Consider the following 72089-nt stretch of genomic DNA (forward strand, 5'->3'; position numbering starts at 1 on the left):
GATAATTTGTGGGGAGTAAAGAGGATAGTGATTGGAAATGGGCAGGAGGGGAGTCTCTGAGTGTTGATAATGTTCTGTTCCTTAATCTGGATTTCTTCACTTTGTAATATTTTTTCAACCTATGTAGTTAATGATCTAGAAATCTTCTAAATACATGCTAAACTCAACAAAAAGTAAAAAACAGGCATCCAGCTTAAAAAGACATTAATTTTATCTTCTTTTTATTTTATTTTGAGACAAGTTCTCCCTCTGTTGCCCAGGCTGGAGTGCAGTGACACAATCTTGGCTCACTGCAGTCTTGACCTCCTGGGCTCGAGAGATCCTCCCACCTCAGCCTCTCGAGTAGCCGGGGCTACAGGTGCGTTCCACCACACCCAGCTAATTTTTGTATTTTTCGTAGAGATGGGGTTTTGCCATGCTGCCCAGGCTGGTCTTGAACTCCTGAGCTCAAGTGATCTGCCTACCTCAGAATCCCAAAGTGCTGGGATTACAGGTGTACTACAGTGCCTAGCTTCTTTTGATTTGAATTATAACATTTATTTGAACTTAATCATTAAAGTAAATTTATTTTGAAAAGCTCTTTCATGTCAATATAATTCTTTAATATATACCAGGACTTTTCTTTCCTAACAGAGTATTTTTGCCCTTTATTTTTTGGATTTTTAAAATGTTTTTATGTTTTTGATTTTTTTTAAATCACACTGTTAACATTCTGTTTTATAATACATGTTAACTGTTACTCTTATGATTCACTTGTTTAAAACAATTTTAACTGTTTCCTTATATAAGTATTTTGTGAATTTTCAAAAAATGAGTTAGGATTTTGATTATGTTAACTTTACAAGTTAATTTGGGTGGCATTGACATCTTGCCAGATTGAGTTTTTTTTTTTTTTTAATCCAGGTCTATGATGTCTCTCCATTTATTTAAATCTTCTCACGTCATTGAATATTTGTAATTTTCCTTTAGAAAACTCAACTATAATATATGATTAATATATGAATACATTCTTGTTGTTAAAAAGTTAAAACATTACAAATAAATCTATAATCCCAAATTTAGATATACCTTTTCCCTGCCATAGGGCTATCCAGTTATCAATGTGGAATGTGCCTCTCCAAACTTTTCTAAGCATGTACTTATGTGTACATGTACCCAGAGAGGATATTTGATACCTTGATTTTTTTCATAATTTTTCTGTCTACATGAATAATCTCATACAATCTATATTTTGGTGTGTTTGTGTGTGTGTGTGTATTATGTTCCTCCCCACTCCTAACAATATAGTTAGACATCTTTCCATGCTAGGACATTAGAATTCTCTTATTCTTTTAAATTGCAAATTAACAAACCATGAAATGGATATATTACTGGTTGTTTATTTTACTGATGGACACATAGATTGTTACAATGTTTTTGTGATTATAAACAATGCTAAATCACATTGTTATACACATCTACTTGCATACCCTTACAAGTTTTTAAGTAGATTTCGAGACTTGGAATTGGTCAAAGTGTATGCACATGTTAAATCTTAATAAATACTGCCTAATCTTTCTACAAATATTTTCCCCAATCAGTATGCTTACTAAGACTATCCATCAACTCTTCATATGTTAAAAAGCATGGGAGATGGAAATAATGAATGATTATTGCTCTCAATGGAGTTTGCAATAGAACGTTGTAATATAAGGCAATAAACATAATACCGTAAAAGTAGCTAAACTTGTAGAAGTAATAGCTTTTAGTGCTTGGCAAAGAGGAGAGGTATTATCCTATTCCCGGGATGTCATTACGAATTTCTTTCCAGCAAAATGGGCAAGCTAATAAATACAACTTGTTGGCTCACTGAGTGGATTCACTTTTTGGGAACAGATAAACTCACAGAGCCCAAAGTACACAATGACCAAACTCACAGAGCTCAAAGTGCAAAACCAATTTATGAATGTACAGGAGATAAAACATGCCCGTGGGTCCAGACATGTCCAACCAGTCTCACCTTCTGTCCATGTATACACCACACCAAAAGCCAATTTAACATTTGAATGCCAGCAAATCTAGTTTTATTTTATTTTATTTTATTTTTTAATATCCACATGACAGTCTACCTTTCATGTACTCTTTGTGAAGCCTGTCAACTGTGAAACATAGTTTATAATCTGGATTGATGAGCATAGCATGAGAAGAACAGGAGAGAGTGGGGTTAGTTACAGGAATCACCACCCCACAGTTTGGAATATACCTGCCCTTAGTTAGACAGGATGTCTCCTAGGCAAAGACATAGTTCCTCTTGGACACTGCTGGGATGGCTCCATCTAATATACTCCTCTAGCATTCTCTCTTTTCTGGATTTTCAATGATGGAAAATCTTCCATTTGATAGGCATATTATTTTCCAGTATAATCAAGCATTATTCTCTAGAAGCAATCCACGTTATTTAATTCCAATAATAAAATCAATAATTACAGTAATGTTTATTTAGGACGTATGATATGCCAGGCAGAGTTCCAAGTGCTTTAAATATATTGACTCATTGCATCATTTTTAAAATGTCTTTCTCTCTCTCCATTTTTTGCCCATCGTGTGTTGGTTTGATAGTTTATCTCTCTGAGGGCACACACTCATTTATTTTCTTTACACATTCTTGAAGTGATCCTTGATATAGGTGCAATGGAAACATGATTAAAATACAGCAAGAATTCTAGTAGGAAGAGATTCTTTCTGATTAGATCAATAAGGGAAACTTCTCATGAAGGAAGAGAAGGGGTCTTAAAGTATGAATAGAATGTTTATTGGCAGAGGTAGGAGAAAATTTCATGCTTAAAAAAAAGAGTAACATTTTTCCTCCTTAAAAGAGTAAGATTCCTTTACCTGGAAAGTTTACTTACATGAAATACCTGACTTCATAATAATGACTGATAAAGGAGATATACTTTATAAATACTTTGCTATGGGGTGAGTGGGAAAGAATATGAATGTTTTCCTGTAAAAATTTTGTTGTCTGATTAAACTAAATGGATATAAAACAAAACTGTCATTGGTTCCATGAGGCTTCTCTTTCTAATCGTGCTTCTCATCTACTTGTACAATTTATACCTTATTGAAAATGAGACTCGAGAGACGCTGTTAAAATCCAGGAGGGGGAATTAGAATGCATTGCCCTTGATTACAGCATTTGTTATTTTAGAGGGAAAAAGCATCAGTGGTTACTTATAAATTGTGAGTCTGACCTACATTGCAGTGCTAGCAAATTTCCCTGGGAACCTGATCAATAAAACACTTAAAAAAGAACCTTCCTCACAGCCTTTTTTAAAATAAAAAGCTAAGGTTGACAGTCAAGAAAACAGTTTGTTCAATTTCATCTACTACCCTAGAATTCCCATCAGGCCAAATTACTCACTATTTCATAGTCACAAAAGCATTCCATTTAAAATAATAATGTCGATTTTCATTGCATTTTTAATATAAAAGTTACACGTAAAGACTTATAGGTAATTATGACAGCAGGCTAACTCTATGTGATACCCTTTCTCCCAGTATGCACAGAAAAAACCCAAACTGGTAATAGAGGAAGAAACTAATGGAAGGACTGCCAGTCAAACTTTGGATGAAATTTTTAGTAACTATCATTGATGAAGATGCATTCAGAATCCTATTCTTGGACTACATACCACCTGTCCACTTTTTACATCTAATTTTATAAAGAGGCTCAAAACTAATAGAACAGGATCTTAAGTCAGCCCCTGTTTAAAGGCAGTCATCTTCTTAATCAGGATTTCTCAACGTTGACATTATTGATATTTGGGACTAAATAACTGTTGTAGGTGAGACTGAGCAGCCTCCTGGTTTCTACTCACTAGATGATAGTAGTACTCTCCAGCCTCTCCCCAAGTTGTGACAACCAAGACAGCTCCCAGTTAGAGCCACAGCCCTAAATGACGAGAGTCACCAGTGCCTGTAGCTTCCTCTGTTCCATCTTTCTTCGTCACCATTGGGCCTTCTCTTTTAACTTCCTATGACAGGAAGTCAAAGGGAGCAGATTGCAGTGCTCTGAATTCTGGGGCACTTTATCCTGAAAAAATATTTAAGAAAGAGCATTCGGACCAAAATTCATCTGCGGTGCTAGAAGTTAAAGTAATGATTACCTTTGGGGGGGGGTTTATTAGCAAAGAAGGGACACAAAGGAAACTTTTCTAGTGAAAGATATTCTATATCTTGATCTAGGTTGTGGTTATGCATATGTTAAAATTCATTGAACCTTACTGTTAAGCTAGTTGTACTTTACTGTATTGAAGTTATACCTCAATTAACAACAAGAACAACAAAAAGAAAGGCTCGGGAGAAAGAGAACCAAATATGAGGAATGTTTGAAGAAAAGGACAAAGACCCTGAAGACAGCAAGAATAAACCTCTGAAAATTAAAAGACGTGAACTCCTTAGAATTCATGTGCTTACATCCAACAGTTCAGTTTGGGAAGGCCAATAGATATGTAGCCCATACCAAAGGCTTTCCACAATCCCTGTGAAGCAATAAGAAAGCTGGGGCTGTTATTCAACCTATTGCCAGAATCTTGAAGATAGCATGGATATGCTTAAAAAAATATAATAGATGGCTCATCCAAGCTTTGCCAGCAGAAATAGCCTCCACATGCCCACTAGCAAGTTAGGGAGAAGCTTCATCCCATCCACTTATCTGTCTCTTTGAAGGTGAGGATTGTACTGATCACTATTCTATGTAGCTTGTCTACTGCATAGGTACTGCTTTTTAAGGCAGAGAGTTCTCTGCTCCCTATCCACCTTGTGACACCGATTATTCTACTTCTAATCTGAAGGGTAATATCTTAGAAAGTGCTGGGGCTGGGGGAGTGTGCAAGAGGTCAGCAATGGCTCACTGTTTTGGGGATCAAGTCCACACAAGTAAAGCATTGTACCCAGAGTAATAACACTGAGCAGGAAGGATGCTCTGAGTCAGCCTTGACATGTATATAAAACCGTCAGAATTCCAGAGTGATTAGTGTCATAGCAGCAGATCTGACAACCGAGTCACATATCATCTGTGTAACAATGGCGCGCATACTTCATTTCACAACAATTCCTCTAGTCCCCACTTCGAAACAGGTTTCCACCTCTAATGCTCCCCTGTTTAGAGACTTGGAATCTGCTGCTGCTGTTGAAATCATCAGTATACTTAGAGTGGTCAGTGCATCAGCACTAGTTCACATGTCCCAATAGGTTCATATTTTGAATGTGATCATTCTGTCCAGAGAGGCCAGTGTGTCTGAAATGGTTAGCGTGTTGAGTGTAATTAATCTGTTAGGTCCTATGCATCCACGGTGCTCAGTCTGTTTAGGCCAATGGAGTCTGCATTATTTGTTTGCATTTCTCTGGCATATCCTCTAGGCCTACATGAAATCCAGCATCTTTAGGAGAGAAAGTGGTCTGAGGACCCAAATGACTGGGATGTGGCTATGTCCCTGGAGCTTTTGCATCTACTTTGGGATATGGGTTCCCACTGCCCCAGGATTGTTACCTTGGCTTGTCTGTTCAGCTTCTTAAATAGCTACCTCCTCCCACAAATAGGGTCCCCATCCTAACTCCAGCCACACCCCACCAGGGATATCCAACAGGAATGAGACTATTTGGTTGCATTTTGCTCAAACTGCAGCTTGGGACCCAGGAGACCTGAGCAGTGGATTTCTTTCCCCTTAGCCCTTTCTCAGTTTCTCACTCTCACCCAGCACTTCCAGGGACTACAGGATCCCCCATCAGTGGCCTCAAATACCTCCCTCACCTCCTGAATTTATGTAGTAAAAGTCATTATTAATTGATTCATTAATTTTTTTGGTTCATGCGTTCAATCAGCAAATATTTATTTACCATCTACTGTATTCCAGACATTATGTTATGGGTGAAGGTTATAGTGATACATGAGGCAGACAATATCCTTATTCTCTTGGAGCTTATTTCCTAGTGGAGAAAACAGACTAAGTGAATAAACTATCAAAGAAGTATATATTAGATAGAAATAAATGCTATGATGAAAGTTAAACCAGTATATGAGATTTTTGACTGGGGTCAGGGTAGGGGATACTGAAAAGGTATAGTTGTTTGTTTATGCAAATAAGAATGCCAAGGACCTAGGACAATCTTAAAACAGACTGGAAGTTATTAAATGCAGTGGAGGCCTTGATGGCCTCTTAGCATTCATTTTCCCCTTGTTCCTTGCTAAACAAATCACTTCCCAAGTGTCTGTATATCTCAGGGAAGGCTGAGGGACCCAGCCCCTAGGCTTGGCACTGATTAACATCACCCAGTCACACCATCCACCTTGCCAGTGATTGATTTAATAATCTGGGCCTAATCCAATCAGCACAAGGTATTTTCCTGTCAACAGAGATTGGTTCAGGAATGGACACATGATCCAATTTGAGCCAATCAGCTGTGAGGGGAGTTTTCTGCAAATGTGTGGGAAGTTTTCTGCTCTTAATAGGAAGAGAAAGTCCATCTCAGTAGATGTGAAGGAGGAAGCAAGCCGACTCGGTTGTTCCTAGAAGCTGGTATATGGCCATGAAGAAAATACTCTTGAGAGGATATCTGACACTGTGGATGGCTGAGTGTAAAGAAGGAAATTGTCTGGTTTCGGAGGACATCAGTGAACCTCCCTACTAACCAATCTTGAAAGCCTGCTGGGGGGGCCCTCGCCCTTCCTGTGCAGGCCACAGATTCTGTTTGTGCAGATAGCAGCAGCTAGAGAGCCCACAGGTGCAGTACTCAGCCAGTGAGGGACAGGAGATGAGGGATAACCACTGCAGCTTTCTTGTCCCTTGCTTGAGACAAACCTGAGCACACTAGGTGACAGGTGACAAAGAAACCCTCCTCAGGTAGAACAAATTTATACTGAGCTGTGAATGACAACAAGAAGTCTTCTGTGAGAAGCGTGTTTGCTGCTGAGGCAACAAGTTGGCAAAGACCCTAATGCAATATTTGTTTTGGCAGGTTCCGGATCAGAAAAAAGGAGGGCAATTATGGCTGGGCGCTGGTGTTCTAGAGTCAGGAAGTCTGGTAACGTCCTTCTCCTCATCTTGCTTGCAATTTGGCCTTGGGGAAGATAGTTAATCCTTCTGAGTATTAATTTTCTCATCTTTAAATAGGCTTGATCGTAGCACCCACATGACAGGGTTGTAATGAGAATCAAATGAGCTCATGAATGTGAAGTGTTTATTACAGTCCTTGGCCCAGAGCAGTTATTCTCTCATCTAGATTAGGTTTGTTTGCCTAATGTTCAATTTGCTATGGATTTTTAGGGTCATTGTCAGGATGAGCAGAATAAAATCACACTTGGCTGAACCTTGAAACAATGAAGTGCAAACCTCCACTGGTGAACGCGGAGGAACCATAGCTAAGCTGTTTTTTTTTTCTTTTTATTGAATAGATGATCCAGCTCCTTTCAGAGCTCTAGCTGTCCCCAGAGTTTACCTCTTTGCCAGAAAACCTGGAAATATGTCTTAAAATTTTGCAAAGTGTAAGTTAAGTTTATCATCTGAGCAAGAACACATCTCCTCTCCCGCAGCGACTGCTGGAAACGATCAAAAGACAATCTGTCAACATTCATAAAGATCGAGGCCCGCAATAAACACTCTGGCCAATTTGTCCATCAAATAAGATTAAAAACCTACTGCAGACATGTTATTGAGAAAAACTGGAAGTGCTGTTACAGTTCCACTGGAACACACATGATTAATTACCTGATGGACTTGACACATAGATTGTGCACTGCTTTGAAAGCCTTCCTTGGGACCATGTACCCTCATGGGATATTACTACTGCAGGGAAGTTCCTAAAGTAGCCCTAATATTGAGAGTCATCCCAAGGACTACTGCCCCTTACTCCATACACAGCTTACCAGGAAGTCACTGCAAAATTGCACATGTTAATAGCACAGATAACTTTGTACAATAATTTTAGAACTTTCCTGCAAGAGGGAAACATTCCACCCAGAACACTTTTAGCAGTGTGCTATTGTGAGTCCGCAAAGACTGCCTTTGGATTTAATAATGTGTATTTGCTTAAAACAACAAATACCAATAAGATGGGTTTCACCTTACACATAAAGCTATTAACAAAGCGATTTCCTTTAGAGCTTTCTGTCAGAGAAGACTAATAAAATAATAGACACTGCTGAGTATTACTTATCTAGGGCAAGTAATATTTTTCTCACCCCTAGTAAGCTCGTAATCAAACCTGTCTATATTTAGTTACAAGCTAGTGACCATTTCTATCTATCATCGTATGCTAATTTTCTATAATTGTGTGCTATGAGAAATGAAATGAGATCGAGAAGGATTCAATTCCTGGCTCTATCACTTACTTGTTCTTTGACCTTAATAATAACAGTAATAATGATAGTTAATATTTATGACAGCTTACCAGGTCTCAAGCATTGTGCTTAGCACTTAACTTATACCCATCTTATTTAATATTTGAAAAGCCATGAACAGAGAGCAGTATTATCATTATACCTTATTTATAGTTGAGAAATAGAAACTTCAAGAGGCATTAAGGCCCTTGTTCAAGGCCACACTTTTAGTAGATGTCTCAGTTGCATTTCAAACTTGGGCCGCCTGACCTGGCAGATTGTGTGTTTTTGGTATATTACGCCTCTTCTTGGGCCTGATTTCCTCATCTATATTTGCCTTCCTCTCCAGTAACTGGGGAGTCCAGGAGTCTGCTCAGACTGTTTCCAGACTCAGTGTGGGAAAGAGTAGAGCTGGCTCACAGCTGTGGACATGGAGCAAAGTATGACGGGAGCTAGGGCTGCAGGCTGCGGGGGTGGGGGCAGGGCAGGAAGCAAGGGAAGGCTTGACAACCCAGCCCCAGTTCAGTCATCCACAATGAGGGATCAGTGACAGAGGACCTGCAGAGGCAGCAGCCCGCATCGCTTGTCCCACCTTCTCCCCAAACTGCATGATGATAAATCCTTTATGCTGTATCTTTTGCAGTGGTGCTGCTGCTCTGAACCCTGATATGCTGCCCCTGTGGAGTTTACATTTTAGATAGACAGTAGGCAGCTTAATAAATAAGCACATTGTATATATGTTTAAAAGTTAAAGGTGCTATGGAAAAAAATAAAATTGAAGAAGGAAAGGGTAAGGGAACTTAGGGTATCATGGGGGTGGAATGGAAAGCAGGACACTGCCTGAACTAGGGTGGCCATGCTGGGCCTGACCGAGAAGGGAGGATTTCAATACAGACTTGAAGGAGGTGAGGGGCTAGAACAGAGAAGCATCGTGGGCAGAGGGAGCATAGAACACGCTACCTCAGGCAGGAGAGTGCCTGGAGTGTGCCAGGAACTCGAACTCCAAGGAGGCCTGTGTGATTGCAAAGGAGAGAGAAAGGAGTAGGGCAGGAGGACGTAGATCTGGGACTGTGATGGGGTCTGATCATAGCAGGGGTTGGCAAATACAACCTGCGGACCACATCCTGTCCCTTGGCCTGTTTATGTACATTAAGTCCTATTGAAGCACAGCTGCAGTTACATATCATCTATGACTGCTTTCTGGCTGTAACTGCAGAGATGAATAGCTGTGACAGAGACCTTTTGGACTACACAGCCTGGTATATTTACTGAAAAAGCTTGCTGACCTCTGGTGTAGAGCATGGAGGGTTTTAGCCTTTACTCTGAATGAAATGAGAGCCATCCCAGGGTTTTGAGCAGAGGAGGAACAGGATCTAATTTATGTTATGTAAGAATTACTCCTGGTGCTATGTTGGGAAAAGCATGCAGCTTGGCAGGATAGAAGCAGAGAGACCCATCAGGAAGCTGTTGCACTAAATCCAAACAAGACACGTTGGGGGCTTGGACCAAAGTGGCAGCAGGAGAGTTGGGGAGAGGTGCTCAGTTTCTAATTATCTTTAGAAGCTTGAGTCAAACTGACAGGTTGGATTTGGAGTATGAGAAAAATCGAGGAGTCAACAAATGTATTATAATCATCTATCTTAAGTGCTTGTATAAAAGGATTCCTTAGAGATGTCTTGGGGACCAATGGGGATCAGAGAGGTGCCAACTTCCCTACCCACTGGAATAGCTCTGTTTTATTTATTGGATTTTCTACTAATACAGTTGTTCTCAACTTTGGCTGCACATTAGAATCATGTGGGGGAGCTTTAAAAGGTGATAATGCCTGGGTCCCACCCCCCAAATTCTTCAATTGGTTTGGGTTTTGGCCTGAGTGTTAGGATTCATAAAGCCTTTCCAGGTGATTCTTCCATCAGCCAAGGTTGAGAACCACTGCTCTAACAAACTTTCCATGGTTTTCGAATGCTGGAAAAGGACTGGTTTCAGATGTAGAAATGTGTGGTGAAATTTGTAATTTCGATTTTCCCAGCATTCAGCACCTTCATAAAATCCTTTATTTCCTTTGAAGGATTTTCTTTTCCCCTTTGTTCATAGCCTTGGTGGTGGAAACACCTGTTCACCTACCGTGTAAGGTGATCTTCCTGGATCTCGTTTCTCCCTTCCCCTGGTGCACGCAGATGGCACCTCTTTGACTTGAACCCAACCAGTTGAACACACTAGTGTGACTATCAGAGGTGGTTGCAGGTGTCTTGCTGCAGCAGTGGCAGTCTGCCCAGGATTGCCCAGCCATGAAATGATTGCGGAGTCATTTCCTGCTTCTCCACTCTAAGAGCCCCCAGGTCCTTTCTGTCCATTCCCAAGCCTAGTGCCCCAGTCTTTTGTTGATTCTGTCAGTTCTCTTTCCTCCACCCTATATGATGTTGATAAATTAAATTCCCTATTGCTTCAGTTAGCTATAGCTTGTAATCAAGAACCCTATTGATACAGAGTGCCTGAGTGGCATTTGCTCTATTTGTATCATGACATTATTCTAGTCTATTCATTTGGCAACTGTGCACTGTGATTTCTTTGTTGGAAAAGAGCAAACAAGAAAAACAATCTATTGAACTATGCTTATTCAATAGGGATAGAGAGATATGAATTGGTGCCAGATCTTTTGGAGGTTATGGCAATCATTTATAAAACTAGCATAGCTATCAATAATAACAATTTATTAATCATCTACTTGAAAGTACAAAATTTGATTTAGTATTTCTACAGATGCCAAGTCTTTGGCTGAAAAATGCCATATATGTAAAATCAAGATTGAAACTGGCAAACTTACAAGATCTCAATTTGGGGACATACTTTGAATCTCCAAAGGAAAAGGGATTTGTGTCAGTTTGTGTCCTCCAGGAAGCAGACACCAAGACAGAATTAGAAGTACAAAAGGTTTGTTGTAGAAAATATCTGTGAAAGATAAAGGGAGAGGTCACAGAAGTAGTTAGAACTAGTTAGACCATGCCACAGGTTTGGACGCTGTGAAAGGAGAGGAGGTAGTTGAGAGGATTTGTGGAAGAGCCTCAAACTGCAACGCAGTTCAGAGAAAGTCTAGACCAGCTTGATGGGAAGTTTCATTGCAAAGATTGCCAGTTAAAGGAGTCTTGTGTTGGGCAGGAATCTCCCAGCTCCGGTAGCCCTGTTGACCTCAGTCATTGGCTGGGAGTAGCCTGGGAAGAGGGTGGCCTCAGAGAGAACACTGGGATGGATCCCAAAGATACAGCAGCTGAAGGTGGTCCACTAACTACTTTCCTTGCAGCAGGTTCTCTCTTGAAATATTTGAATAGTGTACCACCGTAGAGGCCACAGAAGGCCATAGGAACAAAGTTTGCTTTATAAAAATCAAGGTTGAACTCCCCAGCTGGCCCTGTTATTCAACACCACCTAGGGCATGAAAACTGAATATATGTGGACATGTGTGTGTGTTATTATTGTGGTTTTTGTGTGTGATTTAGCAGGAAGTCTTTCAATCTGTTGTTTGGGGAGGGTGGGTCTTCATGAAAAATTAATGCATTTTCTTTCACCTACAGAAAGATCAGAAGTGGGATGCTGGGGAGGCATTATGACACTAAACACTAGGTCCTTGGGGAAGGGTAACTAAATTTTCAGAGATCTAAATCCCAATCCTTTTTGCCTGCTCAAGTTATGTTCTCCTTGTTCTCTCCTCTCTTTCATGCACCATCTACTGCTCTTTCAATACTGGATTATTTTTCTCATTATATAAACATGTTCTTTAAAATTTTTCTCTATCCCACATTCCTTTCCAATCACTCTCCCATTATTCTGCACCTATCTAAGGGCAAATACATGAGCTATCTCTTCTACCTTTATGTCCTTTCAATCTTTGACCCACTTTATTTTGTTTTATTTTGCCTTCTGAAACCTAGGTAGAACCCACTTTCATCTGACTTCACTCTCCCTGCTTCTCAGCAGTTCCATTTGTCAAGGGCACCAGTGACTTCCAGTGAGCAAACCCAGTAGCCAGTTTTCTGTTCTTGCTTATGTGACCTCAGTGGCATCACATACTGTTGACACCTCCTTCTTTTTTGAAACATGTACTTTAGGTTTCTATTCATCCCATTTTCCTGGGTTCTCCCTCTTTCGCTCTGGCCACTCCCTGTCAATATCATCAGCTGACTCCTCCTTAACCAAATCAAACTTTGGACTTATTTTGTTTTGGTCTTAACTGAATATTCTTCACTCCCCTCCTCTTTCCCTCCCCCACGTCCCCTGCCCACAGATTTCTTGGTCAGCGTGCTTTGGCCATTTTGGGTAGGATGATTCTTTGTTGGATAGGATGTTCTTTGCATTGGATGTCTTTTAACATCTCTGGTCTCCAGGCAACTAAATTCCTTCTCGTCATTGGGGTTTGCATGAGTTCCCCGAGGCAAGCCCTGAAAGGAGGAATGTGTGCAAAGGGCCTATTAAGGAAGGGCTCCCAGGAGAAATGGAAAGGGTGTTGGGGAAGTAGGACAGAATAAGAGAACACACCAAGAAAGAGTAATATTTCAGTTTGCCCTGGCTTGAGAAAAAAGAGGTGGGCTTTTGTGTTCCCACTTCTATCGGTCATTGGCTAAGGATGGCTGTGTGTGTGTGTGTGTACATGCATGTACGTGTGTTGTGGAGGCAAGTGCAATTGCAGTGAGTGGATTAGTTGTGAAATCCTAAGAACTTTCAGCTCTCTGGGCTTGTAGCCAAAGTAGTCCAGTAGCTCAAAAGCAATCACTGAACCAAGTTGCAGGTCCAAGTCCTTAGAAACAAAGCACCCAGGAGTGAGGGGATGGACACTCAGAACTAGTAAGGAGGCTTCCAGGGGGCCAGCACAGACAGTGTCTGTAACAAGTGTCTGTGATGGGAACATGGATGGATCAGGGTGGGTGGAAGCTGTATGTAAGTGGGTGGAAAAGGGGGAATGGGTCTGACCTATCAGGCCCCTGCATCCCATTCATGAGAATGGTCTTTTGCGGATCTGTTTTCTGGAAAGTCTTCAGGCAGGTGGATAAAGAAGGCAACTATAGGAGTGACAGTGTGAGTTCATGGGAGCTGAACTGGCTCAAAGGCCTTCTTCCAACCTCTGGGGCCAGGAATTACTTTCCGGGATCAGCAGTCCACCTTGGTATGATCAGAGGCCTGGCCTGCAAATGCCCTTCACTGCCTGTGTCTTGTCTCCTTCCAGCAGTCCAACAGGACTTTCATGAATGGGACACAATCCCTTGTGGGGCAGAGGGTAGGAGTTCTCCCCACCACCAGCAATGAACAGGGGTGTTTGTTGTGCTGTGTCTTTTGGATTGAGGTTTTATAATTTAAAAAATCAAGAGTTTGATAATTTTAAAATGGAAAGGATAAATTATGTTAAATACTAGGAAACTTTTGAATAAAAGATAGTACTCGTAATAAAACACATGGCATACAAGGTGCAAGTAAGAATACTTCAGGCTGGGAAGACAGGGAAGGATGTTTCCTTGCATAGGAATATTGAAAAGTAGAGAAGACAATATTAACTCTCAGTTCTAACACACGAGGGCAACTGATTTTAACATTTTAATATTCTTTTAAATATTTTTCCATGTATGTTTTTCATATAATGCTTTTTTTCACATAATACTGTAATAGAAATGGTTTTAAACTATGACTTGGATTTGTTTCATACTTCTTCCTTCTAGAAAAGTCTCTTAATTTACCTCTTATTGAGTGTTAGAGGGACTTAATTTCTCACTTCCAACAAATAGACTATGACAGAAGTATTAATAATAGTGTGTGACTTTGGAGACTAGGTCATAAGAAGGCTGTGGTCACTTCCTTGCTTTCCCTTGGGACACTTACTCTGGGGAAGCCAGATGACATGCGAGGATGCTCCAGCAGCGCTATGGAGAGACCCACGTGGTGGCCTCTGTCAGCAACCTTCTCCAGGGTCTCTGTCCAATAGCCAGACAGGTGCATCATTGTGCAAACAGGTCCTGTAGTGCCAGACAAGACTTTAAATGGATGCAACCCTGGCCAACATATTGACTACAGTCTCATGAGAGACCCTGAAACCACCCCGCTAAGCTACTCCCAACTTCCTGACCCACTGAAACTGTGCAGTAACAAGTGCCTTTTGTTTTGGGATAATGTTTAATGTAACAATAGATAACTAATATCAGGCTCTTGATATATTCAAGTTGCCTTTTCAAAAGGTTATACAAATTTATTCACTCATCAAAATAGATAAGAATGGTTGTTTAACTATGCCCCTTTCAATTGAATTTTTGTGACTAATGAAACAAATCTGTGCTAATGCAGAAATAAATTATTATAAGTACTAGAATCTTTCATTCTGCTTTGGTTAAAATTAGAGTTGAAATAATTTTAGTGTCACTTAATGAATTCTCTAAGTAAAGGAACCATTAACATAGGACTTTAGAAAATGCAAAGCACTGATTTATTCATTGCCCTTTATTGTGAGAAGATAAGAAAGGGTAGAGAAAAAAATATGTATCATTTATCATAATATTTAAGTTAATATTATTTTTCACCTTGTCATCATAAAGTTGAATTTCTGTCTTAAAGTATGTATGTTTAGTAAGAAGAGGAAACATTGTTCTGTAATCTTGAGAGTTATTCTTTAACAGATCCAAGGACTGTTGATCTGAAACCTTAAGACTATTAATGTTCTTTATAGACAATTACATCTGCTATAATTTTTTGGTAGAGAGCAATACCTTTTATTTAAGTTGTTTGTTTCTTAAAGAAGATGGCATTTTCCCTCAACCTTGCGTTAGTAACTACTAACTGGTCACAGCCTCACAAATCTGGTTGCAATTATCTCAAGCAGTTTTCAAAAGTATTGGAGCAGGGGAAATACTTGTAATCTTTTCCTCCTTACATAAGTCATACAGGTAAAGATAGTCATTGTAATGTGATAATATAATTAGCTCTTAAATAAAAAATGAAGTCTCAAACTTTTTATCTATACTCTTTTGATAAAAAACATAGCGAAGTTCTGACCTTAAAACATGGAGAAAGCCTTGAATGAAAAGTAACATCTGTGGTTTTCAAATAGCCTCACGTATGGGAATATGCACAGTACAATCAACTACCTTGTTATTTCTGTTTTCAAAAGCTCATCCATTTCTTTTCATAATTATTTTGAATTTGTAGAGTACTTTAACTGTCTTCTGTGAGTGAGATCAGAGAAAGCAGTATTACAACTGTTCAATCATAGAAGCCTAAAACTGGCTGTAACACAGTTACATTAACAGTACATGCTTAGCTGCTCATTGAATGTGGGGTGGCATATGCATGGAACAGCAAGAAACAGCATAGAAGAAAAAACATGCAATTGAAATGAAAAACAGTTCACCATACTTACTAGCACTAAAATTTTTATTTTACGCTTCTGAAAAACAATGAAATAATTTATATCCCTGAATTTACTCTTACATAGTGTGTTAACCTGGGAAGTTTTGAAGCGGTCTTTTGTTTCTGTTGACTTATCTGGGTTTTTTTGTTTTTGTTTTTGTTTTCGTTATGAGACGGAGTCTTGCTCTGTCGCCCAGGCTGGAGTGCAGTGGTGCCATCTCCGCTCACTGCAAACTCCGCCTCCCGGGTTCACACCATTCTCCTGCCTCAGCCTCCCAAGTAGCTGGGACTATATAGGTGCCTGCCACCGTGCCTGGCTACTTTTTTGTATTTTTAGTAGAGACGGGGTTTCACTGTGTTAGGATGGTCTTGATGTCCTGACCTCGTGATCCGCCTGCCTCAGCCTCCCAAAGTGCTAGGATTACAGGCATGAACCACCACGCCCGGCTGACTTATCTGGTTTTAAGTACACGAATGAAATCTGCTGCCTGACTCCCTACTCTATGTGATTTTCATTCTAAATGTATAAGTGGAAAGTAATCCCTCATGTAATTATATGTAGTGTCCATGAAAGCATTAACTTAGGTGACTGCCTTCTTATCTCAAAACACATTTTAAATATATTTTATGCAAATGTATTTTTAAATGCATCAATGCTGCATCTTAACTAAGTAGTTCAGGAAGATGATAAGCAAACAGTTTTTTATTTGCTCACTTGAACAAGCCACTTTCAGTTCTTCTCAGAATGAGGCATACCTAGACAAACATATAAGGAAGGAAATTAATGCAAACTTAAACAATAATTTCCAATTCTATGTTCTGACATTGAAACAGAATGGATGTTATCTTGCTCAGAGAGAGTTTATTTTTATGTGTGTCAGTGACTCATGAAGAACAAGAAACTCTCAAACTTATGATAATTAGGAAAAATGAGATATTCCCTTGCTTTCAGGTCCTCTCAAACTTTGACTTTAGAAAAAACTTGGCCAAGTTACAACTGCGGTGGCTCATGTCTGTAATCCCAGCACTTTTGGAAGCCCAGCACGAGTCAGGTGGATCATTTGAGGTCAGGAGTCCAAGATGAGTCTGGCCAACATGGTGAAACCCCATCTCTACCAAAAATACAAAAATTAGCCAGGTGGGAGTGGCAGTGCCTGTAATCTCAGCTACTCGGGAGGTTGAGGCAGGAGAATTGCTTGAGCCTGGGAGGTGGAGGTTGCTGTGAGCTGAGATCGTGTCACTGCACTCCAGTCTGGGCCACAGAGTGAGAGCCTGTATCAGGAAAAAAAAAAAGAAAAGAAAAAAAGAAAAGAAAAGAAAAAACAAACAAACAAGAACCCTACACTTGGCTGTGTTTATTATGGTATCATAGAATAATTTTATTTTATAAAGTAAGGAAGTAAGGTACAGCCCTTGCATTTGGCAGAAACATACCTCCTTTTTAATGACAGGAGAAAATCTTGTGACTCATTCCCTGAATGTGTCTTTAACCATTTCATGCCAGAAAGTCACTGCCATGCTGCTCATTCATTTGTGCAGGACTCAGTTCTGGTCTTTCCCCATAGTGTTGGCTTTGAAGCATCGACTCTGCCTCCGACCTGTTGTCTGTACACCTGCAGTCTTCCTTTAAGTGTGTGGCTTGGGCTGGATAGCATCCCAGTTCTGCACACCACCTCGCCTGAGATCTCTACTGTTCATCACTAATCTCTGATACCAGACCCCGGTGTCTGGCATCCACTGTCTTCCCTGGCTGGGCCCTCAGTACTCTGGGCCATCACTAATCTAGGAGTGGGAATTGAACAGTCTCTGCAGAGACTGTTCCTCCTATGAATGATAATTTAGCAAACAGAGCAAAAAGTTGCTAGGCACCGCCACTTCTAATGAGTATCCCCTTCACAAAATTATATGTTTTAAGATGATAGAAAAAGAGACAAATTATGTGTTAGAAAATTAGCTAAAAGTGCAGTGCTTTCCATATAAAAAGATTTCCCTGTCATTTTGGGTGGCTTTGGAAAAAAATAAAGCATCATCATCATTGAAACGATTTGTATTTAATATTTCTGGTGGCAAGTTTAAAAGTGTGAAGTTTACATTAGCTTTAATTCCATTTTTTAAATAAGAAAACCAAACCAAACCAATTTAATAGCCTTATGTGTATGTGTTAGCTCCGAAACAACCCTTCCCCCAAAATCTAGTGTCACAGCAACACACACCTTGACTCCAAGGACCAACATAAATCCATTTGAGGATGTCCTACTTAAGGTTCTAAGGTTGAAGCGATTTTATAATTCTACAACCTGTGCCTATGTGTGTGTGTGTGTTTAAGTACATTAAAAAAAAAACCCAAAAAGATGGGGACAGGGTTGGGGGCATATAAAGCAGTTTCCTAAATAGATACCCGCATTCAGTTACCATGGAAGTATACAGCATCCTTCCCTTCAATTAGGCTAAGTAGTTGTCTTTTCCATTGTTGTTCAGTAAGTTTCAGCAGTTCTATCTTGAAGTAGGTAACAGTTTGTGTATAAGTAGCTCTAGGTTGTACAAAGGTTCTCTGTATACAGTTTGTCACAAGTAATAAAGCTGCTTTGCAAGACCTGCTTTTATCCAAAATAAAAAAACAATCTAGTCTGTGTTTAGGGGTGATTTTTTTTTTATTTTTAATTTTTTTTTGCAAAGAAGTGTAGCAACAGTGGTGATTGCAGGACTTGCCTGAGGTTGTGGTCCCAACCTTTGCAAACATTTGCCTATCAGTAAGAACAATAAAACAGGACTTTTTTTTTTTTTTTTTTAAAGCTGATTCTAGAGATTTCACTCTGCATTTCTCCTTCCATGCAAGTTCTCCTATGCCTGAGCTGACCACAGTCTTGTTTTCTTCCAGGAAGTGAGGACACTGGTGTTTGGGATGGGTCAGTAGCACCTGGTTCTTCCACATCTGCACTGGTGCTTGGCTGGGAGCCATCCCTCTTGGAGATGGTGGCCTTATTCACGACTGAGCTGGCCCCCCAGGGAAAACTGGGAGAGTGGAACGTGGCCACTCTGGACCACAGAGGTCTCACTGGTCTTTGTGGCCAAAGCACCGTTGAGCATGCTGGTGCACTGGCTCCCACGCTCACCAAAGGGGCCAGGATTTCCTTGGGAAACATTTCTGAGACTCTTTCTCTCTTTGGACCTGTTAGAGCCATGGTGTTCTCCATAGCTTCCTCCCACGGCTGGCCGGGTGGCTGTTCGCCCCTGTGTCTTACAGTGGACCTTCAAGGTGCCTTTGGTGGTAAAAGTTCGCCCACAAATTCTGCATACAACAGGCTTCTTGCAGTGTGCACCCGCTCGTGAATCTGAGGAGCACTAGCAGTGCGTTCCTCCCACACTCCCACAGCCTGGGCCTGCCGGCAGGGCTGCGCCAACAAAGGGCTCTCTTGGGGACGGCGCTGATGGTCCAACTGCTGTGCCAGAACCCCAGCTTTGTCGACTGGGTTGGCTGGGCTTGGATAAATGTGGAAGGGAGCCGGCTCCCACACTTATGCTTGTCGAGGGTTTGCCCACCCCTCCTTCCCCAGAGATGTCCGGCGGCTTCCCCTTCCCATTGTTCCCGGGTGGTCTAACACCACGGTGGAGAAAGGCCGCTGGCAGACTACCCGGCCCAGGCCCGAGGACGCACAGCGCTGGGGAGGCGAGACTGACGTTCAGGAGCGCGGTCTCCCACCTGGCTGCAGAGCGGGGTGAGGGACATCAGCCCCGGGGACAGACAGCTGGCAGCAGAAGGGACGGCGGTGTGAGGTAGCTTGGCTTGTCTCAAGGCATCCAGAGACAGACCTTGGCTTCCAGCTTTCCCGCTGAGCAAAGCCACTGCCGCCGAAACCTGCGGTACACGTGGCCGCCCAAGGACTTTGGGGTACCGGCCGCTCAGGGCTAGTGGAGGGCGTGCGAGGCCCACCCGTGCGCCTTGGTGCGGATCCGCCGGGTGAGCTGGATCTGCCGTAGCTGCTGCTGCAGGCACAGGATCTACTTGAGCACCCACGGAATCCTGTTGGCGCCAGGCATTCGCACTCCTCGGTCTCACCACACTATAATCCCCGCAGGGGCACCTTAGTGTTGGCCACTTCACCTTTGGGTGCATAGCTTATGCCCTGGGGTGCCTGTCTTTAAGTACCCGGCTTCTCCTTCATGTGCCCTGAGCTGCCACCATTCTCCCCGTGGCCATACTTCCTGCTTGGACTGGGTGACTGGTGGCTCAGTACAGACTCTAGGAAGTCTTCTGAAGGCACTGGGCCCTCACTGTCTGTCATTCATGATGAGGACACGTGGATTTTTAGTGCAATTTTTCTTATGTTCCAAGAATTCAGAGATGCCAAAGAACTCCACACAGCATTTCTCACAGACGTGCGTCTCCCCTCCTCGAAGCTGATTGACCGTGCCTTCGTCTTCATTCCTTCCTTCCATCCTCATTCCCTGGGACACAGGGCTTTCCTGCCGACGCCGCTGGGGCCAGGTCTGCGAACCTGGGGGCTGGCCACTGTGGCTGCCGTTCGCCCTGGTCCTCCTGGGAGATGATGTGCTGGGCTATCCCCTGCTTGCACCTCAACATGGTGTGAGCTTTGGGGTGCCAGGAGAGGCACAGATACTTGCCCTCTAAGGTAAAAAAATTCCTGGAGTTGGGAAATATCTCTTCTTGAAAAGACACCAAATCTTCAATAACAAAAATGTCCCTTTTAAACTCAGGGTAGCCACCATGACCAGTCCAGTCCAAACTTCTCATACAGCCAAACTCCCCTGCACGCTCTCTTTCTGCAATGATTGTTCTTGGCTGGTCTGCTTTGTAAACTTTTATTTCCCCCACAACCCACCTCAAACATCTTCCCTGTGAAATCTTTCATCTCCCTTCTTTGAGTTGAGTCCATCCTACTTGATGCCACGACTTTATATTGAATGTAACACCATTTCTTACACTGATTTATAACAATTTATTCTTCTGTTCCAGACTTCGAGCTCCTTGAGGATAGAGCTCTTCCTCTTTTGTGACTACTGAATCTGGGTGCTCATGAAATATGTATGGCATGAATGAGTGACGTTGAGAAGCAATGAAAAGCCAGACCCCGTAGGTGCTTGGAAATATTAAATTGTGATATGGCCATCAGACTCTGTGACACACATTTTTTATTAACCTGCTGGCTGCAGTGACTCAACACTTGTAATCCCAGCACTTCCAGAGGCTGAGAGAACCATTTGAACCCAGGAGTTCAAAACCTGCCCCTGCAACATATCCCTACAAAAAAATAACATGTCTCTATTAAAAAAAACATGTCTCTACAAAAAATAAATAAAATAGATGGGCGTGGTGGCACCCACCTGAAGTTCCAGCTACTTGAGAGGCTGAGATGGGAAGATGGCTTGAGCCTGGGAGGCTGAGGCTGTAGTGAGCAGTGGTTGTGCTACTGCACTTCAGCCTGGGTGACAGACAATACCTTATCTCAAAAACCAACCAACCAAACAAACAAAAAACTGAAAACATTAACCCCAGTCTGTGAAAGATTAGACCATAGCCAACTCTGGTGTGTGAAAGCAAAGTTGACTGGGTCTCAGTAATATTCCTTCACTCTAGCTGGCTGGAAGAAATGCTAAGTCAATGCTTTTCTCTGTAAAACCAATACGTTTTTATTTGGTTTGTCATTTATTAACTTCTGAATAACTCGTTATAGTTCAACTGATAGAGTTGCAAGAGGGATTGATTTGAGACAGGCTGGCAGGATGCCCAGGCAGGCTCTCTTGAGTGCCATCATCCCAGAAGTTCTGCCCTATTGTAGGCTGGGTTCTTTGCTTTCCACAACCTTGACATTTCATTCAGTGTAGAAATGATCATATAACCAAACCCACAAGACTGACGTATATTAATCAAGATCTCAGTCTGTTCATTGACAATAAAAATATAACTGGCAAGCAGATAAGAAATTTCTATTAGCTGATTAGTGTGTTCCTACCTCTTTAGGAAAACATGAGTGAGAAACCAATGTTTACATCAAAAGTTACTTAGTAGATCTAGATGAAGAGAGAGGGAACAAGTGTCACTGAGCCATGAGAATTGGAGGCTCCACCTTCCTCCTGGCCCCCCAGCTGCCAAGGTGACTAGATATTTGCATTTAGGGGCTGCAGTAGTCTTTTCCCTGGATGGAAGAACCTACTAAAAAATCCTTGTCTTTTGACTTCCCACTTACAAGGAAGTCAGCCCACCCCCATGCATTCAGTTCCTACTACTAACAGGATTTATTCAGGCAAGGCAAAATAAAACTGTCTCTTTTAATATAAAATTCTCCTGTTAGAATTATAATCCAGTAAGACTACTGTCACACTGTTCATCCTGGACGCCTTGATTGGACTTGAGAGTATTTTCAAATCCTTGCAGCCCACATTTTTCTTGAATTAATTTCTACATTTAGCTAATCTCATCCATTATGTATTAACTCTTATTAGCTTCATTCTTAGAAAATGGCAACATTATTTATAGGTTTTGAGGGCTCAGACTTTCTAATGTTAATGCAGTTTTGGGGCACTTCGTTCACTGCTACACTCTCTGTAAGTACTACTTGATAATTGTCCCTTAAGCAGTGCCTTTTAGGTCATTAGTCCCATGTATTGTGTGTCATAAATTCATATTAGTGGGTTCCCACTGGCAGCTTGAAAAATGAAATGGAATAGAAAATACTGGAAGGCATGGCACATTGTGAGGTAAATATTATTTTATATGTATCCTCTGTATTAGGTTGTAAAATGTTTTTTGAGTGTGGGTTGTGGTTCAAAGAATTTGTAAACCACTCCCTAGAACTGAGAGCTTTACTCTCTGTCTTAAAGAACAAGATATTTTTTGTGTATGAAGGTGTTAGACAATTTATTTACCTAAAACCTTGGCCATGTTATTGAGAGGACAGTATATACTCTACATCAGAGACCTGCAGAAATGTCTCATACCAGGGACTGTGTGACAGGAGCAGAGGTTAAAAAATAGGGACAAGGCATATGAAGTACAATGTGGCATGAGAAATCTGCTGGGAGAAGAGACAATAGAACACATGGACCCTGGCTGGTCACTGCTTCTCTGTTGCTCAAGGCTGTCTTTTGTACCTGGAGCTTGGGTTCCTGACTGGTAAAGCTGAGCTGTGCTGAATGTACCAAATTCCAGTGAATACAGGTCCACAGTGACCCTTGCTCAGTCAACCAGTCAGAACAAACTAAGACATTTTCACATGAAATTCTAATTTTCTTAAGAAATTGCTTTCATAAGCGTCAAAAAGGAGCATATATTTGGGTACTCAAAGATACTAAGTGTTTGGCAAACTCTTAGAGGTACAAATACATTTTCATTTTTTTTTCTGAGGTCCAGTTTATTTCCTGTGGCTAATGTGTCTGTGGATGGGAGGTGCCGAGTATTTGAAAATGTCAGACTGCATTATTCAGCCTTAAGTTTACTCATCCAGTTGTCTGTTCATCTCTCTGTCTATCCATCCATTCCTTGTTGAGCACCTATGTGCTCTGTGCAAGCAGCTTGCCTTCACATGATGTATATGTTAGGAAATCTCAGGTTGGAAGGGCATTAAAAAGTTATTTGATGTCATTCTTATCAGATGTATGCATCTTCTCTATAGATCTCCTGGCACGTGATAATTCAGCTTTTTGCAATCATAGGAATACATCCCCTCTAAGAAAGTTCTTCCTTGTGTTAAACTAAAATCTATTTTCCTCTAGCTCCTCTCAGAACACTCTTATCTTAGCCCCCCCAGCCAAGGATACTGAAGAGGCACCCATTGCCTACTTGCCCACTCTAGTTTCCTAGCCAGTTCTTCAATTGGCTGGTTTCTGAGCCAATCCTAAACTAACCTGATGGCACCTTAGGATTTGCATTCCCATCAGATCGCAGAATCAAGACCATATCTGATACATCTGATATCTGGGAGGTCAAAGGTGTGCCCTCATTCCAAACTATACCATTCAAGCCCCCACTCTGGGTGCATAATCCTTGTACCTTTGCTTTCTCCGGTTTTGGGTGGTTACTCCAGGATCCCTCTGGGATTCATATCCATTCTGAATCTCATCTTAACTGAGGTCTTGAAAGCCTTCTAGCCTTTTCCCGATCTGCTATATCCCGACATTGGATCAATAGGATCTTATTCAACCTGAATGGTCTTCCCCCGGCACTACAATGCCCAGCAGATGAAACCCTTGGGAACTAGTGTCATCTGAAAATGAACGTGAGCTTACTTCCTTGAGGCCAGTTCTGATGCCAAATGAGCTCTACAACTTTGGGACTTTCTTCTCTGTCTGGTCTTATCTTTAAGGTGCCAGCCTGCTTCTCAGTGAAATTTTTCAAGTTATGGATATCAATGTTAATCCTGCATATTGGTTATAATTAAAACCCATGGGACCATGCATATGATAGCTCTTAATATAGTTGAATATAGTTACTGTTTTAACTATTTCTTGATGCATAACAAACCACCTCAACACTTAGTGGCTTAACACAATACCTATATCTTATTTGCTAGGGATTTTGCAAAAACCCAGTGGGGAAAGCTCATTTTTACTTCATGTGGCATCAGGCAGGGTGGCTTGAGGAGTTAAGGCTCTACAGCAAGTGGCTCATTTACATGGGCTGGCAAGTTGATGCTACCTATTGGCAGGACACTCAGCCTCACTTGCTGGGCAGGTGCCTTAATTCTGCCACGTATAGACCTGTCCTTGTAGCTGCCTGGGCTTCCTTCTAGGGTGGTGGAATAAAAAGCAAGTGAAAGTTGCCAGTCTTCTTAAAGACTAGACCTGGTACTATTACAGTATCACTTTCTCTTCATTCTTTTGGTCAAAGTGGTCACAGATTCAGCCCAGATGCTAGGGCTGGACATATAATTCCACTTCCTAATGGAGGGTAGTGACAAAGATTTTCAGCCATCTATAATTCACTACAGTTACCATAGGCATATTTTGTGCTGTCCACCTTGATTCACCCCTCATTCCCACTCCTTCAGTCTTTTTTATTGTGTGGGCTAAAATGTTCTTGTTACTTTCCCACTACTTACATGACAGCAATTCAAGTTTTATTAATATATAAACACCACTTACTTTCTAAACAATAATTATAGTCATGGCAGGAATTGAGACAGGTGCCAGTGATGCTTAGATTACTAAAATGTGGATCCTGTCCTTAAGGAACTCATAGATTAAAAACATACTGTTTTTTTTTCCTCTGATGTAATTCTAATCTTCCCCCCCCCATAAGCATCTCACCAAAAACTTCATGACATATTTTTAAGTGTACTCTATTATGGAGAATAAAACATGATTTCCATCTTCTTCCTGTTAAAGCTTACATATTTTTTGATGCAAACCAAGGTCAAGTTAACTTCTTTAAGAGTTATATTTCATTGTTGATTGACACTGAACTTATTGGTGATTATGACCCTAAGGCTGACTTTTCTAATGTCCTGCTGGTATGCCATGATTCCTTTATCTTGTACTTGGAAAGCTAAATTTTAGATTCAATTTGTCTGTTTAATAGTTGTCCTTGTAAAGTTTTACCCTATTATATCTAAATTACTGCTATAGCCTATCAAGATGATTTAGATCCTCATCTGTCATCCAACATACCAATATTTAGCCAACACAAAGCAATGGTTGTGCCCTTAGGTGATCAGACAAGTAATTGATAAGAGGCTTAAACAGGCTAGGTGCAGAACCCTGTGACCTGCCACTAGAAATCTTCTAGGATGACAGAGGAATCTTGACTCAATTCTTTCATTGTCCTTGCACCCAGGCCATAACATTTCATTAGATCCAACAGCATATCATTACAAATCTCTTCAAATATCCTGCTGAGATTCAGATACTTTGCATCTACTCATTTCCTAGATATTGTATTCCAGGAGCCTGGTTGAAGAAGGAAAAACTGTCAAACAAATGTAACATTTTCTTAATGAAAATATACTATGCCCCAATCAGCACTACTTTATTTTTTAGGTTCTTACTGACTTAAAAAAAGTGTGCAAATCACACCCATTTAAATAATACAACTTTGGTGAGTTTTGACAGAATTATGTGTATATCCTTGAAACTACACTGTACCACAGACACAGAACATTCTATCATCTTCCACGATTTTCTCCTCTTCTTTCCAGTTATTCCTTCCCAACATCCCCATGCCCCAGCCAACCACTGATCTCCTTTCTGTCATTATAGGTTAGCTGCATTTTCTAGACTTTCATATAAGTGGAATTATGCACTCTGTACTTTTTTTTTGTTTGGCTTCCTTTACTCAGTGTAATGATTTTGAGATTCACCCATGTTGCAGCTCTGTCCGTCGTATGTTCCTTTGTATTGCTGAGTGGTATTCTGTTGTAGGGATATAACACATTTTGTTTATCCATTTCCTGTTGGTGGACATTTGTTTCAGGTTTTTTTTTTTTTTTTGGTTATAATGAATAAAGCTACTATGAATATTCATGTACAAGTCTTGGTCTGGACATGTGTTTTTATTTCTCTTCGGTACCTGGACTACTCCTTTTTTGTTTTCCCTTTTACCCAGACTCTTCCTGCCTCAAATTAACATCAGTTGCACCGTTTTGCAGCTTCTAAAAGCAAACTTATGCCCTGTTTTGAAAATAGCAGCAAAAGTTATCCACCTCCAACCTTCTGGTTTCTTTTGATATTCCTCAAACTTTTTTCCATTTACAAGTTCCCTCAATTCTTAGAATATAATTCATCCATTTAGAGAATTTATTCTCTTTTAGCTAGCAAGTTTTGGGATAAATATTACTGAGGATTTAAAATGTGTGTCAGACTAAGCACTTTATGTACGTTATCTAATTTCATGCTTATAACAATCATAAAAGAGAGGTGCTATTTTTATTTTACTTTTTAACAGATGAAGAAACAGAAGCATAGAGAGATGAAGCAACTTGCCTAAATTCTGACAGCTGAGGAGCTAAGCTTTGAAGCTACGTGTTTCTTTCTGGAGTTGGAATCCAAACCATTTCACAATATAAGATTGGCAGTGGTGATAAGAGAACTGGGCATACAATGTGATGAGTGTTTCTAAGAGAGAAAGATTACTCTGAGTAAGGAAAATGGTGAATTTCCTTGACAAGGAGGTGATAAAAAAAGTGGATCTTGGAAACTGGGATGAATTGGATGTGCTATAAAGTTCAAATGGAGAGGTACATGAGCAGAAGCTGGAACGGGTGAGGGGTAGGAACACGTGAGCCATCTAGCAGCCTCAGTGTCGAAATCTGTGGATTGGTGGGAGGCTGGGAAAAAGTGGCCATGAGAGTAGATGCCACCAGGGAGAGATTGTAGTCAGACCAAAACTGCGCTGTGAATGCCAGACTAGGGAGCTGACCCTGACTGTAATTGTGATGAATGGCATGAAATGCTTAGGCTGTGCTTTAAGATTAATATGATGTCTTTAAAAGGGGTAAGACAGTAAAATTAGGAAAGCAAATTAGGAATCTGCTCTATTTAAAAAATAAGGTAGCCAGAGTCTGAATCACAGTGGTGTCAATGGCAAACTTTGGACAGAAGAATCACTTAACTCCGGTAAATATTACATGTTCAGATTATTTTTGTATCATTTACTGTTTTTGGTTCATCTTGCAGCTGCTTCTCTACATTAATACAAATTAGCTTTAAGTACTTAGTTGCGATTATGCCCATTTGATTATGCCCATTGATATTTTTCTAATGTATAAACACAGAGCTTTCAAATTATGCCATTTGCACGTAAAAGGAATTAAAATGTAAATCAATTAAAATTATCCATTTATTTAACTCATTAAATATGCTGCTTATTATGCTTACTTGGGTAACATTGAGTTAGTATCTTTCAGGTGACATCTCTTTTTGTTGATGTTTAAAAGACTTCATAACGTTTTACAGTTACATAAGTATTTAACAAAGGTAGTTGACTTAATGAAGTTTAAGTATAAAATTGAAGAGTTTACAGAGCACTCACATATATTTTATTCATCGAGGTATAACTTAGATGCAGATCTTAACGCACAGATCTTAAGTGCCCAGTTTGATGAGTTTGACAAATACATGCATGCACATAACATCACCCCAACAAGATACAGAACACCCCAGAAAGTGCGCTTGTTCTCCCAACAGTCTATCCCTGCCCACCTCCGATTTGTATCACCATAGATTGTTTTTGACTTCTAGAATTTCACATAAATTGAATGACACACTATGTACTGTTTTACTTCTAGCTACTTTCGCTGAACATAATGTTTTAGAGATTTGTCTGTGATTCTTGCATGGATCTATGGCTCTTGTCTTTTTATTGCTGAGTGGTGTTCTAGTGTATAAATAAGCCTCTGTTTAGCCATTCTCCTGTGGATTTGGGTTGTTTCCAGTTGTAAGCCATGCTATGCTGCTATGAATATTTTTGTGCAGGTCTTTTTGTGGACATATGGTTCCATTTTTTCAGACAAGTACCTAGGAAAGCAATGGCTAGATCACATGGCAGGTGTATGTTTAGCCTTTAAAGAAAGTGCTAAACTGTTTTCCAAAGTGTTTATATTTTTCAATATATTTTAGCGAATGGTTATGGACTTCTTGTTTGTATATAGCCCACCATAAGAATTGATTAAGAATGCAATACTTATGTTAAGCTTTCAATGATATTTCTTGTGACAATGAGAACTTTGTGATGACAGGTGGCTTTCTTAGCCATCAACACCATTTCCTCTGTAATTATGCTATAAATTAGGGGTGACCCCGAGCCTCTGCTAGTAAGAACTTCAGTGTCTGGAAGGTGAACACGAAACCCTCCAAGGTGTTTTTAAGTGTTGCCTGAAGGAAAAACATGCTGTAATGTCACATAAGTTAATAATTTTAAGGAGCCTATAGGCCTGACAGTGGAATTAAATGCTTAACAATAATTCAAAAATGGCTTACAGAAACTTAAAAATGGGAATCATTTAGTGAGGCTGAAATTATGCTCCTGACATATATGTGTGACACACGAGAACACTTACCTGGGAATTTATTACCAGTTTCTGAGCAAACAAAGCCTGACCTACATTTGACTAAAGTCAGCTGTCTCTGGTTAATCCTATGGGCTTCTTTTTATTAATGTCACAATTGCTAATGTGGTATAACATTGTCATTACTGAATAGCACAGCGGGATGAGCTGCAGCTGTTATTTCTCTTTCTGAACCTACTGAGTCGTTAAATCTGAGTTTGGGGGAATACAAGTTGTAAAGATTATTCAAATTCTGATTGAGAAATAGGACTACTGGGAAATTGTAGGTACATAAAGTAAAACTTCGAATCAATCAAGGTTCCTTTTTTTTGGTGAGGCTTGAATGTTCGGAATTGTTCCTTATGTTTAATTTGAAGTCTAATGTCAAGGAAATAGAAGGTGAATGTAAGAAAATAAAAGAACAATAATAATTAGATGTTAATTCTTTTTTTTTTCTGATGGAAAATGATATATTGTTACTGGGAAAGTATTTGAAAGATATTTTTCCTTCAAAAAATTATAAACATATTATTTTAAGAATCCTAACATTAAGAAGGATATACTTTTGTTTTGATCAGCCAGAGAATAGCCAGTTTCTCTGTAATAAATCTAAGAGGAATTTTGTTGTATTTTTTTTTGTAGCTATTATTTTCAAAAGTTTCTGTGTTCTTTTAGAATTCTTACTTTGCCTTTGGTAACCATTAGTACTTTGTAAGGGGTATGATCTTGCAGTTCCCAAACTGAGCCAAGGTACCTTGGGGCACCTTAGAAATATTTCAGTTTTACAGGGAAGGACAGAGATATTCAATATTTGTTGGAAACCACATAAAAACCACATAAAGTACTAGCCTAAGAGAGCTGACACTTTCTTCAATAGATTACATTGCATTCCTTTCAACAGTGTCATCTATTTTTGAAGCTGGGTTCTTGACAGTTGTTGTGATAAATAGCAATTACCACACTAAAAGCAATGGGCAAAGGGAAACGAGAGTAGTGGTATCCAATCTGACTCCAAAATTTGAGAAGTTGTGCAGAGCCCAATAGATTCACACATTGCAATAGATACTCATAGTTATTAGGTTGGTGCAAAAGTAATTGTGGTTTTCGCCATTAAAAGTATGGCCAAATTGTAATTACTTTTGTACCAACCTAATATTTAAGGAAAAAATAAGAATTTTTTTCTCTTTCAGCTTATGTGTGTAATTTTTTCAAATGGATACTAAGATGTTAGGACAAAAAAACCCTCAGTAAGTTGTATGGACCTAACTACTTAATAAACAGAACAGTTGGGTATTTCTTTCGGACTGGGCCATTGTGAAAAGATTACAGAGGCAGTGAAGTCAGACGTTTTAGAAACCTCTGTTATAATCTTTTAATGTACTTTTGAAGCTATTTTTAATAAAGTTGAGAGCAACAGAGCTCAGGACTGGAGTGTCTGAAACTCTTTTTTTCTAGATGGTATTTTGGAAGTCAGCCTTCTGCAGTGGTATTAGATCGTTGACTAAGCAAAAAATTTAAATTAAAAAAGCCTGTTTCTTGTATCATACCCCAGTGCTACTTGAACTGCCAGCCCCTCTACTTAGTGTGGTCTTTGGACCAGCAGCTGATAAAGGCGGAGTCTCAGGCTCCACCCCAGACCTGCTGAGTCTGAACCTGCTTACAACAGACTACAGGTGATTCAGGTGTGCATTAAAGTTGAAGAAGCGCTGCCCTACCACTCATGTCTCATCCCACGTCCGCCTCCCTAGGTGGAATCCCTCATTCCCTTTGAATGTGTCTTTAAAAAAGATTTTCCCTGTGCCCTATTTGTTTTGGGCTTTGCTATTTACCAGTTAAACTAGGCCTTCCTAGTGAATAAATGCCTGATGGTAGTTGAAATGTGCTATCATTTCCCAGGTAACCTAAGAATTTTGGAAAAAGGTTCATTTAAGTAATTATCTAACCCAGCATTTAAAAAATATCTGACTGTCATGGTCTGAATGTTTGTGTCACCCTTTTCCTAAGTCCATAAGTTGAAGCCCACAGTGTAATGATATTTGAAGATGGGTCCTTTGGGAAGGTAATTAGGGTTAGAAGAGGTCACGAGGGTAGGACTGTCATGATGTGTTGTGTCCTTCTAAGAAGAGACACTAGAGAGACCTAAACCTACCTATCCCCAGGGAGAACCAAGATGAGGTCCTGTGAACACACGGAGATGGTGGCTGCCTACAAACCAACAGAAGCCTTCAGTGAAACTTTCCTTGCCAGCACCTCGATCTCGAACTTAGAGCTGTGAACTGTGAGAAGTAAGTGTCTGCTTTTAAAGCCATCCAGTCAATGGTGTTTTGTTATGGCAGCCTGAGCTAAGACACTGACTATAACCACCTCCTGGCACTCTTGGGGGCCCCTGCATATTCTGATCCAGTAGTTCTGTGGCTCAGAAATCTGTTTATACACAGTCCACCTCATGAATATTAGAACAGACATTTTACTAACTCACTACTTCCCAAATTTAACCTGATTATCGGAACCACCTGAAGACTTGTGAATTCCCGGGACCCTTCTGGGAGCATCTGATTCAGTGTGCTTAGGATGGGACCTTAGGAATCTGTGTTTTTAACAAGCATCCTAGATGATTCTGATAATGAGATAATTTGGGGAACAGTTTTTAAACTCAAGTAATAAAATTATTGGAATTGTGAACACTTGTTGTATATGGGCAGAGAAATATTAGTGGGCCTTTTCATTTATGGGATCCTCCTACTGAGGTGGCTCCAGGAAAAGCTATGAAGCTGGCAATGTTTGTTTCTCAGGCTCTTCCAGCTTCCCTTGCAGTGTTCCTGCCTCTCTTCAGGAGGCCAGTGGTATTCTCAGCCCCCTGCATTCAGGTATGCTCTTGGATTCTGAAGCACTTGAAAGACATTTGACAAGGAAACTCACACTAAAGTAGGTGTACATGATAGTTATAACAATGCAATATTCTTTCCATGTGTGCTTGCAGTTCAATATGGGGGCAATTCTTTTTTATCTAATAAATGAAAGGCAGTGTGGGTGCAGGTATATGTGTGAGATAGTAATGAGGGATAATAATTTTAAGGCAAGAGAACTTTCTTCATGCTTCTCTTATCGTCTTTCATAAGAGGTCATCCAATCTAAGCACAAATAAGTTGGTTCCTAGTTTTTGCCGTTGGCTTCCAATGGTTCTGAAAAAACTCTCAGCAGAAGTGTCTAAGATTTTCTAAATGCAGAAACTTTGAAAACTTGTAACACTGAGTTGTTTTTGTCTTGTAAATGGCTTCAACGTTTCTCAGTGCAGCCAACTCACCTTTCTGTCTTCTCTTTTAGTTTTAGTTTTGAGGGTGAGGCTCACTATATACCCTGAAATGGACTTCCCTTGTGTGGCGCAGAAGGCACAAACGTCTGCTATGTGAGATGGGAGCATGGGAGGTTTACAGCAGCAGGACCTAAGGCCCAGTGGGGAGTGACTGCTCTGTGTTGCAGAGTTAGTGAATAACAGGGCTAGGATGGGAACTTGAGTCTCCTGATTCAGGTTCTGGTTTTACAAATTATGGAAATAACCATAGCAAACACTTACTGAATTCTAAGTATGTTCCAGGCACTGTCCTATGATCAGTATGTATGTGCTGTCACTGTTCTAAGTACCCATGAGATCTTAGTATTTATACCACATTTGAGGTAGATGCTATTACTGTCCTCATTTTACAGATAAAGAGACGTAACTAGAGGACACCATAACTTAGGTCTAAGTGTCTTTTATTTACTCAGTGTGACAGTCACAAATTTCTTTCCTTCAGCTCCAAATTCCTCTTTGAGTATTTGTTCTATGATAATGCACTGGACTCTTGAAGCACTTCTCAGTAAGCGTGATGCTAAACTTTGTTAGTAGAAGGGATTAGAGGGACATTGCGAAAGGAATCGGGCTTCTCTTCCTTGTCCTGGTTGCTTGTGCTTTCTCCTGCTCCTGTTTGATCAGGCAGTGGTGCATGTATGGGGACACATTCTGTGGTGCTCTGCCCCAGCAGTGTCTGAGTGGGCAGTCACTTAGCAAGTTTCCAGCCCCAGCCTGGGCCCAGAGACCATTGTTCTCTGGCCCTCCTGACAAGGACATTGCATGCTTCTGGTCTTGTACCTGCAGAGGCACCCTGACTCCACCTCTGCATGTTCCCACCAACCTCAGCTGGTGTGTGCTCCAGAGATTTGCTTCTTGCAGCTCTCCTGATGTGGACACCATGTGCTCTGGGCCTTGCACCTGCGGTGGTTCCCTAACTCTCTGCATGCCCAGTTACCAGCCACTGCTCACTTGTGCCCTGAAGGGCTGCTGCTGCTTGTCTAACAATGCTGGACCAGCCCTGGCCCAGGCAAACCTGTAAACTTCTACCTTGTCTAGTCAGGGTGCAACCACACCTTCCATGAGGTCTGAACCTCAGTCTTGAGGCGTGAGCTCCCCTCCAAGTTTGTCTTTCCTTGGATACTCTCTGTGGTCCAAGGTATCCTTTAGGTCCTCTTTATATCTTTATAGTTATTCTCTTAACATTGTTTAATAATTCTTTATATTAAACTTCTGTTTAATTATTGTGTAGGTTCTGTCTCCGGATTTCCTGATTGGACCCAGATTGATACATTTATCCTTATTCCCTACTCTGTCCCCAAAGTAGATAATCTCTTCAGCTATCTACTTTGCTTTGTTTATGACTTATTTACCCAAAGGTATTTTTGTATGACAGCAATATATTTTTAAAAATTTCCATAGGTTATTGAGGTACAGGTAGTATCTGGTTACATGAATAAGTTCTTTAGTGGTGATTTGTGAGATTTTGGTTTGTGCACCTATCACCTGAGCAGGATACACTGCACCCTATTTGTAGTCTTTTATCCCTTGTCCCCCTCCCAGCCTTCCCCCCAAGTCCCCAAAGTCCACTGTATCATTCTTATGCCTTTCTGTCCTCATAGCTTAGCTCCCACATATCAGTGAGAACATACGATGTTCGGTTTTCCATTCCTGAGTTACTTCACTTAGAATAATAGTCTCCAATTTCACCCAGGTTGCTGCAAATGCCTTTAATTCATTCCTTTTTATGGCTGAGTAGTATTCCATCTCATATATATGTGTGTGTATTCCATATATATGTTTGTGTGTATATGTATATGTGTATATTTGTATACATATATATGTATATATCTGTGTGTATATATGTGTGTGTATATATCTCTCTCTCACACAGTTTCTTTATCCACTCATTGATTGATGGGCATTTGGGCCGGTTCCACATTTTTGCAATTGTGAATTGTGCTGCTATAAACATGCATGTGCAAGAGTCTTTTTTGTATAATGACTTCTTTTCCTCTGGGTAGATACCCAGTAGTGGGATAGCTAGATCAAATGGTAGTTCTACTTTTAGTTCTTTAAGGAATGTTCGCACTGTTTTCCACAGTGGCTGTACCAGTTTACATTCCCACCAGCAGTGTAGAAGTGTGCCTTGGTCACCGCATCCACGCCAACATCTACCGTTTTATGATGTTTTGATTATGGCCATTCTTGCGGGAGTAAGGTGGTATCGCATTGTGGTTTCAATTTGCATTTCCCTGATCATTAGTGATGTTGAGCATTTTTTCATATGTTTCCTGACCATTTGTATGTCTTCTTTTGAGAATTGTGTATTCATGTCCTTAGCTCACTTTTCGATGAGTTTTTTTTTTTTTTTCTTACTGATTTGTTTGAGTTCGTTGTAGATTGTGGGCATTAGTTCTTTGTCAGATGTATAGATTATGAAGATTTTCTCCCATTCTGTGGGTTGTCTGTTTACTCTGCTGACTGTTCCTTTTGCCATGCAAAAGCTCTTTAGTTTAATTAAGTCTCAACTATTTATCTTTGTTTTTATTGCATTTGCTTTTGGGTTCTTGGTCGTGAAATTGTTGCCTACGCCAATGTCTAGAAGAGTTTTTCCAATGTTATCTTCTAGAATTTTTATAGTATCAGTTCTTAGATTTAAGTCCTTAATCCATCTTGAGTTGATTTTTGTATAAGGTGAGAGATGTGGATCCAGTTTTGTTCTCCTACATGTGGCTAGTCAATTATCCCAGCACCATTTGTTGAAAAGGGTGTTCTTTCCCCACTTCATGTTTTGTTTGCATTGTTGAAGATCAGTTGACTGTATCTGGGTTTATTTCTGGGTACTCTATTCTGTTCCATTAGCCTATATGCCTGTTTTTATACCAGTACCATGCTATTTTGGTGACTATGGCCTTATAGTATAGTTTTAAATCAGGTAGTGCAATGCCTCCAGATTTGTTCTTTTTGCTCAGTCTTGCTTGGGCTATGTGGTCTCTTCTTTGGTTCCATATGAATTTTAGAATTGTTTTTTCTAATTCTGTAAAGAATGATGATGGTATTTTGATGGAGATTGCCTTGAATTTGTAGATTGCTTTTTGGTAGTATGGCCATTTTTCATAATATTGATTCTACCCATCCATGAACATGGGATGTGTTTTCATTTGTTTGTGTCATGTATGATTTCTTTCAGCAGTGTTTTGTAGTTTTCCTTGTAGAGGTCTTTCACCTCCTTGTGTAGGTATATTCCTGAGGTTGAGTTCTTGATTTGATCCTCCCCATGGTCGCCGTTGGTATATAGAAGAGCTACTGATTTATGTACTTACTTGTATCTGGGAACTTTGCTGCATTCTTTGATCAGTTTTAGGAGCTTTCTGGAGGAGTCTTTGGAGTTTTCAAGGTAAATGATCACATCATCAGCAAACAGTGACAATTTGACTTCCTCTTTCCTGATTTGGATATCCTTTATTTCTTTCTCTTGTCTGACTGCTGTGGCTAAGACTTCCAGTACTATGTTGAAGAGAAGTAGTGAGAGTGGGCATCCTTGTCTTATTCCAGTTCTCAGAGGGAGTGCTTTCAACTTTTCCCCATTCAGAATTATGTTGGCTGTGTGTTTGTGTATGAAAGCTATATGTTGATAGTCCTATCTCTCTGAACTCAGAGTGGACTAAGTGATATCTAGTAATTGATTAATTCAGCAAAACATTCAGCATAAAAACTTTTACTGAGGGTGTATTTTGTGCAAGGTGCTGGGGTATACAAGATGGATTAAGGCAGTCTTTGCCCTGATGAACTCACAGTCCTATAGAGGAGACAAATATTTAAGCAGAAATATTAGAGGACAATATGAAAACTACTGAGAAATGAAAAGAATGCTCTGGGAACACAATGACAGAATGACTCATTCTGTCTGTCAGTCAAAGTGGCCATATTTTAACTGGATCTGGAAGAGTTTACTCAACTGTAAAACATATGAAAATCTGTCTATGTGGATGACTTTAGACTAAGTTTCTAAACAACCTTTTTTATTGGAGAGAGAAGATGTTAATTTACTAGTAAAGGTAACATATAAAGGAAGATGACAAAATATCATCACTTTGCTGGGAGTCAGAGGCCAGGTCTTGTAAGCAACTCACTAGGGGAGCCTGGATACATAGTAAATATCACAGAACTAAGTGTCTCTGTCTACAATTTGAGGCTACTAAATTACATAGTCCCTGAAGTCTCTTCTAATTCTAAATGGTATATAACTTAATATAATGTATTTGAATAGCAGATGCTCTATTTACAAAGCAAAAGTATTATTTTTCTTTAAAAAAAGTGAGGTAATGTTTGGTTAAATAATAGAAAACACCTTCAAGGAAATCTCACAAAAAAAGTTTTTATTTGGGTGAGTTGGCATGTCCATTGTTGGCTTGTCTTTAAGAAATGTTTATAATTATGAAGTCCTGGCCCTGTAATGGATGCTTTATATTTCTGAGCAAATGATAAAGTAAATCTTGCCAACAGCCTTGATGTTTTGACACATCTCTAATTACACTGGTGGCTATAGATGGATGTTGCTAGGGATCAAATGGTAAAAGGGCAGATCATCAGATTTCGTGTCTGGGACATTTTTCACAGGCCAGAGAGAGAAGTTGAGAAATAGAATCTTCAATGATTATCAGGGATTAGGAGAAAAATATCCAGAATCTTTGTATATTATTTATCAGTACAGGGTTGTTAAAGGTCTGAGATAATATTAGTATTTAAAATTATTTTAAGATATCTAACATTGGAGATGACCTATGGCTTTTCAACAGATTCTATTTGTTCCGTCTATAATAGCTTAATGTTATGGCTGGGGAAATGAGCTTTGGAGTAAGTTTCCTTAGTTGAAATTCTAGTTCTAGCATTTAACAGCTGTGAAAGCTTTGAAAAGTTATAGACAGCAATAATGGTTCTTACATTCTAGGATTAAAAGAGGGGATATATGTCATGAATTGCCACAATGTCTGGGAAAGAGAGAGCACTCAATAAGAGCTAAGATTTATTATAATCATTAGAGCAAATCTCTCTGGGAAACAATGTAGAGGGTTTCTAACAGATGCTAAAAGGACATGTGCAAGTCTTGGATTAGCAACTTGCTAAGTGTGTATCCTTGGGTTAGTCCATCACAATCTTCAAATCTTGAGTTTTTAATTGGTAAAGTTAAACTCATTAGGTGTGCTTCCTTTCCTTGTAAGATTGTTGTAAGAGGCAGGCATGGTAGCTCAGGCCTGTAATCCCAGCACTTTGGGAGGCCTAATCGGTGCGGATCATCTGAGGTCAGGAGTTCAAGACCAGCCTGGACAACATGGTGAAATCCTGTCTTTGCTAAAAATACAAAAATTAGATGGGGTTGGTGGTGTGTGCCTGTGATCTCAGATACTTGGAGGCTGAGGCAGGAGAATCACTTGAACCCTGGAGGCGGAGGTTACAGTGAGCCAAGATCGCACCACTGCACTCTAGCCTGGGTGATAGAGCAAGACTCTCTCTCAAAAAAAAAAGATTGTTGTAAGGATCAAGTGAGAAAGTGCATGTGAGAGCACTTTCTTCATGTCATGGGCCAGTGGAAGTTATTTCTGTGAGGTAAGATTTTCTTACCCTTTGATGTTGTTTGTTTCCTCCACCATCCTATCATATAGAGGGGGTGTTGGGTAACACATAGTAAGATGACAGAAATTTGTTTAGCATAATGGTATATCTTGTCTTTTCTTCTGTTGACTTTCCCTTTGAAGCATGTTAGACTGCTGACATTTCTGCCTCATTTGCTACCATTGTAGTCTAAGACATCAATACCCATCATCGCAGGCAGTGGCCACTTCATTTGTATCCTGCTTCTATGAGGTTGTTGCAAAAGTAATTGCGGTTTTTGCTATTATTTTCAGTGGCAAGAACCACAATTACTTTTGCATCAACACAAATACTTTGGACCCCTTTCAGGCCATTTTCCACTCAATTTCCAGAGTTATTCTCTTGTTTAAAGTCCTCTAGCTTCTTCCCATAATACTTAGATTAAACTCTAACCTCCTTACCACAGTGCCTGCTTACCTCCCTGATCTCATCCTCTGTTGCTTTCATATTGCATCCTGGTCCCATGAGCTTCCTTCTTTTCTTTAAGAGTCTACATTCATTCATTTTTTTTTCTTTTTCTTTTTTTCCAAGACAGGGTCTTGTTCTGTTACCCAGGTTGGAATGCAGTGACGTGATCATAGCTCACTGCAACCTCAATCTCCTGGGCTCAAGTGACACTCCTGCTCAGCCTCCTGAGTAGCCGGCAGGAACTACAGGTGCACACTACCACACTCAGCCAATTTTTAACCTTTTTATAGAGACAGAGTCTTGCTGTTTCTCAGGCTTGTCTCAAACTGTTGGTCTCAAGTGATCCTCTTGCCTTGGCTTCCCAAAACGCTAAGATGAGCGAGCCACTGCACCCAGCCCCAAATTCATTCTTGACATAAGAGCATTGACTTGGTTGTCCTGCTTGTGTAGAATATAATTCCTCCTGATGGCTCCCCTGACCCTCCTGGCTATTTGTTGTCATTCTGTGCTCTCCTCAGAGAGGCTTTTTCTGGCCTTTTAATTGCACTGTCCTATTTTAAATTTCTCCATAGCTTTTATCACCATCTGATATTTTCTTTGAAGGTTAGCTTCAGAAGAACAGTGTGTTCATGTCTATCTTATTGGATGTTTTATTTCTAGGACCTAAAAAGCACCTGTCATATAACGGGTGCAAAAAAACATCTATTAGTTGAACATATATGGTTAAACATTGAAAGGGATCTACATTAGCAAGGCAATGCTTGTTATTATTAATCTTTTGGTTGTTTCACTTAGAAGTCTCCAAAGCACCTAAAGTCTCCTCCAGGCCAGGACCTCACAAACTTGCATATACATATTTTTTCTACTCACCATGTGGAACCTGGGATGGTTCATAACTTCTAGAAGGATCTAGATAGAGCTCGGTGATAAAACTGAGATCTGGGGAGGACAACAAATAAATAAAAAAGACTGAGGGCATCATCATCAGGAGAATGGCTCCAGATAAACTGCTGTATATCCATATGATGGAATATAAGAAAGAGAACTACTGCTATATGCACCAACGTGGATGAATCCTACAGTCATAATGATGAAAGAAAGAAGCAAAAGAAAAAAACTGTGTGATTCCATTTCTATGAAGGTGTGAGCAAACAACACTAATCTATGGTGATTAAAGTCAGACTAGTGGTTACCTCTGAGCAGAGGTTGTTGACTGGGAAGGGCATGTGGGCGCCTTTCAAAATGCAGGGAATATCATATATCTTGATCTGAGTAGTAGTCACACGGGTATATATATGTAAAAATGCATCTTCTTTTATATTTAATACAACTCGATAAAAATATTTTAAAAAATCCATGGGTATAGACATTAAAAAAAAAAAGCTGGGTGGTAGTGGGATCATGGGGGGAAAAGAAGAGAGAAGGGGATCAGAGACTGTGGAGGTTCATTTAGGGTGAATCCTGCATGGACCCATCATCCTTGGGCTCCCTGGGTAGATGAAGTAAGCCAGCATTAAACTTTCTGTTAAGACTTCTCCTATGTATCTTCCAAGAACTAATCAGCCAAACAATGGGATCACAACCCTAGTGCCCAAAGAAACCTCAGGAGACTCAATATGGCTCAAGAGTCAAGAATTTCAGTAGCAAAAACAAGCTTAGGAAATGCTGAGCTCTGTAATTTTTTATTTTTTAAAAACAGTATGAACAGTGACACACATTGCATGCAAAATTTAGCTGCAGTGACAATGAAAAAGTCACAAGGCTGACTGCTTTTTGCTTTTTTTTAAAAACAGGGGGCTGGGTACAGTGGCTCACACCTGTAATCCCAGCACTTTGGGAGGCTGAGGTGGGCAGATCACAAGGTCAGGAGATCAAGACCATTCTGGCTAACATGGTGAAACCCCTTCTCTACTAAAAATACAAAAATATTAGCCAGGCATCTTGGCAGGTGCCTGTAGTGCCAGCTACTGGGGAGGCTGAGGCAGGAGAATGGAGTCAACCCGGGAGGCAGAGCTTGTGGCACTGCACTCCAGCCTGGGCGACAGAGCAAGATTCCATTTTGAAAACAAACAAACAAACAAACAAACAAACAAACAAGGAAGCTTACATTTCTCATGCACCATAATCAAAGAGGCTTCCATGGTACAAAGTAAGGCAAAAGCCCTTACTGTCCAACTACCCCTTCATGTTCAAATCCATATTTTTTCTCTAGGTTAAAAATGAAATGTCTTTCTCAAGTATCATGTTCCCCTGAACTCTTGTAGGGAAGGTCATGGGAATAGGGTCAGCTGGTAGGAGAAATGACATTCTGAGACTTGTATAGCCATTTAATTAGATGAAAATACAGTCAATGCCAATAGACTGCTGCTTGGATGATTTGCATTCCCATAAATTATGGAGCAGATATTTATCCTTTGTGAATGGGGGCTACTTCTCCTCCCTTTTGGCTCAAATTCCCTCTAATTTTTCAGAACAATCAAGTGCTTAGAATTAAATTTTGTATGGTTTATTTTATTTTTAAAGATGTGCAGGGATATGGCTGAAGAGCCAATTCCTACCATCAAGTCTTTTCCTTACTCCTCACTTGAAGTTTGCATTTCCATGAACATTCGTGGCTGGCATTTTAAAGAACATCATGCCTGCAATTCTTTTAGAAGACTCAAGGTTGGCTTAAAGAGTTGGCTTGAAAAGCGCAGCTAGTTTCCTTATTTCAACAGAACAAAATAGCTCATTTAGTTTGCAGTCTTCAGCCACCCAGAATTGGGTAGCGTTGCATGATGTGGTGCTTTAGTTCATGTCTTCCATAATCTTTGTGGGTCTCTCACTGGTTGTCCTGTTTAATCTGGCCATTCTTAAATATAAGCCATATTCCCTCTCCCCTTTGTCCTGGTTTCTCCAGCCTATGCTTACACATGGAATTATATTATTAAAAATGAGTTCTGACCAGGCATGGTGGCTCACGCCTATAATCCCAGCACATTGCGAGGCCAAGGACGGTGGATCACTTGAGCTCCGGAGTTCGAGACCAGCCTGGCCAACATCGCTACTAAAAATACAAAACAATTAGCTGGGGGTGGTGGCGGCATCTGCCTGTAGTCCCAGCTACTCCAGAGGCTGAGGCACGAGAATTGCTTGAACCCGAGAGGTGGAGGTTGCAGTGAGCTGAGATTGTGCCAGTGCACTCCAGCCTGGGTGTCAGAGCCAGACTCTGTTTAAAGAAAATGAGTTCTGGCATTTGCTCTTTCTGTTTCCATAGAATCTTAGGTCCCTGTGAGGTACCCTCCAGTATTGCTAGGTGTCTTCAATGGATATCTCTTACGTGCTTACAAACTAGCCAGGCTCATGCTGAGTACCACCATGTCAACAAATAGTGATGTATCTGCTACAAGTGAGGGCCAGCAGCCCTTGAAAGGTTAAAGCCAAAGTGGAGAGAAGAATGTGTGATGGTTTAAAAATACGGCTCCAGGCCGGGTGCGGTGGCTCAAGCCTGTAATCCCAGCACTTTGGGAGGCCAAGACGGGCGGATCACGAGGTCAGGAGATTGAGACCATCCTGGCTAACAAGGTGAAACCCCGTCTCTACTAAAAAAAAAAAAAAAAATACAAAAAACTAGCCGGGCGTGGTGGCGGGCACCTGTAGTCCCAGCTACTCGGGAGGCTGAGGCAGGAGAATGGCGTGAACCCGGGAGGCGGAGCTTGCAGTGAGCTGAGATGCGGCCACTGCACTCCAGCCTGGGCGACAGAGCGAGACTCCATCTCAAAAAAAAAAAAAAAAAAAAAAAAAAAAAAAAAAAATACGGCTCCAAATTCTTTGATGCTCCCTCAGTTGAGAAGTTGGGTTTATGTCCTTTCTCCTAGAATCTGGGCGGTCTATTATTGCTTTGGTTAACAGAGCATGGCAAAAATGTTGCTATGTGGCTTCTGAGGGCAGGTCATAAAGGCCATGCACTGCCACCTGGAACTTCAGTCTTCAGGTCCTTCCCTTGGGATGGTCTCTCTCAGAACCCAGTTTCTCTGGCATGAAAAGACCACGCTGCATAGAGACCACAAGTAGGTGCTCTGGCCAACAGTCCCAGCTGAGTCTAGCTTTTGAGTAATTTCAGCCAGACATGTGAGTGAAGAAACCTCTAGATAATTCTATTGCACAACCATTTGGATCACCCACAGGTCTCCCACACTCTCAAGCTGAGGGCTCAGACTTTGTGGAGCAGAGACTAGCCTTTCCTGCTGTTGCCCTGTGTGAACTCCTGTCTCCTGACCCTCAGAATCATAAGCTAGAATAAAACAATTACTGTATTACACCTCTCAGTTTGGAGCAGTTTGTTAGGTAGCAATGATAACTGGCGCAGAATGCCTTGCTCTCTTCTTGGGTTTTGCACTCTGCTTTGCCAGAGAGGTCCCTAGTAGTGCTGTTTATGCCTCTGAATTCACACTCAGAATTGCCCCTTCTGAGTGTGTAAGATTCACACTCAGAATCCTACAACTCAGACTTCTTTACTGGGTGAAGACTTTTGTGCCCATTTTCTTCCTTCATTCATTTGAAGGCTGAGAAACCTGCATACAAAGAGGCCCATTGGGCCTGTCCCACGACCTCTCCACTGTTTCCTCCTGACAATCTTTACCCCCATGTCAACAGGGCTTTCAGGACACATTTCATTGATTTTCCAAATGAACCCAGGCAAGACTTAGTTCCAGTTATCTTCAATGTATTGGTAACCTATTGACTTCCACTTCAATTTAAAAAAGGCCATTTTTGACTGGGAATGACGTGAGTAGGTACAACAGGGTGGGGAGTGGATATTTTTGTTGTAATATACACACAACAAATTGCCTGACTCCATCCACACTCGCTCTACCAAAAGCCTTAGTAGCTTGTAGGTAGAAGGTAATCAATTAAGAAGACTTCTGACCATGTGATAGCAGGATCTTGGCACCCTTCCATCTTTCTGGGTCTCCTTTTCCCTGCTGCTTTTTGGAGACTTATCTCACATGTGCTTCCCTGTGTGATATCCTGGTCTCATCTGGACCACCAGTTCCTATTCTAGTTCCAAAGAACTACTGGCTTTGCTGACGAGGCTGATCCTTGATGGCTACCTCACTGCTGGCTGCTCATCTGACTGCTTGCAGAACCCAGAGTTTCAGGCCTGTCAGACTGCCTTCTGCCCAGCTCTCTGATTGCCTCCGTAAACTGAGGCCAACTTCCTCCCATAGCTGGGGGTGTCCCTGGGCTCCTATAGCTTCTTCAAGTCCAGGTACCAACCTTATAAGGCTACTTACCTAAATTCTTCTTGAACTAATATCCATATCCTCTTTCCTTTCCCAAGATTGGCCTTTTCCCAGGGTGATTGAGAAAGGTAACGGTTGGGGGCAACTCTATCCCATTGTTAATGTAGGAGCTCTATGCGCCCACAAGGGAAATCCCAGTAGAATACAACATTCCCACATTAGTACATTCGCTGAACTCCAGCTCTGCACCATGCAAGATAAAATGCAATGAGGAAAATATTCTATACCTATCCTTTCTAATAAGGTAGCCACCAGCCAGCTGTGGCTCCTGAGCACTTGAAATGCAGCACTGAGAGATGGAATTTTAAATTTTATGTACTTTTAATTAAATTTAAGTAGCCATATTTGGACAGCATAGTTCTATTTTACTTAGTCTTAATACTATTATATTTATGATGTTAATAGTCTATTCAAGATGAATAGCCCACTTGAGTTCTCATTCTAGAATCCTTCCTTTATTAGAATATATGTAGAGAACTGTCTATTTTTCCTGTCTGTTGTCTTTGAAGATTTCACACCTAAAGTTAAGATAGCTCTTCAAACCAGAACATGCACTTCTCCCAGAATGAGCAGGAATATGTAGTCAGAGCGCAGCAATAATTATAATAGATGAGAAGAGCTTCATTTTATTTAGTTTCTATTATAAATACTGCACCAAGTATTTAAGTAATGTATTTGTGCATTTATTAAACAAGTGTTTATTCAGCACCTACTATATGACATAAAATGTTCCGGGTACTGGGGATACAGCAGTGAGCAGACAAAGTCTCTGCTATCATGGAGGGGCGTTCTATCATTTCCTATTAGGGAGGCAACTAATACACAAATACCTGGTATATCCAAATATGTTAAATGTGAAGAAAAAAAATTAAGGGAAAGGGGACAGAGGCTAATACAGGGTGCTTTTAAAAATGGAAGTGGCCGAACACATCTGAGACAGAGCTGGTTTGTCAGCAGAGACATGAGGGTGATGAGCAGCTGAACCCTGCAGCTCTCCAGGAGACAAGAGCTTCAGGGTGAGGAAGAGGGAGGGCAGCGTCCCTGAGGTGGCGGCAGGCGTGGGGTGTTCAAGGAGGAGCAAGAAGGCTGGTGTGGCTGGGGAGAGGCAGGGCAGATGACGTGGTGCCCTGTAGGATTTAGACTTTCACTTTGCATGAGGGGGAAGCCGTTGGAGGGATTTCAGCAGAATTATGACAGACTCTAACTTATGTTGTGAAAGAGTCATTCTGGCTACAGTGTGAGGAATAGATCATAGCAGTACAAGGGGGGAAGGTGGGAATTCAGGTAGGAGGCTATTGCAATAATCCAGTGGTGGGTGCTTGGATGGGGTAAAATAATAACATTCGGCAGGATTTAGAGAAGGCCCTGATCAGTCTGCTTATGTGATGTAGCTTCAATGATGATAAACTTTCTCTCTTAAAAGCCTTTCTCTGAGTTATATATTAAACATTTATTTCTTGCTCTGAGAAATAAAACATTTTAAGTATTTCAGGTGAATACAAATAAGCACCAATAAAAATGCTTTCTCGTGAAATGTCACTCTGGCCACCACAGTTCCATGGATAACGTGTCAGCATCTGTTGGAGGGCTCATATCTTGAGTTCTAAATCAATTTCACACTGGCCTTAGAAGTGAATCACAAGTTTCAGAGGTGGATGGGGCATTAGGAATTACTAGTCCACTTTCTTCAATCACAGACATATAAACTGAGGTTCAGGTGGTGAATCATAAGCTCTGTGAGACTGAAGTTTTGAATTATGCAAAATCACACTATGGTGGTAAAGTGGAAACTAGAACCTTCTGCGCAGTGAATCAATGAACTTATGGTAAATGAGTAAATTTAGAAGTACCTAGAAGATGTAGATAGTAAGTATGTTCTCGTTGCAGTTCTTTTGCAGTTCTTCTGCCTGCTCCTACTCTTTTGTAATCCCAATCTTGCATCTTCCACTTACTGCTTGTGTCCCTGGATAAGTCATTCAACTTCCCTAAGTCTTAGTTTCTTCATCTGTAGAGTGAGGATAGTAATACCTACCTCTGAAAACTGTAATGAGAATTAGATATTATAATGAGGCAGAGAGACTGGTGCTCACTAAACTTTCCACCTGCTCTCACACATCTCACAACAGCCTTTGCAGTTAGGTGGTACATTTGGCTGGTTCTGCCAATGAGATGTGAAAGTTCTATGAGTCACATTTGGAATGAGGCATTAAAAATTTAATGAGTAGTTTACTAATCTCTTCTTTCATCTGCTGTGGCAACTAAAAGGTTATGTATTACAGGCGGTACAGCTACAAAATGCTAGAGCTTCAGTCATTCTGGTGCCTGTGTGACTGGGTGGAGCAGAGCCCTGGCTACTGTGAATTAGATAGGTAGCCTACATGAGAAATACACTTTTTTTTTTTTTGAGATGGAGTCTCGCTCTGTTGCCCCGGCTGGAGTACAGTGGTGTGGTCTCGGCTCACTGCAACCTCAGCCTCCTGGGTTCAAGCGATTCTCCTGCCTCAGCCTCCCGAGTAGCTGGAATTACAGGTGCCTGCCACAACACCCAGATAATCTTTTGTATTTTTTGTAGGGACGTGGTTTCACCATATTGTCCAGGCTGGTCTCGATCTCCTGGCCTTGTGATCTGCCTGCCTCAGCCTCCCACAGTGCTGGGATTACAGGCTTGAGCCACTGCGCCCAGCCAAGAAATAAACTTTTATAGTGTCGAGCTCCTGAGGATTTGGATGGTTAGTTACAGCAGCACAAGCGTAGGCTACTGTGAATAATAATTGATCTTACTGGAAGTAGGGTGCTATTGTTATAAAAACCCAAAGTACTTTTGTATTGGCTTAATGGTTGGGCCAAAGACAACGAGGATAGTGATATCAGAGATGAGAAGAATGGCAGTCCATGTCATGTAGCAACAAAATGTCTGGTAATACTGTCATCTGCTATAACTTGAGAGGCAGATCAATCATATTTGAATAAACTTCAAGTTCTAGGGGAAAAGGTTGGAAAACAATGTTTTTAAATAACATGCTTCATTAAGAATAATGGGTGAAGATATTGGTCCGTGGAACTTTTGGCAAATGAAAAGAAAGAAGTCTACTAAATTTTTGAGAGGATCAAAGGAAACCACAAGATGGTAGAGCCTTGGTCAGTTTAGATACTTGAGCAACTATAGTGGAATAGAACACCGTGCTGCTCCCCATTGGATGTGAAACGTGTGTACAAAATGAACTTTTCTGCATTAAGTCATTGAGATTGGCAGTTATTTGTTCTTGCAGTGGAAGCTTTTCTATACTGATTGCTACAGAATATGACTGCTTTAGTACAGTGCTTAGCTAGCACAGTATGAACACACAACAAGCATTACTCAATACCTTTTATTATTTTTTATTATTATTATAGTTGTTGTTGCTATACTGGTTAAGAATGTATGATTGGGTAGAGGATATCAGTCTGATGAAGAAAGAGGATAAAACTATGGTAACCAGAGTAAAAAGTACTGTTAAAACTTTTGTTTACACATGGGTTGCAAACTAAATATAAATAGGAGAGAGAGAGGCACTGTAAATAAATAAGGTGGGCTGGCTTTGACTCTGAAAACTGGGAAAGCATGAACCCTGTGCTGAGAGTGTAGTCACTCTCGGCTCCTGATAATACAGATCAAATATTTTCAAGAGAGGCTGTAAAATTAAAAAAAAAAATTGTAAGAATTTTCAGCCAGGTGCAGGGACTCACACCTATAATCGCAGCAGTTTGGGAGGCTGAGGTGGGAGAATTACTTGAACCCAGGAGTTTGAGACCAGCCTGGGCAACAGAATGAAACCCTATCTCTAGAAAAAATTAAAAATCTATCCAGGCATGGTAGCATGTTCCTATAGTCCCAGCTACTTTGGAGGTTTAGGGGGGAGGATTGCTTGAGTCCAGGAGGTTGCAGTGAGCTGTGATTGTGCCACTGCACTCCATCCTTGGAGTACAGAGCAAGACCCTGTCTCAAGAAAAGAAAAAAAAAAAGAATTTTCTAAGAGTTTACAGTATTGGCAATTAAATAAAATATTTAAAATAATACTAGGTGGTCCATGGACCACCAGATGGTGACCTCCATCAGAAGGCAGGTCCCAAGAACCAAAATGTCTAATGGCCAACACTGTCCCTGAGGATAAATCTCATCCCATCCAATATGTTATAATTTGCAGAATCATAAATGTTCAAGGTTATTGTAATTTGGATTCACTTCCCACCCATCTGAAATTTATACTCCCATTGCAACATCTCTGCCAAATTGTCTTCCAGCTCATAACTGAACATCTCCAGAGGTAGGAGGCTCAGGATATTAAGAGGGATAGCCTATTGCATCTTTCCTGTCCTCTAATTGTTAGAAAGTTCTTTCTGTATTTGAAGTAAAGTCTTCCTTCCTATAGTGATTCATCCACTTTGCTTCTCCCCTTCCTACTGTGGAGCCATATGGGAATGGGCTTATATCCTATAACCACTTTTCTAGAGCTGGTGATCAATTGACCTAATAACACATAGTAGACGTGTGTGTGTGTGTGTGTGTGTGTGTATTCCTGCTTAGCTATCCCCTCCCATACTTCCTGACCCTCCTTTTCTGGCAATAGGACTTGCTGTGAGTAGTCTGTGCATAAGAGGGCCACAGATCACAATATCCTGTTCTTTGCCTCCCAGCCTCCACCAAGCTACAGCAAATCCAAGGTTGGCCATTAAAACACCCCATTCTTCAGACTTTGGAAATTGACCCAGAGATGTAAGGATGCACCCCAAACTGGGCACCTTGGAATCCTTACTATAGATTTAGTACGGAGTGCCGTAAGAGAAAAATGCTGTTTGTCCTCTGGGAATAGGAAGGTCTGTAGCCATGTCTTAGTCCATTTGGGCTGCTATAACAAAATACCATAGACCGAGCACCTTATAGGCAGCAGAAATTTATTTCTCACAGGTCTGAGGGCTGGAAAGTTTAAGATCAAGGTGCTGGAAGATTCACTTTCTGGTTCATGGGTGGCATCTTCTGGCTGCGTCCTCACACGGCAGAAGGGGTATGGCAGCTCTCTGGAGCCTCTTTTATAAGGGCACTAATGAAACCATGCCCTGAAGAATCAAAGACACCTGCGACTAACATAAAATATTGAGTTGCAGGATAGCAGTTAAGAAAAGAACAACTTGCTGAAATTCTGAAAATCCCTCCGTTTATAAGATAACAAAACTAGCTGAAATTAGTTGGAAGCAATGTGGCTGACTGGAGTTTGTGCAGAGTGAGCTTGCTGATGTCACAGCCTGAATTTCCACCATGTTTCATACTAACTCTCCCTGAATTTGCACATGGGACCCATGAAAGAGGCATGAAGAGAGAACCATGCATGGCTGAGGGCTTTCCAGACCTCCCCTTTCCTTCCACCAATCACCTGCTAATCTCAGAATCCACCTGCTAAACCTTCTCTAATAAAATTACTGCCTTAGCCCCAGCCCAGGGAGACAGACTGGAGCTTGACTCCTGTCTCTTTGGGAGTCTACTTGCAGTAAAAAGTTTTTCTTTTCTCAAAAACCCGGGGTCACAGTATTGACTTCTGGCACATCTGGTAGTGAGCTCCTTTGCCAAGGTGACACCAATCCCTAACCACCTTCCACAGGCTCCACCTCCTAACGCCATCGCATTGGAGATTAGGTTTTAAAATATGAATTCTGGAGGGACACGGACATTCAGAGCATAGCAGGCCATTTGCTTCTGCCCCTAAACCCAGCTACAGAACAAGGTGTCTATTCAGGAAAGAGTGAGGATACAATTCAGAAAGTAGCAGAGCAGACAGGGAGGGAGGGAGGAAGAGAACGAGAGAGAGAGAGAGAGAGAGGAGAGAGAGACAGAAAGAGAGAGAGACAGAAAGAAAGAGAGAATGAACATTGATTTCCTGTGACCCTCTTCATCCTTGCATTTTTTAGTTATGAGAAAATGCTTGCGCTAGTTTGCGCTGAATTCCTATCTTTTACACCAGAAAGATCCTGATTGATCTCCTGAACTATATTGAAGATCATGTTTACACAGTCCATGCAGAACTATAGTTTCAGTGCTCCTGAAAATGGTTTAAATTTTTATATCTTTTTATGTATCACTATTCAGAGAATTTAAAATGTTTTAAATCACATCATCTGCAGTGACTTGTATATTCATTTCATGTTTCTAATATGTTTAAGTTATCCCTTGCTTTAGATATGTCATATTCATTATCTTGAGTATTTCTGTTCTCTGCGGTTTTACTCTATTTTTTTTGCAAATATTTTTGCATCTGATGAATCTGTTATTCAAGCTAATGCTACCACAAAATTGGTTCCCGATTTTTAGTGACCTATCCCTCTTTTCACAGTAACAGCAAAAAGATGAGATGTCTATGACTGAAATGTTCTATGCTTTATACATCATAAGGCAATAACACATCATAGAATAATGGTCTATGTTCCCAATATTATGGTTACTTGTTTGCAAGTAACTGCAGGCATTTATGCTTTTTCTTTATGTTACTACCACACTCGTGAGTTGTGACCAGCAACAAAATTCTATAGCAGTCTGCCTTATTGCTATTTCAAAGCAAGTCTTTGTGGTTAAGTATAATTTCCTATAGGAATCACACCCAGGGTAGTCCAGTAGGCTGTGTCAGCACCATGTGTGTGGCATTAGTGGAATTTTAAATGTGTTATTCCAGCTTGCATAGTTGTTTGTTGTAATTCATGCTTTGAGGACATTTTTAGGTTTCAAACATTATCCATCAGGATATTCCTACCTGTCCAAGGGAAGGTATCATTACTACGGCGACCTCTGGCTGACTGGCCCCATCAAAGTCCCAGCATTCTTTATTAGATACCAGCCCAACTGCTGCTACTTGGAAATTCTAAATGCACTAGAAGTACATTGGGAATAATAAGTGGAGCTTAGAAGAAAGATACATAGAATTATGGTGGTAAAGGTTTAGCTTTATCTGTAGGTAACACAACTTAGCTCTCCAGGGCTGAGCAGGCTCTTCTCCCTTCCAGCTCATATATGCATGGGATATCTCATGGCATGAAAGCTTTCTACACATCAAAATGGGTTGAAAATGAGATTTTAAAAAATAAATGTGCCTTCTGAGAGCGATTTTCCAAAGCTATAATTCTTCTTAACTGAGGGATACAACAGTTAGAAATTCCCTAATGCCCAACTGGTTGGGTTTCTCTCTAATTCAAGTTGTCAGTCACCAACTATATATAGCGATGAATGAAGATAATAATTATTAGTATTTGTCTCTTCCATAGAAGATGAATATGTCCTAACTCATTTTTTTACTGTGAAGATGAAATGTAAAGACATGCCTTTTGTTCAGTTGCTGTGGATTTGTTAAATACCTTCTGTTTTTTGATAAAATTATTTTTGAGGGAAGGCAAAGATCTTATATCTTACTCTAATAATTACCAGATGTTGGCAAGAGTATTACAGACAGCAACAGGTTTCAGCAAGAATGTAACCATATCATACTATGTATCATGTAGTGCATATATTATATATACATATTAATCTGTAATAGCATATCAGCTTATTTTTTCAAATGCACTAATTAAACCTCAAGCCCCCATTTTAGGCTTTTCACTTTTGATTAACAAGGACAGTTAAGAAAGAAAGAAAGAAAGAAAGGGGGAGAGAGAGAGAGAGAGAGAGGGAGAGAGAGAGAGAGAGAGAGAAAGAAAGAGAAAGAAAGAAAGAAAGAAAGAAAGAAAAAGAAAAGAAAGGAAGAAAGGAAGAAAAAAGGAAAGAAAGGAAGAAAGAAAGGAAGAAAGGAAGAAAGGAAGAAAGGAGAAAGGAAGAAAGGAAGGCAGGCTTCCTCGTTGCTATGTGGAGACTGGCATTGCCAAGGAGCTTGCAACCATATAGCCACAAGGAGGAGCTCAAGCATCAAATTAAAAATTAACACAAACTAATAAAGTCTGGCACGTGCTGCTTTTGGCAATGCATTAAAACTGTATTTATTCTTATATGACGGCGAGGTGATTTATGGGCCTTTTGCCCAAATTAATATCACTCTGGGGAGCGTATGTTGATACGCTGGTATGTATCAGTATATTTACATAAATATAATATAGACATAATCTATTCTTCACCCAGTAACCAGACGGGTCTTTAAAAAATGCTAATGAGATAATGCCACTCCCTGTTTAAAAGCCTTCCGATGGCTTCCTTTCATTTTGAGAATAAACTGTGTTCTCTCCGGAGACCTAAGAGGCCCTGCCTCATCTCTCTCCCACACCCCTTTCTTTTCTTTTCTCTTCTTCTGCTGCTGCTTTTTAAAAAAAATTCAACATTTGTTTTAGATTCAAGGGGTACATGTGCAGGTTTGCTAGATGGGTATTTTGTGTGATGCTGAGGTTTGGGGTACAAATGATCCTATGGCCCAGGTAGTCGGCATAGTACCCAAGGAGGTGAAAGATCTCCAGGAGAATGACAAAGCACTCCTAAGAGAAATCAGAAGTGACACAAATGCATGGAAAACCATTCCATGCTCATGGATTGGAAGAATCACCCCTTTCAAACTCCATCTCAAGCCTCTCTCCCCAGAGACTGACTGTGGTAGCCACCTGCCTTCTGAGAGGCCCTAGAATGGGTCTTTTCTGGTCTCAGGGACTTCCCACTTCTGTTCCTCTGTCCTTCCAGAGACTTGCATGCCTGCCTCCTTCCTACTCATTCTTTGAAATTCAGTTTCAGTGTCACTCTCTAGACAGTCATTTCCTGACACCTACTGAATGTCAGCTGGCCTGCCTTCCCTTCTGCCATTCTCCTCCATCCTTGTTCTCTGTTTATTCCTACTTAGAATTTATCACAAGCGGTACTTCTTTTGTTCACCGATGTGTTTCCTGTTTATTACATGGCTTCCATATTTGATGTACATTAGAGCAGGAACCTTTTCTATGTAAACACTGCAGTATCTGCAGTGCCTAGCACAATTCCTGGCACCAGGTATGTGTGCAATAAATACTTGTTGAAGGAATGAGCCTTTATAATTGAAACTTTGCAATGTGTCTGGGTCCAGAGCTTCTCTGGAATAATAGCCACAGACACAATTTTGAAACATTGGCCTCCCATCTCAGTGATTTTTGCTCATGGTTTGAAGGGTCTCCTCCTAATTCCCCAACAATACACATGCTATTCGTATTCTACCCCAAAAGAGGAAGCAAATGATGCACAGTGAAATCTATAGCACTACCAGAACAGACTAATAGCAGCATGGTTGGACAAACAAAATTAAAATTAAGCAAAATATGCCATCATCTTCCGCTGCCATCTGCCTTATCTGACCTGTGAGCATGCGAGCTTGTGTCTGAGAAACAGCTTCTCCAGCCCCAACAGTTGGTACTGAGGTCTAATGATGGTGTCACCAGCATCACAGTTTGGAAGGTGCTGATAGGAAAGGCTCCCAGAGATCCTATCTGTCAGGTGAAAGAGGTTGTGCCATCTTCCCATACAAGCCTTCAAAGAGGCCTTGTTTTCCTTACTCTTGGGGCCATCTTTGAGTAGGGGTAAGCAGCTCCCAGTAAGACCAGATCTCATGCTGATGTGGGTGCTCACAGAAAATCCCTGGCGCTTCTAACTCATTAAGCTTGGGTTCCTGCCAAGTTTTATATTATTTCGCTTGATATAATATGTTTCACTATATATTTGTGTCTTGTAATCAGTTTCTGATTTTTTTCAGTAATAATCAGTAATTATTCAACCTTACTCATTTTCTCCTTCTTCCCAGGAAACTTTTTCAAAGTAGTAGTATATTTATTTATCAAGAAAATGAACATTCGCTTTCTGAAAATGTACTCATGGAAGGCTCTCAAATAAACAGATTTGATCCTTTCATAGGAAGCAAGCTGACACATTATCTATCGGAATGATCATTCTACAAGCCACAATCACATATTGTAAAATTTGCAAAATGATGAAAGAAGTTAATGTTTGAATATATATTGTTTATTATTCTCAGGGACCACTTTGTCAGGATGTGGTATTAAAAAATGTTCTTATATTTCTGAGAGTTAGGAAAAAAATCAATTACAATTGAAATAGAGTATGCATTCTTCTCATAAGTCACAGCTTAGTGGGGAGCAGAGTCTAGATTTTTAAAGAAAATAATTCATGATCCTTGCTAAAGATGATTATTGCTAAAGAAAATAATTCATGGCGATATGTATACAGACCACTGCAACGGGGTCTTGCAGTGGGGAAGAGATTGAACTCAAACTCCATCTCCAGCAAGGACAAGTGAGGATTTTAAATCAAGGAGCAGGATGAGGTCAGTGAGTGGAAAATTACTAAGAGGAAGCATCAAGGATAAGGGGAGGTCAGATGCCAAAGGTGGGGGATTTTCACTAAACTGACTGTGCAGGATTCTTGCTCAAACTGGATTCTATGAGGACAGAGAGGGAAGCCCAGGATCCAGCCTAGTTGAGCAGAGGACTCAGAGGAGACTGACTAAAGTTTTGATCAAAGAAGAGAGTCTTCGTCAGGGTATATGTGGCACTATGATTCAAGGTGCCTGTGGTAGATTGGTTAAAAACATGGCCCTAAGTCTCCACATATCTCTGCACACATACCCTTTGCAATGAGACTTTGCAGCAACTATTACGAGGTGGAGTCTATCTCCTCCTCCTCTTTGAATCAGAGCTTATCTTGTCATTTGCTTTGCCCAGCAGAAAGTGGCTGAAATTACATGTTTCCGTTCTAAGCCTTAGATTCCAAAAGGCCCTTTGTGCTTCTCCTCTTGCTAGTGTCCCTCTTCCTTCAACATGAACAAGCGTGACCCAGGCTGCTGAAAGGTAAGAGATCATTTATAGCAGAACTCAGTTATCTAGCTGAGGACATCATAGACCGGCCAGCACCCAGCAAATCTACCCACTAACTGCAGTCAGTGAACACATCTGGCTGAGATCAGAACAACCTGGGCCAGACCAGAGGAACTGTCTGATTAATCTGAAGAACCATCAGCAATAGTAGATGGTTATTGTTCACAGCCACTTAATTTTAGGATGGTTTGTTACACAGCATTACTGTGACAATAGCTAATATATAATACTGGACATGTGCTTCTGGGTGACAGCAACAGTGATACATAGTTTGGATATTGGTAATTTTATAGCTCTAGTTATAACTAGTTTTAGATAATAGTGGCTTTGTGGTATTGGAAGCTCAACGATAGTGGCATTTGGAGGTATTTCTGAAAATGTGGCTAATATTGATGGCTTTGATGATGATGGTACTTGTGCTTTTGATGATTATGGTCCTTGTGCTTTTAGGTGGTTATTGGTATTGGCAGGACTTGATATGACTACCCATGTGTAGTATATTGGAGAACTCAGTTTTTCTGCTACAGGTTTTGCCACAGTTTGATGATTGAATGACAACCTTTAATGCCACTAAGTTTCCAAGGAAGCTAACTATACATTGTTCTTGGTTTCTCACTAGGCTGGGGAAAATAAGACAGTGGTCGGGGAGGGGTTTCTTCTCATTGCTTGTGTGTACTACAGGAGGACTGCAAGGGATTCCTGGTCATTGCAGTGTATGTGAGGAGGTTAGCCTTGGCCAGGCCAATCTCCGTCTAATAGGCACAGACACCAGAAGTGGGCATGTTCTTACATCTATTCTCATGACTTTTCAGAAAGAAAGCCTTCTGTAGGCCTCAGGTCAGCCTTCATAAGAAGGGCTAGTACAATTGGTGATAGGTATCTGCTCATTGTTTTCTGTTTTCTGTTGCAAGTGCACACAGTGGTGAGAGGCAGAGCTGCACCTGTACTTCAGCAGACCCAGCACTCCATCCACGGCGCTCCAGCCAGGGGAACCCTGGCCCCATCGCTGAAATGGTCCTATTGTAAAGGAGAACTGGTTGTGCTTGCATTTGCTTTCCACATAATTGCTCTGCCTATATCTTCATCTTAACTGTGGGGCACCACAGCCTCTTTAAGAATCCTTCTGTATTTTCTGAGGCTATTTTCCATTTTTATTAGCTTCGTGGACAAATAGTTAACAAAACCCTTTCCCTTTTTGAATGAGAATTTGACCTCTGGTTAACCCTCTAGCTCAGTTCCCCTGGTAAATTGACAATGACAGAATGTCAACTGTGTTTCTAGGCAGAATTGTTTGTGCCTAAAATGACCTTTGATTGTCAACTTGTATCTAGACTGGGAGGGCTATAAATAAACTATAAATACTATATAGAGAAGCTATGCTTTAGACTCCCCTAAGAACTGTGACTCTTACCTGAGCATCTACCTTTCAGGAACCTTGGAAGCTATGGATCCTATGGGTTGGCAGCTTTTAGGCCAGAGTGGATCCTGTATCTACCTACTGTGTGTCTCATCTCCTTGCACTTCAGCTGCCAGACTGCTACAAGGACTTCTAGAGAAACACAATCCCTGAAGCTGCACTTTTGGCAAGCTCTGGTTTTTGTCCATAATATAATAGATGGATGCTGAGTGTAGCCTGTGGCAGTTTTGTGGATCTGAATATTTAGTTGAACCCAAGAAGATCTTCAGTGTGTGTTGCAGACTTGGTGTTCTTCCCCTAGGTCCAGCTGCTGATACACCTGAGAGCCCCTCCGGCCTGAGAGGAATCCATGACAGATGCACTGGGCTGTGTATGTGTGTTTGGGGTGACTCATCATGCATGAGATATAAATCAGGGGATTAGTGGCAGGATGCCTATTCACTTGGGATTCCAGACCATGGCCCTAGCGCATGGACAGAAGTTAGAAGAACATCTAACTTGCCTAACTGTAACAACCCTAATCCAACTAACACAAAGTATGTGGAGAGGGGTTTTGGGGAAGGAGGCTGAGAACCTTGTGGAGCGATTATGTTGCTGGCGATAATGGCTAAGGATGGCTATGTCTTATAAAACTAAAGAGCACTTACAAAAAATACAAAAAAATAGCCGGGCGAAGTGGCGGGCACAGGCAGGAGAATGGCGTAAACCCGGGAGGCGGAGCTTGCAGTGAGCTGAGATCCGGCCACTACACTCCAGCCCGGGCGACAGTTCTCCCTCTCAGGAACCACACACAGGCCAGTGAGGAACCACAAGGCCAGTGATAGGAAAAGTAAAATAATTAACCGGGAGCTTGTAGCCCATCTTAGGAGGGTCTCTAATCATAGGCGGGCTTTCTAACACTCATGGCTTTTGGAGTGCATGGGCTTCCTGATCAATCACAGAGGCCAGTGTGAGGAAGGCTTTTATGTGGCCGTCCAGGAGCAGGCAGTCAGGAACATTTGAATCCTGTAGCCTGAGGTTGGAGAAGAGTGGTTTCCTAAAGGAGAACTGGGTGGCTGGGATTTTAAAAAGTAGGAGGGGATGCTGGGAAGGCTGAACAATTGCTGTCCACTTTATTAAAGTGAGCTTCTTGCACTTTAATATGCATACCTGGGGGATCTTGTTAAAATGCAGGATCCGATTCCTAGATGATATGGTTTGGATGTTTTGTCCACTCTAAATCTCATGTAAAAATGTGACCTCCAATGTTGGAGGTAGAGCTTAGTGGGAGGTGTTCAGGTCATGGGGGTGGATCCCCTCATGAATGGCTTGGTGCCCTCCTTGAGAGAATGAGTGTGTTCTCGCTCTGTGAGTTCATGTGAGATCTGGTTGTTTTAAAAGAGACTGGAACTTCCTCCTCTGTCTCTTGCTCCCTCTCTCACCATGTGATACCCTGGCTCCCACTTTGCCCTCTGCCATGACTGTAAGCTTCCTGAGGCCCACAGCAGATGTTGGTGCTATGCTTGTACAGCCTGCAGAACTGTAAGCCAAAATAAACCTCTTTTCTTTATAAATTACCCAGCCTCAGGTATTCCTTTATAGCAATGCAAATGAATGAATGCAATAGGTCTGGTGAGGGGCCTGAGATTCTGTGATTCAAATAAGGTCTCAGGTATTTCTAATGTTGTTGGTTCAGGGACCTTCCATTGAGTGGCAAGGCAGTAGAGGGTGAGGTCACTGCAAAGCTGGAAGCCATCTCCTGTTGTTAAAGAAGAGGTGTGGGTAGCTGCCTCCCAGAGAGATTTGGGTAGCAGTCGATAGCATCCTCAGTGTAACACAGGGTGTGAGAAAGTTTATTGGAGGGGTCTGTTCTAAATGACTAGGCCTAGTGGGGCAGGTTGCATGACCTGGGAATGCTAATGTTGGCAGTTTCTTTTTGTGCTGCGGCAGCACTTGCAAAAGCACATTATGCTGTTAAATGAATTATACACAGTGAGTTAATCACAGGCCTACACTGCCAACAGGCAGCTCCCACTGGAATGAATTTGGACAGGGAGAGTTTAAAAAAAAAGCCAAACTGCAGGATAATATGTAACCAGAAATGTTTTCAAAATGGGCCATAAAAGGATGTTTGGGAAAGTTAATTTTTAAATGTTTGCTCTGACTCTGTGGTGCAGACTCCCTAGATGACTGAGAGCACCATTTCTCCTCCTGCTACGGTTCTCCCCCAGGGCTGTATTTGGAAAACATTGATTTGTCTCCTTGATTTGTTTAACAGCAAATTCAACAACAACAAGTTTCAACTTGCTGACTAGAATTTTCATAGCATGATCATCATCAGACACAGCTAATAGCAGGGAAGCCTATTGTCTTCTAAATTGAATTTTTCTTTTATGTTAGAAGAATAAATGGTGGTGCTTCTCAAAATATTTCAGGACCAAATGTTTGAGACCAGACCTCGAAAGATTAATTACAAAATTATGGAGGGATACAAATTCTCAAAATTCAAAACATACTGCAATTTAGGACTTAGCTATTTTTTAGGCAGTCACTGGTCATTTTGATTTCAAAGGTAGAAATTAGAATTGATGGCATAGACCAATTTATATATATAAAGGGATTGTTTTAAATTGTATTTTGAATTATTTTCTCTAGCATCTCATAGTTTTTTTTAAAAAGGGAATTGAAGGTATGTACAAGCACTAAACCAACTGTTTTTCATTTTTCACCTTACTTAAATGACAAATATAATGCAGTCAGCATAATGCACATTAGATGGTTTCAGCAAACACGATGCTCACAGCACACTTGACCTGTCCTTGGATCTGTTTAATTTTTTGGAGTGGGGAAAGGAAGGGGGAGAAGGAAGTTTACTCCATAGCTTGGAGCTTCCTAATGCTTGAACACCTGTTTGTTCCTGACACTGAAGTGCAGTGAGAAGGCAGAGCAACTTTGAGAAAAGAAAAGTGATTTTTGCAACTCAAGGGTTTGAGTTGCAAGACCTGAGCTTTTGTTTATGATGAGTTGATATTGATGGGTTCCTCTCTTTTCCACTTGATTTTTCTCCACGAGAATGGAAATGCAAGGCTATCTCAGTGCTCATGTCTCACAAATATAATTTGCAAATAAGGTTAAGAGAATGAGATGGAATGTGGTCTTCATAACTAGACAAGTTACACTTCTTAAGGAGATCTGTCCTGACCATCTATTTAATGCTACTGTGGAACCTCCCTCCCTATCCCACTGTAGCCCTGATCTTCCTGACTCTGAGCTATTTTTTCCATAGCACTTCTCATCTCATGTAATTTCTCATTTATTTATTATTGTCATTGACTGTCTCCCTCCTCTAGAATGTCAGCTGCATAAGAGCAGGAAAGTTTTGTTCATTGATGTATCCTGCATGCCTGGGACAGTGTCTGACCCTTGATAGATCTTCAGTAAATGAATTAATGAATACATTTCTTTAAGTCCATTCTCATTTCTTAGACCAGGTTGAAATTTCAAAAGGAATACAGCCACCTGCTTATACCATGTCTCAAGCACACAAGATATTTTTTCCAACTGATGAAAAAAATGCTTATCATGCATCATAAGATACCACTTGATTATGGCATCAAAAGAAGTTCATTTGATAAAATAAAATGTTGATTCCCATGTAGATCAATTAACTTTTCCCAAGGTTCAATTAAATCGGTTTCTCAACTTTGGCAGTAATGATGTTTGTTGTGAAGAGTGTGTTGTGCATTGTGGGATCTTTAGTAACATCCCTAGCCTTGACCTAATAGGGATTAGTGTCACCCTCTCTCCTCTAGTTATGGCAACCAAAAATGTCTCCAGACATTGTCAAATGTTCACTATTTGGAACCACCTAGTTAAACCAATCAACCTAATTGTTAAATAGGCTTACTGGCTTGCAAATATTTATCTTTAATCTTTGAAGAGAGAATAGCTGTCTTTTATCAAGCACTTGTGTAGTAGGCAGAATAACGGCCCCCAACGACGTTCGTACCCAAATCCTGGATATGAATATGTTGCCGTACATGGCACAAAAGGCTTTGCAGATGTGATTAAGATTGAGAACCTTGAGGCCGGGAGCGGTGGCTCAAGCCTGTAATCCCAGCACTTTGGGAGGCCGAGACGGGAGGATCACGAGGTCTGGAGATCGAGACCATCCTGGCTAACACGGTGAAACCCTGTCTCTACTAAAAAAAATACAAAAAACTAGCTGAGCGAGGTGGCAGGTGCCTGTAGTCCCAGCTACTCGGGAGGCTGAGGCAGGAGAATGGTGTGAACCCAGGAGGCAGAGCTTGCAGTGAGCTGAGATCTGGCCACTGCACTCCAGCCTGGGCGACAGAGCGAGACTCCGTCTCAAAAAAAAAAAAAAAAAAAAAAAAAAAAAAAAAAAAAAAAAAAAAGATTAAGGACCTTGAGGTGGGGAGATCATTCTAGATTATCCAGGTGGGCCCAATCTCATCACATGAACATTTAAAAGCTGAGAGCCCTTTTAGGCTCTGGTAAGAATACATCAGTGATAGGATAGGATGTGGATAGGATACCTCAGTGAACAAAACTCTCCTGCTCTTATGGAACTGACATTCTAGGCGAGGGAGGCAGTCAATGACAATAATAAATACATGAGAAATTATATAAGATGAGAAGTGCTATGGAAAAAATAGCTCAGAGTCAGGGAGATCAGGGCTACAGTGGGATTTGTGATCTCAGAAGAGGTATGAGGGAAATGTGATGTGATAAGGATTCAACCCTTTGTTGCTCACTTTGAAGATAAAGGAAGGGCGATAGGAGCCAAGGAATGCTATGACCTCTAGAAGCTGGAGTGACCTTCACACTTGATCTTAGCCAAAAGGCCGAGAAGTGATTGGAGTGACCTTCAATTGACAGCCATCAGGAAAACAGGGATCTTGGTCCTATGACTGCAAGGAGCTTAATTCTGCCAACAAATGGGCAAGCAATGGATCCATCCCTAGACCTACACGAAGGAATGCAGCCCTGCTGACATCTTGATTTTAGCCTATCAGGACCCATGTTGGACTTCTGACCTATAGAACTCTAAGATCGAAATTTGTGTTAAGCCACGAAGTTTATGGTGCTTTGTTTCAGTAATAACAGAATTTATCACACCGAGACATTTGCACAATAACTTTCTGTCTTCTCGTTTTATAGAGGATCTAGGCTGAATTGTGTCCCCACCAATTCATATGTTAAAGTCCTAACCTCCAGTACCTCACAATGTGACTGTGGTTTGGAGATGGGGTCTTTAAAGTGGTAATTAAGGTTAAATGAAGTCAACAATATGATCCCTAATCCAATATGACTGGTGTTCTTATAAGAAGAGGTTAAGACTCAGACACACACAGAGGAAGACAAGGTGAAGGGAAGACCGTGGAGGAGATGGCCATCTGTGGGGCAAATGAGACCTTCAAAAGGAACCACCCTGCTGACACATTGATCTTGGGCTTCTAGCCTTCAGAACTGTGAGGAAAAATATTTCTGTTGTTTAAGGTATGGAGTTTGTGGTACTTTGTTATGGCAATCCTGAAAACTAACTCAATAGATGATGAAACAGACTCAGAACACGAATAAATGTTTCTAGGACATAGAGCTAGTACAGATGGGATTGGAATCTCTGCAATCCACGATGTTAATGTATGCACTAAGTCATTGTAACTGTGTTAAGTTTATGGATGACCCAGAGTATTCTAACTATTGCCAGTTTGTAGAGGAGAAGTTTGAGACCTGTGTTCAAATTCTGATGTGACTACTAGTTACTGTGTTTTGAGTGACATGTTGATCTCAGAGACCCAGTTTGCTCATATCTAAAATGGTTATTAGTTTCTTTACAAGATTACATTGTGAACTACATAGACAATGAATGCAAATGCATTTTGTCTTGCACAAAGCACTGTGCAAATGTGAGGTGGTATTATTAAAATGTTACTGTTGCTGGAAAAGAAATCAAGTGAATGTTTTCTGACAGCACCTTTCAGACCTTCTTCTAGGTGTGTTTAGGGAATGTTCACTCTTTGAAATGCAAGAAACAACATAGAAAATATTCTTTAACTCGCAGGAACAAGAATGTACAAGAATCAGTGTTTCCTTTCTGTGTTTCCTTCTAAAAGACAATTGACATATATTTTATTGTTTGGAATTCCCAGTGGAGGCATTATTAAGTGCACTGTTCAGAGTCAGTGAGAAGAACAACAGCTGTGAAAAAAAAAAAGAAGGGGAACTGTCTACTCTAATTTAGGTTGTCTGGTTTATTATGGGATAAGAGTAAAAAACAAACAGAAAAGGACTGTCTTGTTAAATTGTGGCAAAGTTAACAGGACAGTTTTCCCACAGGAGAGCAATGTGTTCCATGAGTCTGTGGTTCCATGTAATGTTCTTCTAAGGGGGGAAAGAATTTATTTTGGTTTGAAACTCTGCAAGCTTCTCGTCTTGTAATATCCACTTTCACAAATGACAGTCTTTGTATCCAAAATAATAGAAGTTTCAAGGGGCTAAAAGGGATGTACCAGCCACATTAAGTTTGTTTCAATGGTGCCCTTTAGCGGGGAATTGTACAGCCACTCTCACTCTACCACCACATTCCTGGCGAAGGCAAATTTAGTATCAACATGGGGAGCTGCCATACTTTCTTATAGATGTTCCTAAGGTAATGTTACCAATTGATTCTGGCATCAGCTACACATTTGCCATCTGCTTTCTAGAATGTCCCCTCCTCCTTCCCTGCCTAGGGTACCTCTATTCAAACTTCAATTCCTAGCTTGACTTTCAACTTGTTTGTGAAACCTTTTCCATCTTTTCCAGACACTGTAAATTCCCTTTCTTGTTTGTGTGCCTGTCACACCTTATTCAGATCTCCAATACACTATTTAATATCTTATAAGGCAATGATTTATTTGTAATTTTGGGCGATAGTGATTTGTGAGGTTTTCAATCACAGATATATTTTGTGTTCCCAGCACTGTGTCTGAAACATAGCAGTTGTATAACATATTCATAAATTCCAAATCAAAGTAAGGGCCTAGGATGATGTGTAACAACAGCTATCATTTATTTAGCAATTTCTATAAGCTAATAACTTATGATCTCATTTATCCCAGCAATCCTATAAGACAGTCTTTATGTTCACCATTTTATAGATGAGGAAATTGAGGCCTGAGGCTAGGCGACTTGCTCAAGGTCATCTGACTTCTAAGGAACAGAGAGGTTTCTAACTAAGGTGAATAATGATGTGCATTTATATGAAAGATGGGTGATAGCTGATATAAACCCAAGCAAAATGGGAAGGAGAGCAAAATTTTTTGTCCTTAATATCGTTTTACTTCCATTTATTCTTCCTCTTTCTCTGGCTTTTTAATGTGCCTTCTGTACACCCATTAAGACCTGGTGTTGTAGATTGAATTATTGGTCACAATTCTCATCATCTTTATGAATTATAAATCCATATCTTTGGTCATGTGACTTTGAAATATCTTCCACTAGAGTGGGTAGAATATTTTTCCCCACTCCATTGATGTTGGGCTTGGCCACATTACTTGCTTTGGTCCATGGATTGTGGGTAGAGGTGGCAATGGGCCAGTTCTGAGCTGAGACCTTCAGTGGCATTGTGTGTTGTGTGTTTCTGCTTACCTCTCTTTCAATTCCTAATGAGAAGAACTTGACTTGAGTAGCCATAGGTCCAAGGAAGGTAAAAGACATGTGGAGGAGGCATGAACTTTATCTGAAGTTCGAAGCTGAGATGTCTCAGCTTACTGGTAGAGTAGACCCTGCAATGAGAGAAATAAATGTTTGTTTTATTGTAATCCACTGAGACTTTGGGATTGTTTAGTTCATAGAAAGATCTGGCAAATACTTGGCCTCCTAAAGGTACTCTATAATCACGGCTGCTATCTCCTTCTGCCTTAGCTAATCAATCAAAAGGAAAGGAAAATCCCATTTATCTAGCAGGCGTAAGCATGTAAACTCCATAAAGGCATCCTACAGACTGACACATAATGTGAACTCAAAAATGAATGTGAAAATCCTTTTTAAAAGTTACAAGTTTCTCTGAACGTTTTCCCGTTCTCTCCTTGCCCGCCTCCATTGCTGCTTTAATGACACTTCTGGCTCCTTTAAAGCCTGCTGTCTAGTTTCAGCACTAGAAAGTATTTCAGGAGTACTTCCTACAACGTTGGCGTGTTTATTTCTTTCCAGACAGAAAGAATTTCCTCTGAAAAGGGCTTTTCTCCTACCATGGTGGTTCCTGCCACCACCTACCATTTGACCGCACACTGTGCAAAGTGTGTATGTGTTTAAGTCCTACACTTCAATATGCTTGCAGCCCCGCCCTCCCTAAAGCTCAGATACCAATCAGGGTTCGAGGAGGGGGACATGCCCAGAGCACCAATTCCTCAGACAGAGCTCACCTCCTATCTTGTTCTCTCTACTCCATGACACACATCCCCCACTTTCTCTCCTCCCATTCCATCTTCCCTCCCTAATTCCAGGTCATAATCAGCTGTTTGAAACAAGTCTAGTGTTTCCTTTTAAATCTTTTGCTACATGTGTGCAACTTCATTGAATCCTTATAATGATCCATAAAGGTAATAATTACTTTTCCTGATCTTATAGATAAAATATTAACATTTTAGCTCATTAAGGTTGGAAGCTAAGTTGGAATCCTAGGTCTGTATGACTGTATCCAGTAGATCTATGAGTTTAAAACTTTTCTCTAGCAGCTGGAGTCTTTTTTTTTTTTAAATATAAAGGAAAACTTATATAGTGTTCTTTATTCACAGAATGGCTTGAGCTGCAAATAATAAAACCCTGATTCAAGCTGGCTTGGATAATGAGGAGAATTAAAAATCTCACCTAACAGGAAGTCCAGAGGTGATATGAACTTCAGCATGGAGCATCAGGGCTCCAGTCACACTTCTACATGGCTCTGTCCTGGTTCTTTCTTCCTCTGTGTGACACATGTATCCTCAGGCTGGAAGCAAGATGGCAGCAGTGGTTCCAGGCATCCCATTTCAGCTGCAAAACCTTCAGCTGGAGTTGGGGTGGTCTTATCTTATGAGGGAGGAATGTTTCCCAGAAGTTCCCCAGCAGACATCACTTTATGTTTCATTGCCTACATCTGGGTCACATGTTAGCTTTAAAGAAATTACTGCCAAGGGGTCATCTTGATTGGCGTGTATAAAGTAAGGTTCACTCTGGAGCTAAGGAGATGGCTCCCTTTGCCACCTGTGGTTGTAAAATTCTAAGGTGGCCCCTAAGATTCCCACCCCATGGTAAGCGTATCTTGTATAATATCTTATCCTTGAGTCGGGGTGGAACCTGTGAATATGATGAATATGACAGGACAATCATTCCCTTGTCTAGATTATGTTATATGGCAAATGGTGATTACGTTATATAAGACTCTGTCATAGCACACTGGAGAGATTCTAAGCTACTCAATTTGGAGATAGCAGGGGTCATTGTCCTGTGGCAAGGATCTGAGAGTGTTCTGTAGGAACTGAGAGCAGTCCTCGACAGCCAACTAGCTACCACAGGAACTGAATTCTTCCAACAATTTTGGTGAGTGTAGAAGCAGATTATTTCCCAGACACTCCAGAAAGGAGTGTAGTGTGGCTGACATCTAGATTTCAGCATGTACAACACTGAGGAAAGAATCCAGCCACGCCATGCCCAGTTCTGATGTAGAACTGTGAACTAATCAATGGGTGTTGTTTTAAGCCACTAAATGATAACTTTTATGAAGCAACAGAAAACAAATGCAAGTCATAGGAAACTGAATTCTGTCAATAGCCTGAATGGGCTTAGAAGAGGACAATGTGCCAGAGATGGCATCATGTTCCAGAAAAAACTTTGATTTCACCTGCAAGACTGAGCAGAGAACCCAGTTACTCTGTGCCCAGACTTCTAACCTATAGAAACCATGAGATCATAAATGGATATTGTTTTTAGTTACTAAGTTTGTAGTAATTTATAGTGAAGCAATATACAATGAATATACCCGAACCCCTCATCCCCATGTCACACTGGAGGTAGACAGCTGTAAATACTGGGCTTTGTCAAAACAGAGATTAGATGTTGAGTATAAAATAGATAACTCCAATACCTTATTAGCATAATTATATTTTCTAAATTCACAAATATAACAGTAAAAGTTAATAAAGGAAAATCATAGTACTGTTCTAAAGAATATATGAAATCGAGGGTTATGAATGACAATTACTGTATCCAATTTGTTTCTCTATTTTCTTTTGGTTGCACAGATCAAGACAATTCTGACTCACACATATTTAATACTCATGCAGTCAATTTAATAATTGTATATATTGTAGACATATATAAGCTTGAATAAAAAAAGGGCCACTGCAGAGCTGCAATCTCTGTAATCACTGATACAGTTACAAGATGTCTAATTAAACTAGATCTTTTAATACCAGGATTTGTATAAAATCAAATTTTTGTAGTTACACAATTAATGCAGTCTCTAGAGTGTTTCAATTTGATACGACATTTAAATGCACATACTGATTTTATTACAATTTAAAAATAAATGAATATATATATATATATTTAAAAATTAAATTTGAATCCAAGCTTTGTGGAACATCTTTGTAGACCCTTAGGGTTCTACAGAAAATAATCTGAAAGCTCCAGCTCTGATCTCATGAGTTCATGCTGACAACTGCTGGTCTTTCAGTATAGTTGACATCATCTAGGAGAAAGCCAAAAGGATTACTTTTGTTTGTTTGTTAAGTCCAAACAAACACCTCATCATAAGTTGTTGTGAGGCTAAAATCTTGGTGGGAGGTCTTGGTGGGAGACAGCAGTTCCCAGCCCTGCCCAGCTCATCTGCAATTGCTTAGTGGGGAGGCAGGCAGTGATTTCTTGTACCTGGGATTTTGCACGTTTGTGGGCCATGCAGTGCTGGAACACATGGGGGATGGAGTAGACAACTGTGATGTTCTTGGACTGGGAGCTGGTCTGTCCTCATCACACAGGGCAAATGAAGGTGACTTGCTCTTTCAGACTCCAGTGACTGAAGTGTGAAAACAATTTGAAGTATGAGGTATAAAATATGAATATTTATACTAAGTGGGCTAGACAAAGACTATACTAGTTCCCTGCATTAGGGATATTTTATAATAATAGAAGAGCTATAAAAAGGTTTTCTGGAAAATGTAACAATTGTAAACATATATGCATCTAACAGCAGAGTCCCAAAATTACACAAAATGAAGATGGACAGAATTGTAAAGAGAAATAGATAATTCAACAATAATAATTGAGGACTTTAATACCCCATTCAAAAATAGAGTGTGGTATCCCCACTCTAATGATATGGAACAATTATACAGCAAATCAATAATATTTAGAAAATGTAGATACTGACTAAAGATTCTCAAACTTCTAGCTGAAATTTGATTTGAACTAACTTGGCTTTCTGATCTATCCATTTAATATTTAAGTTCATTGACTTAGGACTCATGGATTCCTAGACAGTACATGCAGGCTTTTAGGGGTTTCCTAATCCTATGAAATAATATGCAAACTATTTTGTGAGTGAAGGCATTTGGGGAAGGGGTGTTTATGGCTTTCATCAGTCTGTTAACATACATTCTTTTGAGGATGTGCTATGTACCAGGTACTGGTCTAAGTGTTGGTTGACAGTTGAGAACAAGACAAAGTTGTGTAGAACTTATATTTTGCTGTCAATGGGGTGAGGTGGGACATTCAGACATAAAAAAGTAACAGATTGCTTTAGATACTGATGTATGCTCTGAAGAAAATATGATAATGTGATGTGCATTGTCTTTGAGGGCCCTAATTTAGCTGGAGTAGCCAAGGAAGACTCCTCATAGGTGGTGACATTGGAGAAGAAAGGTACTAATGTCTTGAGATGGGAACAAATGCATTACATTCAAGGGGCTGAATTAAGCCCAGCGTGGTGGAGCACAATAACTGAAAGGGAAAGTAGAGAGAGATGATTTTGGAGCCTGCAGGAGCCAGATCGTGGAGGTCCTTTTAGGCCATGTTCTAGGATTTAGAGTCTGGTAAACCAGGGTAAGCCATTTGGGGGTTTTAGGTAGGAATGTATTCTGACTATCGTGTGGAGAATGGAACACCAACTAGAAACTAATTTCCATGGCCCAGATGGGAGTTGACGGTGAACTGAATGAAGAGAGGGAGGGAAGAGACTTTAAAGAGCTTAACAATCACTAAGGCAAAGAGCCCTTTAAAATGAGAGTGTACCAGTCTGAGTGTCATTAGAAAGTAAACTACATCAGTTTAAGTCCAGTGGGACACCAGTTCATGTCGTTCATCATTCCTTCATTGGGTCTGTAAGCTGTAGTTTAGAAAAAAGCAGTGTGATGATATGAACAAAAGAATTTACAAGCAGGAATCCAAGTAGAGTTTAAATCACCACAAAAGTAAATGAGTGGTAAAAGGTAACACTAGCTGCTATAACCAACAACGCCCAGTTTCAGTGGCTTACCACAATGAAAGTTTATTTCTCATTCATATTCTTCTCCAAGTAGTAACTCAGGAATATGAACTTCTGTTGTTTGCCTCTATCATCTCAGAGTTCTAAGCTTCCTCGAGGAGAGTGAGGATATGGAAGATCACACAGCATGTTTTAGGAGGTAGGCTGTAAGTGACTCATATCAATTCTGTCCCACATTCTGTCAGTCAGAATCCAGTCACATGGACACATCTAATTGCCAGAGCATGGGAGAACTTGGGTATGGGTGAGTGCTAATAATCTCAGCTATAGTTGTTCAGAAATCGTGCTCCTGCCATGCCCCAACTGCTTATGGCTGGACTGCCCAAGATGAAGCTAGAACGTTTCATTTATTCTCTTAGCATCACTCCTGTGGCCATTTGTCTCAATGGTAGATAGGTTTTTTATTTCTTTTCTTTGTTTGTTTGTTTTTGGTTGTTGTTTAACTATAGTCTACCTGCATCAAAATAGTGTTCTTTGGTTTCTAGAAACTGGATCCCTATATATTTCTTTTTCTTTGGGGCACATGTTTAGGTTTTCCTGCACCCAATCATATCTGGCAAAGGTACAGTCTAATTTTCTTTCCTGAGATTAACTTTGCGTAACCAAAGTATTACATAAGATAGAGCAGTGGTCCCCAACCTGTTTGGCACCAGAGACCAGTTTCATGGAAGGCAATTTTTCTATGGACTGGAGAGGGGGATGGTTTTGGGATGATTCAAGTGCATTATATGTATTATGCACTTTATTTCTATTATGATTACATTGTACTGTATAATGAAATAATTATATAACTCATCTTCATGTAGAATCAATGGGAGTCCTGAACCTGTTTTCCTGCAACTATATGGTCCCATCTGGAGGTGATGGGAGAGAATGACAGATCATCAGGCATTAGATTCTGAAAAGGAGCACGCAGCCTAGATCCCTCGCATGCACAGTTCACAATAGGGTTCGTGCTCCCATGAGAATCTAATGCCACAGCTGATCTGACAGGTGGTGGAGCTCAGGCAGTAATGCCAGTGATAGGGAGCAACTATAAATACAGGTGAAGCTTTGCTTGTCCTTGCTCACCTCCTGTTGTGCAGCCCAGCTCATAATAGGTCACAGACCCGTACCGATCTGTGGCCCGGGGGCTGGGGGCCCCTTAGATAGGGGACTTCATTGCTGAAATGGGAATCTATTACCAAAACTCAATACTTCTACTGTGAGCATTTAGAGCCCATAGAGAGTCTAGAGCCAGAGGTTCTAGGCTATATGTTTGTGTAACTTCTGTCTGGGCTGCTCTATTCTCTGTGTTACATAATCTTTAATTATAAAAATAATATATGATATTTACCGATGGCTCTCTACGTGTCAGGTCTTCTCAGCACTTAACCTGGATTATTGCAATCTTCATAAGAAACCTTTGAGGTAGGTGTTTGTATGCTCACTGTTACAGCGAGGAAACTGAGGCACAGGAAGATTAAATTGTGTCAGAAAAATTATGGACTTCAGGGCCTCAAATCAGATACTTTCAGGGAATTGGAGGATCCTTCTGGTACAATTTTTGCTTGTACATTTTTGGAGAAAGTTTTGTTTTTATATTAGAGATTCTATAATAAATTACTTTTGTTATAGAATAGATTTGTTATAACAAGTTACATTTGTTATAGAATGAACTTTTCTATATTAAAGATTAAATAAATTTGCCTTACATCACTTTCCAGTTAGTTTCACAGGAAGAATAACACAAATGCTTTTTGGCTACATGGGCATGTATCTTTATAAGCACTCAAGATGCTTCCTGTTAGTTTCTTCAGTGATGCTCAATACTGATAATATTGTTTCCAAGGAAGCCATGGGCTGAATAAACATGATTCTTGTCTGCAGATCCATTGTACTCTTTGTATGATGTTTTTGAATACTTATATAAAGTCATTTCTTCACAAGAACATCTTGCTTGCATTACCAAAATTACACTCTGCTGAAGAAATAGCTCATGACTCATGTGCAAAAGGATCATTTGTAAGCCTTCTGGACAAGGTGCTGGTTTTCAGCTTGCATTTATTGGCACTGTTTAATTTAGGTGAGATCTGTGTGAAGTGGCTCTCTTAAAAAATTATAATTGAGTTTATTTAGTCAGTTACACAATCCAGCACTTGTCAAATCTATTTACTACTATTTACACATGAAATATCTTAAAGAAGACTGGAAAATTATTAGTAGGCTATTCGGGTTTCAAATTGTTCAAAAATGAGGTACTAAAACAGAAATTGGTTCTTTTGCAGTTTTATGTTTCTTCCTAAATCTTGGCTGATGTTCCCTTGTACAATGTGGGAAACCTTCTTATAAGTGATTATGAGCTTCTGTCAGGGATCATAAAAAGGTGGTCCAGCCCACAAGCCTTGTAAGACCTGATATTTTGCACAGCGTTTTACAAATTTTCAATGTGAAGACCTTTAGTTGGGGTATTTCCATTGAAATTTACCCACTTTGCCCTGGTTTTCATGACCCAGCTCATACATTTGTAAGATGAAGTTGGCCCCTGAAGAGCATCCAGGACTGACATTCATTTTCTAGAAGGTGGCCCCTAACTTCTTCTTTTTCAAACATTGAGTGCCTTTTTTTTGGCCCAGCTCATGAACTGGGCATATTTTGGGATTTACCCAAACTCAATCACATCTGATAAAGACCCAGTTGTATATATTTATAGACAAAGCATTCTGTAGGATTTGTGGATTAGCTGCTGGAGTTAGAACCTATTAACAACAATCAAGATTTGGGCTGCAAGTGTGGGCTAAGGGTTTAGGGCCTCTGGTATGCTTGGCCATGGATACTATTCAAAATATTTATGCAACTTCTAACTTGATGCCTGAATTTTTAATCACTGTGGGCCTAAGGGAAGAGTTTAGGGTTAAGATATTTACTTTGTGATGCTTAGTACACTTGTCACTCTAATTTCATATAAACTCCAAGTCCTGAAAAAAAAACAGCAGTCCTCTAAGAGATTCTAAACCTGCACTGTCTAATAGGATAGCCACTAGCCACATGTGGCTAATGAGCACTTGCACCTTGGCTAGTTCAAATTGAGATGTTCTGTAAATGCAAAATATATACCAGATTTCAAAGACTTAATGTGAAAAACAGAGTATAAAATATCTTCTTAGTATTTTTTATATTGATTGCATGTTGAAAAGACATTATTTTGGATATATTGGGTTGAAAATGCATTATTCAAATCAACTCACCTATTTCTTTTTCTCTTTTTAAATGTGCCATTAGAAAATTATTTATTTATTTATTATTATTATTATACTTTAAGTTCTAGGGTACATGTGCATAACGTGCAGGTTTGTTACATATGTATACTTGTGCCATGTTGGTGTGCTGCACCCATCAACTCGTAGAAAATTTAAAATTACATTTGTGACTTGCCTTTGCAACTTTTGTAACTTGCATTATATTTATATTAGGCAGCATTGGTCTAAACAATGAACAAAGACTATTATGACCCTAACGCATATTGTTTAGCACAGATCACAACTGAGAAATAATTCTTCTTTCTGGTCTTGGTAGGACTAAGTGTATTTGTCATGGAGCAGTCATAATTAAAATGTCAATAAATCCTCATTGAGTGAAGACACTTATTTCTTGTTTGAGTTCACTCATTCATCTTCTAACACATACACTTAAAAAGGATCACCCAAAATAGACTTAGTTGTGCATGCTCTGGTGTCTGAAATAGTCTCATTGCTTTTAGTGAATTATAGTTGAGAAGCAGGAGGCACATGGTTTGTTTTGACAGCTAGGAATGCAAGAGACATTATAGTTTAGATTTAACATTCCATCTGCTGCATTTTGCAAGTAGAAGAGCTGAGTCTCAGTGAAGAGGGACCTGATGGAGTGGAGTGGTGGTGGTTCTGTTTTATCCTA

This window comes from Macaca thibetana, chromosome 2, assembly GCF_024542745.1.
Source record: "Macaca thibetana thibetana isolate TM-01 chromosome 2, ASM2454274v1, whole genome shotgun sequence".
NCBI classification, from domain to species: domain Eukaryota; kingdom Metazoa; phylum Chordata; class Mammalia; order Primates; family Cercopithecidae; genus Macaca; species Macaca thibetana.